Here is a 63,045-nt window from a genome sequence, read left to right as displayed (position 1 = left end):
TTACTTTTTTGAGACAGAGTTTTGCTCTGTTGCCCTGACTGGAGTGCAGTGGCACGAGTTCAGCTCACTACAAACTCCGCCTTCCGGGTTCAAGCAATTCTCATGCCTCAGCCCCCCGAGTAGCTGGGATTATAGGCACCCACCACCACACCCAGCTAATATTTTTGTTTGTATTTTTAGTAGAGACGGGGTTTCACCATGTTGGCCAGGCTGGATTCAAACTCCTGACCTCAGGTGATCACCCACCTCGGCCTCCCAAAGTGCTGGGATTACAGGCGTCGCCACCGCGACCGACCAGAGAAGTTACCTTTACCATTCACGTGTTTAAAGCAAAGATGGGAACCTGAGCTGGCAACAGGCTCATAGCAGCTCTTCCGCATAGCTGCTCACTATTTACGATACTCAGTATTTTTAACCTTCTTGAGATGAGAGTGTGTAACATGTGTACACATCATTTCACGGTTTCCCGGGCCTTGGCGTGACCTTTGTTGATAACAGACTCAGGGCTTGCTTCAGCTCCGAGGCTTCTCCCGCCTGCCTGGCTGTGGCTGGGATTTGTTCCCTTCCCTCTGACGCTGTCTTTGCAGGGACCATTCCTGTGCTCCATGCCCAATCTTTCTTGCCCCTCGTGTTCTCCATCGTGGGGCGTTTTCATTTTGCTCTTTGTCCTTCCCCTCTACATCCCACGACGGTGCCTGGGGTTTGCCTTCTCTGTCCCCAGCAGGTTTCTGCAGCAGCGCGAGGTCTTGAAGCCGAGTTCACAGCTTCACTCAGGTGGAACTTCCTCCCCCTGCTGTCCCCAGCGCCTGGCCCAGCCTGCGTGTTCCTTCCTGCTACTCCTCAGCCAATTCCATTTTCATCCTAGTCTGTCACTTAGTTATCTCGCTCTCCATCTCTTTTCACAGAGTTTCCTGAGTCTTGTTGAGAACACAGAACAGATGCTTTCTAAAAATTGCCATTTATCCCACGGTGAACAGTGACTCTATACCATTCACATTCATGAATATATAGAGACACAGACGTGTGCACACGAATGGATACCACGAGCTCCCTCTCTGCAGCTCCAGAGCTCTGTGCAGGTTGTAGAATGAGTTGTCCTGGAAGAGAAACCATTTTCCCAGGCAGAGCAGGTGGGCTCCCCAGCTCCTCGCACCATCCACCTGGCTGAATGAGGGCCTTCCCTGCAGCTCACCTGCGGAGTCCAAAGTCTGGGGTCTGGCCGCCCACTAAAAGGACCAACCCAACCCCAGGCAGAATTTCAGCCCCTACCCCTCAGTCATCTCACAAGTAAGAACGGAACTTACCTCCAGATAACTTGAAAGTTTATCATTATTCTCTTGCCAGAAAGGGCGAGTCACCAAGTACTAGAGGCCTGGGTTGCTGGACCCAAGGGCTCTTCCAGGGCAGCCCCTCCCTTCTGCCAGCTGTGCCTTCCCAGATGAGGTCTCCCCCTGGCCACCTTCACATGCTACCCAGTCCCAAGGTGGGACAGAGGATGGTTCCAGGGTGGTGTAGACATGAACATGTTTCCATGGCCCAGAAAGTGGCAGACGCACAGCAGAGTGGGGCTGCATCTAGGGGGTCTCACTCCCAAGAATCCAACCCAAAGGCTGAGAGGTGCCAGTGGGGACCTGGATGCATTCCAGTTCACTGACCACACCGTGGGTGATAGAAATCCCTGTGGCGGAGCACTGACCCACAGTCCTGGCTCCCAAGGCCCCTCCTCGAGTATTTCACTGGCGAGGTGGTGATGGGTAGTGGGCAGAGCGAGGGTCCAGCAAAATACAAGCACCTCCCTTCATGCTTCTTCTCACCAGGTCATTTTCACAGGGCAGGAGGGAGTGGAATAAATGATTTAGTGCCCATTTTACAGCACCATTAATGCCCCATTGACATACGAACTGGTTGCAGAACCAGTAGCCCAGCCACGAGGAGACTGGCATCAGGGAGGGAGTGTGGTTTTGCTCATTCTCCTCTTCTATGAGTCTGGCTAGAGTTGGGTTCAGGTGGCAGTTGACTGGGCGTGAAATTGTGTCTGGAATTGGTTCCTTCCAGTGGGTTCTTGGTCTCACTGACTTCAAGAATGAAGCCACAGACCTTTGCGGGGAGTGTTACAGCTCTTAAAGGTGGTGTGGACCCAAAGACAGAACAGCAGCAAGATTTATTGTCAAGAGGAAAGAACAGACCTTCCACAACGTGCAATAGCACCTCACAGTGCTACCGGTGCTGGCTGGGGTGGCCAGCTTTTATTCCCTAATTTGTCCCCACCCACGTCCTGCTGATTGGTCCATTTTACAGAGCACTAATTGGTCCATTTTACAGAGTGCTGATTGGTCCATTTTACAGAATGCTGGTGGGTGCATTTACAATCCTTTAGCTAGACAGAAAAGTTCTCCAATTCCCCCCGACCCAGAAGCCCAGCTGGTTTCACCTCTCAAGATGTCATCACCAGGATAGAGAAAAATACAGAAGCAATTGAACAATTTACTCCTCAGATGTATTCAGCTGAAGAGTTTGTCCCTGGATATTTGTACTAAAACATAGTAAAACCAAAAGCCAACACATGATATTAGTTAACAAATGGTTCAATTAAAGAATTCGTTGGAGAATCTGACTTGCAATGGAAGAACTGTTCAATGGATCCGTTTTCTAAATACTTGCTTGGGCTTGGCTCTTCTGAGCTTAGCTCACTTTGGGGACGGAGGCAGGAGAAGGATGTGACCTTCATGTTCTAGATTAAGAGGCTGGTGCTCAGGGAGGTAGGCGCTTTCTGGTCTTCTGGTTAGTGAGTACCTGAGCTGAGGCTGAACCCACAACGTCCTGCCTCTAGTGAGTGGGGGAAGGAGGCTGGGATTCGGATTGATGTATAGGAGCAGCATTCCAGTATGGATTCTAATTCTAGACATAGAGTATATGTTTTGCTTCCTACTCCTCTCAAAGATGAGGGCTTCTCTGCCAACTTCAGTGCTTGGCTTAGTATCCCTAATGGCTGGGATGCTATCGTGATCATTTGGAGACTCCATGAAATCCTCCCTCTTCGGCAAAACATGTGAATCATCACTGTGTCTTCCTGGACTTCTGAGGTGTTGGGGAACCTGTGAAGAAGGGGGGCTTATTTTCCTAATGAGAAAAAAGATGAATGAAATGAGGACTTCGATGATCTGAGACAGCACCAGCAAACGCATGGCTCACCATGTAGAGTTGGTACAGAAGTTAACTGTTTACTCAGGAAACTTCAGGAAAGAAAAAAGAGAAAATGAGGCCAAGCAGTAGTCAATTCAAAGACAGAAGTCTTCAACATGCTTATTTGTTCTTGGTATATTTTCAACTTCTTATTATGTAGAATTTTAAACATATAAAGAACATGTAGAATGCTACAGTATATTTTCATGCACATAACACCCAGCTTCAAGTACTGTTCTAAATCAATATACATATTTTAAAATCTAAATTCTCTCAGCCTGGCCAACATGGTGAAACCCTGTCTCTATTAAAAGTACAAAAACTAGCCGGGTGAGGTGGTGGGTGTCTGTAATCCCAGCTACTCAGGAGGCTGAGGCAGAAGAATCATTTGAACCCGAGAGGTGGAGGGTGCACTGAGCCAATATTGTGCCATTGCACTCCAGCCTGGGTGACAGATAGAGACTCTCTCTCAAAAAATAAATACATACATACATAAATTCCCTCATACTTCCCCTTTCCCCATATTTTTAAAGAAATAAACCCAAGACATTATAAAATACGTTTTGTACATGTTTTTGCATGTATTTCTAAAAGGTAAAGGCTCATGTTTTTAGGCAAGATAATGGTTATGTCTTTACTGTTTTAGAAACCTTCAATATTATCAAATATCATTAGTGTTCAAGTTTTCAATGCCCTCATAAATGTCAATTTGCCCTTCTTACATTTTGTTTGTTTGAGTCAGAATCCAAATAAGGTTGACACAGTGTGATTGGTGGATGTTTTAAAAGTCTCTTTCAATCTGTAGATTTCCCTCTTCTATAATTATTCTTTGAAATATATCTGCAAAAGGAACATTCCTGCATATTTCGTTTTGTGTAGTCATTGCTAGATTTCAAGATGAGAAGGAGAGCAAAGAAAGAAGGCCTGGGTCCAGTGGACTCTCGGGGTTCTGGATAAATCGGTTTCCTATGGCTCTTTTCCAAGTAGGGAGTGCAAAGGAGGATTTGGGACGTGTGCACTCTGCTCTGTCTTTGTTCTTGGTTAAAGCTCACATTTCAGCTCTCTGTGGCTGACTGTAGAATGGGTTGAAATAAATGCAAGTCTCAACCTTTCAGAACCGGCACAAAAGGACAAATTCTGCATGAAATCATTTGAAGAAGGTATTCCAAGTATTTGAAGAAATACTTCCAAGTATTTAAAGAAAGTAGAATGGGGTTTTCCAGGGGCTGGGGGAAGAGGGATGGGGAGGGAGTATTTAATGGGGGCAGAGTTTCAGTTTGGGAAGATGGAAAGTTTCTGGAGATGATGGTGGTGATGGTTGCACACATTCGGAATGTATTTAATACCATGGAATTGTACACTTAAAATGATTATTGTGGAAAATTGTACATTATGTGTCTCTTACCATAATAGAAATTGAGATAAAAAAGAAACTGGGGTTGGAGTTGGGAAAGATACATTATTTACAAAGAAATAAACCTGACAGCTACTTCCTCAACAGAAAAAAATAGAAGTCAGGAGACAATTGAATAATGTCTTTCAAGTGCTAAAAGAAAATAATTGCCAACTCAGAATTCTATGCCCTGTGAAAATATCTTTTAAACCTAAAGGTAAAGTAGATGTTTTCAAATAAAGTCTGAGAAAATTTGCAACTAAAATACAGAACTAAAGGTAATGTACAGGGGATTAGTTATTTATTTATAATTAATTAATTTTTTTGAGACTGAGTCTCACTCTGTCGCCCAGGCTAGAGTGCAGTGGCATGATCTTGGCTCATTGCAACCTCTGCCTCCCAGGGTCAAGCTATTCTCCTGTCTCAGCCTCTCGAGTAGCTGGGATTACAGGTGTGCACCACCAAGCCCGGCTAATTTTTGTATTTTTAGTAGAGACGGGGTTTCGCCATGTTGGCCAGGCGGATCTCGAACTCCTGACTTCAAATGATCCACCCACCTCAGCCTCCCAATGTGCAGGGGATTACAGACGTGAACCACAGTGCCCAGCCAGTACAAGGGGACTCTTTCTGTAGAAGGAAAATGATCCCAGGTGGAATCTTTGAAATGAAAGAATAATGAGAAGAAAGGTAATTCTACTTGGGCCAATCTAAATGAATATTTAGTGTTTAGAACAACAAAATCATGTCCTGTGAGATTCAAAATAAATGTAGAATTGAAATACACAGCAACAGTAGTATAGAAGTAAATGGAGTCTAAATATTCTTAGGGCCTTGCAGTATATTAAAATTATTTTGGAGTTTTATTTTATTATATAAACTCATAAAATTTTACNCCAGGTGGAATCTTTGAAATGAAAGAATAATGAGAAGAAAGGTAATTCTACTTGGGCCAATCTAAATGAATATTTAGTGTTTAGAACAACAAAAATCATGTCCTGTGAGATTCAAAATAAATGTAGAATTGAAATACACAGCAACAGTAGTATAGAAGTAAATGGAGTCTAAATATTCTTAGGGCCTTGCAGTATATTAAAATTATTTTGGAGTTTTATTTTTATTATATAAACTCATAAAATTTTACTGTATGTTATATAAAATGTACATAATAAAATTAGATCATAAATTTGTATGTAAATGTATACTATATGAATATAAATATTTTATTTTATTTTATAAAATTTATTTTAGAATTTTATAAGTGAGGATACATTTTGAAAATCTCTAAGCCTAAGATAAGCTCTAAAAGAAGAATAAAGAAATGTACGATTAGGGAGTTTATAGGAAGGAAAAAATTCGCAAAAGAAAATTAATACTGTATAAGCCAAAGGAGAGAAAAAGATACAAACAACATTGAGGAAAAATTGAAAAACAATAAAACAGTAGTTTGAAAGGACAGAGAGTGTCCTTGCCATCCACATAACCCATGGCTCATCCCAGAGTATATAAGGACTCCTGGATACCAATGAGGACATGTCAGAAAGCCGAATGGGAGACAAGCAAGACACCTAACAGGCTGTGGATGAAAGAGGCCACACAGCTGGCCAGTGGACATCGAGGTGCTCAGCCTGGCCAGTTGTCAGGGAACACACATGAAGCCCACAGCATGGTGGAAAGGCTCAAAGACAGCAGCCTGTGCTGACCAGGGCCGGCCAGGTGTGGAGCAGCGGATCCTTCCCTGCTGGGGGAGCCTATGGCAGCACGGCTATGTTGGAGGCCAGTCAGGGCATTGCTATAGCCTAGCATGTGTGCTCCCCATCTCAGGAATGACACCCAGCCAGAAGCCATGCACACATACTCAAACCTGGGCACAAGGACGAGACGTCTCTGAAGAGCAGGACGAATGCATTGTGGCGTCCAATTCAATCCCAATCAGCAACAGCAATGAGCGCATTCACAGCATGCGCATACTCCCAGGCATGACTCTTACAGGTGCAATGGTGAGCAAAAGATGTCAGGCCAGGAGAATATATGCCACATCTTTCCATTCATGCAAACTTCCAATCTTCACATTCATACAAACTTCATGCGCACTTCCAATCTTCACATTCATCCAGACTTCAAATCTTCACATTCACAAACTTCATGCAAACTTCATGCAAATGTTAAATCTTCAAATTCATACAAACTTCAAATCTTCATACAAACTTCATACAAACTTCAAATCTTCAAGTTCATACAAACCTCAAATCTTCAAATTCATACAAACCTCAAATCTTCAAATTCATACAAACTTAGAACCTTCAAATTCATACGAACTTCAAATCAGCGGGACGCGTACTGTGGGGAGAAGGGGCCAGGTGGAGGCTGGGGAGGGCTCCAGCCCTGGGAGGCCCGGGAATGCCCGTGATGCCCTCCCTGTTTGTCTGTAGGCGGTGAGACAGGTGCTGTGAAAATCCAGCATGCTGTACACTGGTGATTTGGCACTTTTCTGTAGGGAAGTTAAACTTCAATAAAAGAGTTTATTTAGAAAAATAAAAGAGGCCAGGTCCATTTGGGGGGTTATGGTTATGTAAGTGCAGATATTCCAGGAAACTCCTTATTAAAGGCATGGTCTAGAGAACAGACGATGTCATTCTGTCCCAGCACTGTGTGCGTATAAGGCAGCAATGCCAGGATAAAGCAGAGCCCAGCCTGGGGCAGGCAGGAGAGGGATGGGAGGATGCATATGTTGGCGGTGACCCTGCAGGGCCTGGGTGGGCCGAGGAGCAGCTGCAGACTCCCACTGCTCTCACGAAGGCATGCGCTGCGTGCTGGGGTGGGGGCAAACATGAACAGCGCTGGCCCCTCCCTGTCCCTGAGGGCCCCCGCCAGTCCCCCCGGGATGCTGGCAGTGCAGGGGCTTGACCTGCTGGGATGTACTCTGGCCATGTTAGGACCCCTGGCACGGGGCCTCGTTTCCTTATTTGTTTGCTTGGACTCACGAGTTAAGCTAACTTGATTTTTTTTTTTTTTTTTAATTCACTAAACCTGTAGTCCATATGAGCCCACAAGGGTCAGCCTGGGCACTGGGAGCCAGCCCAGGCCAGACATGGACGACGTGGATGATGTGGACGACGTGGACGAGGGCATCTGCAGGCAGCGAGGCCCCGCTCCTGTGGGAAAGCAGGAGACCCTGAGTGGAGCCAAGCACAAGGTCCCTGCTCTCAGACTCTCCTTTCAGACAAGGCACCTCCACCAGGCAGGAGCACCGGGGACAGAGAGGGGTCCAGATGCTGCCCCTGTGCTTGCTTCCTGGGAAGACAGAAGGGGCTGGGAAGGAAGCATCCCTAGCACCCAAGGACCGACTCCCGAGCTGTGTGCTGTGTGGGGCTTTCTTGGGTGAGGGACTGTTGCAAGGACAATTCTTTTTCTTCCACGCAGCAGCCCTGAGCCCTCTTGCGAGGGAGAGGAAGCAGGACTGAACCTGCTGCTGCGGGGGATGGGAAGGCGAGCTGCCCAGGCTCCGACTCCAGGAGCACGTGGGCACACTGAGAGGTCTGGGTGTGCAGTCGCTGGCCATGTCCCAGGGGCTCCAGTGACCCCATTAGCACCCAATGACCTTGTTCCTCCTCCTCCTCTGTTTCGGGTGGTTGGACTCCTGGCTTCCTGGAGCCCTTAGCACTACATGCTTTAATTCCACGGCAGCCCCATCACTCACCCGTGCTCCCCACCTCGCCTGCCTGGGCTCCCTCTGCGTCCACACCCATCCTTGTCAACAGCAGGGCAACCACCCATGCTGGGGGAACAGGCAAGTCCTGCGTCACTGGATTTTCCACAGTGCTTCAAAAACTGCCTGGAATTGGGAGTGTGGGTCTCGCTGGGTTTATGAACTCCGAATTGCATTTCTGAGAAGCACCTTAGACCGATAATAGCGCTCCACCATGGAAACACTCCCGAGCTTGCCGGCTGTGGCAGTTTTAATGCTGCAGTTTATAAAACTGTTTTTAATTAGGCAATGCTCCCTTCCTGTGCGGTATTATGCTTGGGTCCTAATCCTTCGAATTAAGTGGCTAATCGTGGAAAATGCCTCTTGTTGCTCTCTGTAATACTTTAGTTCTGCTCTTTACAGGCCTTTCTATTTTTTATTTAAGAGAGAAAGAGGTATTATATAATACTGATGTAATAGAATGCAGTTAGAGTTCCAGTATGCAATAGAATAACTGAGGTATGCTTCTTGAAAAGACTGCTTCTCAGTTAAAACCTTCCCATTTTAGAAAAACAAGGAGGCTCAAATGATGCTATGTTGATATCTGTAGATTGCTCAGTATGGTCCAGGACCGTGGGAGTGCATGAGCGAGAATGGGGGGCTCTGGTGCCACTTCCTTGTTTTACAGGTGAGGAAACTGAGGCACAGAGACATTCCCTGCTCAAGGTTCATAGCTGTTCAGTCCAGGTCCTCATAGCTGTTCAGTCCAGGTCCTCATAGCTGTCAGTCCAGGTCCTCATAGCTGTCAGTCCAGGTCCTCATAGCTGTCAGTCCAGGTCCTCATAGCTGTCAGTCAAGATCCCCATAGCTGCTCAGTCCAGGTCCTCATAGCTGCTCAATCCAGGTCCTCACAGCTGCTCCATCCAGATCCTCAGAGCTGTCAGTCCAGGTCCTCATAGCTGCCCAGTCCAGATCCTCAGAGCTGCTCAGTCCAGATCCTCAGAGCTGCTCAGGCCAGGTCCTCAGAGCTGCGAAGTCCAGATCCTCAGAGCTGTCAGTCCAGGTCCTCATAGCTGCTCAGTCCAGATCCTCATAGCTGCTCAGTCCAGGTCCTCAGAGCTGCTCAGTCCAGATCCTCAGAGCTGCTCAGTCCAGGTCCTCAGAGCTGTCAGTCCAGGGCCTCTGCCTCCAGTGTGCAGAACGCTGCACGTGGGAGGAGGAAGCTTCCATCTGTGGCTCTCAGCTCCCTCTTCATCCATGAAGGGAGCAGTCGGCGAGTGTGAGTGGGTGTCCAGGCTGCCTCCTGGGGCTTCATGCTTTTTAAAAAATATCCACACTGTATCCTCCCCTACTATGCATGAGGAAACAGAAGGATACTAGGTGAGATTATATGGTAGAGAATTCTTACTGAAGAGAAACCACAGAACTAACCATGAACACTCGCTGGCCACAGTCTGTTCGAATTCTGCCTCATAGCGCACACACTCTCCAGACCAGCCTGGGATGACCCGAAACACTGTCCTTCTCCCCTGGGGAGTGGGCTTTCAACAGAACCTACGAGCTGCCTGAGCCGTGCATCAGTCATCTCTGTGACAATGTGTGCCGAGTGCTGGTCGTGGGTAACAGCTCCGGAGTCCCCGTCTGTGGGTGGCTGGTGGAGCTTCAGCAGGAGTCAGCGGGTCCTGGAGGGCTCTGTGCCTGGGAGGAAGAGTGCCCGCTGCTCCCCCGTCCCCTTCACATCTAGCAGTCCCTGAGCCCCTGACTGCCCTGGTCCAACTTCCATGAACTTCAGGTTTTACTAGTCTCCCTTTAGGATGTAAAGGGATGTTTATAAAATAAGTTGCTGGCAGGGTGCTGGGTGCCAAGGAGTAGCAAAGATGGCGGGGCATAATCCCACCCTCAGGTCTTGCCATCAGCCTGGAGGGCACTGGTCTGCTCTTTGGAGCCTGTGTTTGAGAGACACGTTGTTAGATGCTTGCTGTGCATTCTCTTTCTCCCCTTCTCTGGGATGTTCTTTTCTTTTATCATCGTTCTCTCCTGCATCCAGCTCACTTGAGGCCTGGCCAGACCCACTGATTCCTTGGTTCTGCCTCTCAAAGTGAGGAAGTGGGCGTGGACACTGCTGAGTGAGCCTGTCCCCCACCTCCTGGACTTCCTAGGACACTGCCCCCGGGGAGGGACTTCAGAGTCACCCTGTTCCACTCCTTCACTTTCCAGGCCAGGAAACGGAGGCTGGCAGCTTCCCGCCGCTCACAGGTAAAGTGAATTTCAGGCTGGGCCTGGTGGCTCTGCCTCCAGACTCTGGGGCAGGGTGAGAAAGCGCTGCTCTGACAATCAGAGCCTGGTGAGGGGCCCAGCCTCCCAATCCCAGACCTGCCATTCACACTGTGCTCCAGGGCCAGGGGCCTGCAGGTGCGATTTTACATACTCCACTGTCCTTAATGTCCACAACTGTTGAAATTCCAAAAATACAACAATGACTTTCTCTTTTAGAAAAAAATCGACTTGTCCAAGACTTGGAAGCCCTAGAGAAATGTGGCCTGGTGCCAAGGGACAAAGACCACACAGAGGCCGGCTGTGGCACACCTAGGAGGTTATCGTGCTCTCCTGACGCTGTCCTCATGCTGGACATCAAGTATTCCCTCCAGTGTCCGTGTCCCTCGGCACTGAGGAAACAGAGACCTAGCCTCAAGTGGTTTCAGCAGGAGCCCTGTGGGGTTAAATTCCCAACACGACTAATGAGGCAGGAGTAAGATTAGGAGGCCATACTGACGGGTCCCCCTGTGGGAAGCCTCGCAGACTCTTCCCTGCACCTTCGTGCATCAGCACCTGACTCTTTTGCAAGGTAAGCGCTCCTGCAGGCTACCAGCCGCCCGCCAGATGGTTACCTTTTCCTGATCCCTGGCTCAGGAAAGAGAACAAAAGCCCCTTTTCCCTGATATAGCTTCCTCAATCCCCAGCCAATCACCACCAAAAGCCCAAGAATCTATTAGCTACAAGTTCTTGCCTCGTAGAGGGGGCCAGGGACTTCTTCAAGGTCCCTCATGTGCTAGGTTCAAGGTTTAGCTTAGAGTGACCTTTTCTTCATTTTAGTAGTAAAAACACATCCACAGGTGGAGATTTCATATGCTAATGGTACATGGGATATGTGTTAGATGACGTAGATGCTGGGCACATGTGCCAACCGCAGGTCCACCTTTGCATACCTGACCACACCAGTGTTTTATGAATATTCATACGCGGCTCCGACAAGGGAAATTCCTCTTAAGGCACTGGCTGCTGTCTCTCCCTTTGAGCGGTCCACCCTGCCTCCCGGAGTGTACCTTTGCTTTGCAAGAAACTTCTTTGCCTACTCTTACTTTGAACTCGCTCTCAAATTCTTTTGTGTGACGACCTCAAGAACCTGAACCAATCTACCAACAACACAAATCTATACAACACTTTTACGACACGAAAATTCAAGCACAGCAACTAAATTAAAGTAGCTCGATGGCCTGATCCTTGGCTTTGTGATTATGTTAATGCTTAGATCTTAACTGATTTCCTTAGGCTATTTTTAACAACAGTGGCTCTGTTGATGTAGAATAAATACAAGCTAGCATAGCCAATGACTACTTATGAGAGCAGTAAGTAATACCAAGGTGTTTTTCCTCTTCCCCAGTGCTCGAGATGTGTATTAGAAGGCGAAAGAGGAGGGAGAAAGGATAAGCATCTTTATGCTAAGAGGACCCATCCATCACTTTAATTCAAGTCAGAATTTTAAAATATCGCACTAAGTTCTTGTTTGTTGGATCCAGAGATCCGAGTTATTGGGCATTTCAGTCCTGACATTTGCATCCAGACAGTTTGCAAAGGGTAAAGGTAGAAAATGCTGTAAACCCAATCAACTGCTGCTTGATATTCCAAGTAGGGTGAGTAACCTTTTCAAATAGTAGAGGAACTTGTGAGTGATAAGATGAACTTTGATCTTCGGAATCACAGATTCTTGGTAATGCATCTCTTTACCTTTGACCTGCCTTCTTATAAATACCTTGAGGTGCTGGGTTTTGATAATAAAGAAACATCTTGTAGAGCTTACAAACAAGATCCCATATGTCACTGTGATGCTTTCTGGCTACAACCACGGCAGCCTTCATGACACCCTGTCATCCTGCCTGGCCACACTGGCCTTTCCAATTGCAGAAACACTCTTGGGGGCTGGAGTGGGTGCAATCCTGCATCCTGACCAGAGCTTTCCAAGAAGGGGTCTTATTCCAGCCTGCCGGTGTGCATGGAGCAGACCTGACTCAGTCACCCTGACTTCATTTCTAATTGCTTTTTCTAACGACATGGTGCTGTGGCTGAGATGGACAGCCTCGCCATGGTGACACACATCAGCTCATCTACATCTGCCTCTGCCATTCCAGTGGCCTGTGGAACTTTGGTTGCTGGGTCTCCAGGGACATGAGGCACAGTAACCACTGTTCAAACAGGACAGTCCTCAGCATAAATAGGACACTAGAAATGATAAAGATATGCAATGTTTGAAATATATATTTATTGACCAGCAAATTGATTACATTACATTACTGAATCCATAAAATAGCTCTATGAATAAATAAATTTCAAAAACAAAATTCCTGTTAAAATAACGTATTTTGTGTTCACCAAAGCAAGATAATCTTTATGTTGGATACCTGAACACTGAAAAAATAGCCAAGCAGATTATTATTGATATATATTCATATACTATACTTGAATCTGCTGCTTAGTCATTTCTCTTCTCATGAAATTCATAGTTTATCTCTCATCTTTTTAATTTCTTCATAAAATTACAATCTTCTTTAAATTTCTGCTTTATCATTAATAAATTTAAAAGTATAGACACTTTCAATGGACTCTTCTCTGCTGCTGCATTCTAATGTATGTTAGAAACAACATTCTCTCTAACCATGCTGAGGTATCAAGTAAGTACAGCATAATTTCTGCTAAATGGAGGATAATCTTAATTCTATTTCTCATATATAAGTGTGTAAATATTTCAGGCCAAATGTTTCCATAGATACTATCTTTATGCCTCCATTCAGAGTACATTTTTTTGGCAAAGATAAGATAAAACTTGTCAAATAAATTGTGTCTATTTATGGTTCTTTTGAATCTCTCCCCATATTTAGATCATGCAAAACTGTAAGACTTCTCAATTTAATTCCATTCTGGTATGGAGTATAAATTTATCCAATTAAAAATAGGTGCTCCCTTGAAAGATTTTTCCCACAAATTGAGATATACTAAAGCAAAGCCATACAATTTCAAAATTAAACCTGATACATGGCTAGAGCTTCCACCAAGTTAATGTGTTCGATTTCTTCTTTGATTTTATTCCATTTACATTTAACGTAATTACCAATAAAGTCTATTTGCTTTCCATTTGTCCCACCTGTTTTGCTGTCTTCCTTTTTTTTAATTAATAAAGTGCTTTTTTAGTTATTGAATTGTGTTGAACATTTAAATACACATTTTGTACTTTTAGATGTTGCCTAGAGATTGCAATAAGCATCATTGATTTATTAGACGCACCTGGAAGTACCGCTTTTATCACACTCAGAGTAACACAAGTGTGGTGGCCGTGGTGCTCTCAGGGTGCTCAGAGAACCCACTGTCAGGAAAGTAGCTGGTGGATAAGTTCTAGCTGTGCACCTGCAGACACACCATAGTGTCACGCCAAGCCTTCGGCACCCCCCACCCCCCAGGCTGTTCCCAGTCAATGATGGAGCATGGTAGGAGTGCAATACTAGCTCGTTCCTGACAACAGGGTTCCTATGACAGATAATCTTTGCCTGGGGCTCCCTTGCAGCCTGACTGAGACTACAGTCTGAGGCTCTTCCTGCCCAGTCCTTCCTTCTCTCCTCTCTTCTTTCACAGGTGTCAGACCAGCATGATGGTCTGAAGGTTCTACGTACCCACCCACCTTCCCCTCCGCTCTGTCTTTCACAAATGTATCCCCAATACATCTCTACAAGTCTCACTTTTTAAAAAAACATCTGCTTCTTGGTACCAGATCTGACAAAAGAAGAATCTTGCAGGAATATAATTCCATTCATTCCCCTCTGTCCTTTTGCTACTATGTGTTGTATTAGCACATTTTCATACTGCTATGAAGAAATATCCGAGACTGGATAATTTATAAAGAAAAAGAGGTTTAATGAACTCACAGTTCCACATGATTGGGGAGGCCTTACAATCATGGTGGAAGGTGAAGGATGAACAATGGTATGTCTTACATGGTGGCAGGCTAGAGTGCATGTGCAGGGGAACTGCCCTTTATAAAACCATCAGATCTCATGAGACTTACTCATTATCAGGAGAACAGCATGGGAAAGCCCACCCCCATGATTCAATTACCTCCCACCGCGTCCCTCCCATGACATGTGGGGATTATGAGAGCCACAATTCAAGATGAGATTTGGGTAGGGACACAGCCAAATCATATCATGCATTTTACAAACTTGGCAAACATAGTTGCTGTTGTTGCTTTGCACAATTAACATCTCTCATATTTGTACACATATTTTCTCTTTCTCCAGCTCTGTGTTCCTTTTGCAATTCCAATTTCCAGTTAGAATTGCTTTCCTGCAATCTGAAGAATTTTCTTTACTGTTTCTTGACATGTGGTTTGATGGCAATTCATTCTTTTTGCCTTTGTTTGTCTGAAAGTGTTGTTATTTTACCTTCATTTTGATTTTTTTTTTCTGAATATAGATTTCTAGGTTGGCGGGATCCCCCTTCCACCCTTTTATTTTAAAATATCATTGCAGTATTATCTGACTTCCACTAGACCATCTTCTATTATTCCACATCTTTCATGTTCTGTTTGGCTCTTTACTTTTTTTCTTTTATTTCTCTGTTTTATCTTGGATATTTTCTATTAACTTATCTTCAAGTCTACCAACTCTGTTCTCAGCAGTGTCCAGGCTATTTTTAAATCCATTGAATGGCTTTCCGATTTTGGATATTGTGTTTTTTCTGTTCTAAAATGTCTTTTTGACTTCTTTTATAGATTTTAATCCCTGTTGAAATTCTCTATCTTCCATTTTGTATATCTCTCCCTGGCACTTAACATATTAATCATAGTTATTTTTAAAAGCTTATCTGCTAACTCTGATATCTGAATCACCAGTGAGTCTGATTTTCTTGTCTGTGGGTAAAAAATTATAGAGGAAGGCATTCTTTTCCTCTGAAGAGTTTAACATTTCCAGTTTACTCTCCCATATTTCAATAATTATATCCCTTCCAGTTTCTTCTCAGTATCTTAAATTGGTTAATTAGAAAAATAATTTTTTTAGCTTTTATGATTGTTATTGGCAGAAGAATCAGAGAAATGGAAGCTAAGTTATCATGATTGAAGCTAAAGTCTTTTTCTTTCTTTTAGATAGTTAAGTTTCAATGCCTTCCTATTTATGGCTTTGTTTTCAATAATTGTACTTGCTTGAGTCTTCAAAAGCTTAAGTTCTTTGACACTCCAATTAGTTAACACTTCCAGCAAAGATTTCAAAATGTTTTTTATAATATATCATTGATAGCATTGCAGGACATTTAGGTTGATTTACAGAACTCACACATTCCTAAAATTAAATTTATGATAGGTAATAAGAGGAGAGATGTATTTCCATGATATGTATATTTATACAATGTCAGTGTAACCATGAAACATTTATAGTTCAATCATTCCGTGTGTGTGTATGTGTGTGTGTGTCTATCTATGTGTCAATTTGAGTGGGTCACAGGGTGTCCGGGTTAAACATTGTTTCTGGGTGTGTCTGAGGGTGTGTCCAGATGGGATTGTCATTTGAACTGGTGAATTCAGTAAAGTAGATTTCCCTCCCCAATGTGGGTGGGCATTATCCAATCTGTCGAAAGCCTGAATAGAACAAAAGGTGGAGGAAGGAGAAATTTGCCCCTATCTTCCTGCCTCATTGCTTGATCTGGGAAAACTCATTTAATCTTCTCCTGTCCCTGGAGAGGTTAACATCACTACCCTAGTTCTCAGGACTTCTTTCTCAGAATAAATTACATCAACAACTTTCCTGTGTCTGCAGCTTGCAGACACAGATTGTAACGCTTCTCAGCCTCCATAATCACTTGAGCCAATTCCATAATAAATCTCTCTCTCTACACACACACACACACACACACACACACACACATCTATCTATATCGCTATCTACCATTGCTTCTGTTTCTTTGGGGAGCCTTAAACAAATGCATACATACATACATACATACATCACACATATATGGACATTCTTCAGTATCCACAGGTGATTGGTTCTATCCCCTCTGTCTCTGGTAGATACCAAAATTCAAGGGTACTCAAGTCCTTTATAGTCAAACCTCCATATCTGCAGTTTCCACATTCAAAGATATGAAGATATGGAGGACTGACTCTCTCTCTGTCTCTCTCTCTACACACACACACACACACACACACACACAAATTTACACATGCATAAAATGATATATATAAATATCCATAATTTAAAAACTTGATGGCTGTGACTTCTATTTCAGTTGGTAGACTATCATAGCTTGTTTGACAAAATTGTGGATTCTATTTGCATCACAACCAACTCCTGGTTTCCATCCTGCTGTGGTTTGAATGTGTTCCCCAAAGTTCATGTGCTAGGTTACATCACAAGGCACTGCCCTCAGGAATGAATTAATGCTGTTATTGAAAGGATGAGTCTGACCCTCTCCCCTCCTCTCTCTCTCTCTCATGTGCTCTTTTGCTCTTCAATTTCCACTAAGGGATGATGTAGCAAGAAGGCCCTCACCAGATGCTGGTCCCTTGGATCTCCCAGCTTCTAGAACCGTAAGAAATAAATCCCTGTTCTCTAAAAATTATCCAGTCCACATGTCCTGTAAAGCAGCACAAAACAGACTAAGACATATCCTGAGGCTTCTTAGTTTAGCAAGAACACTTCCATAGTGCTGTACTCCACCAAACTTTGTATTTGTATTATCACTGCAAAACAACTAACTTTATCTCAATGTTGAATTGTTTGACTGAACTGCATCTACAATAATAACAGATGTTTCAGTTCCAAGACGATAAATTTCTCAAGGCCCTATTTTGATTCTATGAACTAAATTTTGAAAATTGGAATCCTTTATTGGAATTAACATAGTGGGTTTGCTGTTCACAGCATCTCGTGGTGCTCATCAAGTAATTGAAGAGCTGGCCTCTTGGAAGGTCTGTGAAGCCCTTCTTCTGTTACTGGAACCCACACGTGAGCAGCTAGGGCCTCATTCTTCATGTGTGCGCACGGAAGTTTAGAATTTGAAGTGAGCAAAATTAATTTAGAACAAGAATGAATTGATCTAAATAAAAAGTCATGCTTCATAGAATATATGTAAATGTGCCTTCTGTATCTGCATGTGTTACATTATGATTTTTGGTCACAGTTTTTTATGAATAACAACTAACTTTTTAAAGTAGATGCTGATATAGTTTCAGCAAATTTGTGTCTTCTGCTTTTTATAAGTTCAGGATTATCACCATGGCCCCACATTGAATGGTACATGTCAATAAACATTTCATGCAGCTTACACACATTCATCATCACTGAGAAATAAATGCCGTAGAATTTTGTGTTAAAACAGCAACATTTTAATTTTGTACTTTTAAAGCTTATGGTGCACAAAGGATTCACTGCAAAGTCAAAAAGTTTTGTCAAATGATAAATTAATTACCTGTATTCAACAATGGCAAAGCCCACAAAGTGGAAGTCTCTGTTCCATGACGTTCTACAGTGGGGCCCACTTGGCTTGCACTTCCCTGCAAATGTGTATTTGTTTCTAGAGCTGCCCTGACAGCTTATCAGAAACTGGAGCATGTAAAACAACAGAAATTATGTCTCTCACAGTTCATGAGGCCAGAAGTCTGAGACTGAGGCATCAGTAGGGCTGGATTCTTCTGGAGGCTGTGAGGGTGCCTTCCTTTCTCCCCCGTCTATGGCTCCTACCATGGCAGCAGCCCTTGGTGTTCCTTGGCTTGTAGATAGACCCATCTAACTTCTGCCTTTCTCTTTATATGTATTTCTTTCCTGTGTGTGTTTCCTCCTTGTCTCTATATGCAAGTATCCATGCTATTGGATTTAGGGCCCACCCTACTCCAGGATGACCTTATCTTAACTTGGTAACATCTTTAGAGAACCTGTTTCCAAATAAGGTCACATTCACAGGTACTAGGGATACAGACTTGAACTTATTTTGCTGGGGGGACACAATTCAACCCACATATACTTTCCCTATTGTTTCCTGTTTCCCCTGCATAGCAGCATCCTGCCATTGGGCATCTCACAGACCACAGGGCTTTGGGTCATGGCCCAACTGTCTGGCTCAGCCAGTGCTCAGCAGGGCAGCAGCATCCACACTGGAGGACTGAGGTCCTTCCTGCTCACACCTGAGCACTGCACCTCCTTTAGATGTTACAGCCGGTGCTATCCTTGAAGGGGACATGTTAGTAACCATTGTCTGAAAGGTGTGGAATGGAGAGGCAGGTGTTTGAGGTATCCTTCCAGATCGGACCACCTGTTCTGTGCACGTGTGCCTCCCGCTTTTCTGACCCCAGTGCACCCACCTCCACATGACCAGCCCCTTTGCTTTTCTCCGTGGGATGCCCAGCAACAGCCTCTGCCAGCCTGACCCAGGACGGGCATCCAGAAAGTGCAAGGAGGGACATTTTGGAGGCTTAGGAAAAGCAACCGCAATGGCCTGAATGTTTGTGTACCCCAAATTCATATGTTCAAGCCTAATCCCCAGTGTGATTCTGTTAGGATGTGGGGCCTTGGGAAGGTGATAAAGTCATGGGGGTGGATCCATCCTGAATGGGATCAGTGTCCTTATAAAAGAAGCCACAGAGAGCTCCCTTGCCCCTTGACCATGTGAGGACACAGTGAAAAGGCATCATTTAAGAACCAAGAAGCAGCTCACCAGACATACAACCTGTTGGCAGTTTGATCTTGGACTTCCCAGCCTCCAGAACCATGAGAAGTAAATGTTTGTTGTTAATAACACCCGGTTTTTGGTATTTTGTCATTTCAGCCCAAAGAACTAAGATGGCCACAGGCAGCTCCAACAGAACCAAGAGATAAAGAGGGGATTTGGACACAGGCAGATCTCGGCAGGGGTCCGAGTCCTGCCGTGTCACGGCCACAGGGACCCTGCCAGGCCTTGGTGTGTCCACTCTAAGACAGCACCCAGCCCTGCCCCACTTCACCTGGGCACTGGAAGAATTCATGTGTGTGAAACTCTCAGCACAGTTCTGGCCGCTTCACAAAGGTCTTCTCTCTGCTCTATCTCCAGCACGTAGAACTGTCTGTTTCCAGCATGTAGCAGACACTCAGAGCTATGTGTTGAATTAACACATTGTCCTAATTGCTGTGATTATTTCTGATAGCATTCTCGGGTGAGTGGCTATCACCCCTGTGCCTGCCTTGTGATCCTACCCCGGTCATTGCCTCTGACCCGACCCTGTCACACACACACACCTGGAGAGATGCCCACCTGGCTTTTCACAAGGGACCCCCTACCTTGGGCTCCCACTCAGCCTCATGGCACCCACCCCACATGCTGGTCGAGCTGCAGTCATGTGTCCTGGGCCTCTGCTTGTCTAGAAGGAGACCTGGAAGCATCCCGTAGGCACGTGTGGGTGTTCTGTCACAGCTGGGCCCCAGCTCCCGCTCCTGTGGGGAGAGAAAAGGCAAAGGTGAGCATGCTCACTATTCTGGTGATCCCCCTTCCCCATCACCAGTGTGACCTCAGGACCCGCCACCTTTCAGGAGTCTTTGCAGGCATTGGCATCTCCTCTTTACCACTGGTTCCCCGCTATGGGGGAAGCTGTAGGCCTAGGTGTCAGTTCCAGAGAGCCGCTCTGCTGGGCTACTCGGCATTTGGACTGTCTGTCAAGGGGGAAAGCCTGAGCCCTCCAGAAAGCTGAACCTGAAAGTCAGGCTTCAATGCTAACTTTGAGGGAGGAGGGCAGGCCTGGGATGCAGGGAGGGAGGGAGCCACACTCAGGCAGGTGATGGAGCTGGAACCCGGTGAGTACAAGGGTTGCTCAGCCTCCTGGGAGAGACTGTCCCCTGAGAAGTGCCACAGAGCAGAGAGGAGGTGTCTGTCCATGGGCACCCATGTTCTGCTGGCCAAACCCCCTGCCTGTGGCACACAGGGCCGCATGTGGTCCAGGGCATCTGTTGTTCTGGCATCGACAGGGGTGGGGTGTGGGGGACCCTGTGGTGGAGCTGATCTGGGGGCTACAGAGGCAGTGTCTGAGGGGCTGTGTGAGGGGCACAAGGGGTTAGCTACTGCCTTCAGACCACCAAGAAGAAAGAGGTCAGAGAGAAGGGCCCTGGAGGCAAGGCCGCGAGCAGAACTGGCCAGTGCAAGGCTGATGAGCTTTTTCTCTTGTCTGTACTTAGCCTAAAGACTGCGAGAACTCAGAAAAGGGTTCCAAGAAAGGGTGGGTGCAGCACACAGGCTGCTTGGTGTGAGGTCTGGGGGTGTTGCTGCGATCACACACAGGAGTCAGCTTCAGCCATTCCAGGAGAGCAGGCCTGGGGCAGTGGTGCTGCCTGCTGGGGGTCTTCACCCCAAGATCCCAGCTAACATGGATGCTGTGTGTGGCCAGGGCAGGGCCTGGTGGCCCCAGGAGGGATGGGGGGCTGGGTAGACCTGGTTGGAACCCACCTTTGCTACCTCCCACTGCACAGCCCCAGACAGATGGCACAGATTCAGCCCAACACCATGTGCTGTGTATGAGTCCGTTGGGATTGGGGACACAGGCCCTGGGGCACACAGAGCCACCCCCTCCTGCCTCCATCCACTGTGAGGGTTCCACCTGTCCTGTCACCTCAGTGCCTGCCATAAAGACCGGGCTTGACAACTTGCCCCCGGGACATTGAGACCCCACCACCTCGACCCTCTAGCACCATGCCAAGGGGATCGGAGGGCTGGGGTTGGAGCACAGGGATGTGAGGACACGAGGTGGTCCCTCCCGTTTCCCTCCCAAGATGGATGCTGATGGCAGCCAGTGTGGGAGCCCGGCCAGTGCCTCCTGGCTCACTCCACTGTGCGCTTTCCAGCCTATCACAAATGCCATCGAAGAAGCAATTTTCTTCCTCCTTTACCGTGAGAAGGGAGGTCAGGCCCAACCTCGACATGGGAAATGTGTTCCATGCCGACTGACTTCAAGTCTCAGCACAGGCCTGCATCCAACTGTGGAACCGATTACTTGGCAGCCTGAGGGCGATTTCCAGCCCAGGTGCGGCCCTTTCACAGCGCTATTCCCAGGCCCTGAGGGGATGCTGGCAGGAGGCTGGGGAGGTGCCCGGGTTTCACCTCCACTCCTGGGCCCAGGCAGGGTCCAGGCCTCTGTTTCAGGTCACAACCCAGGCAGCAGGCATGACCCATCATGGTCTGCTTTGTGCCGAGTGCTGCACCAAACCCCAGGATCACTGAATCCCGCTGTCAGTCCCATGAGGATGGAGCAGCCCCTCAGACCTGCCTGTTCCTGCACCGGGAATCTGAGGCCTGGGAGGGGTGCGGCTTGCCCCAGATCACCTGGTTTGGAGCAGAAGTGGGGCTGCTTGTCCAGTCTAGTCAGCAGGAGCTTGGGCTCTGCGGTCAGGGGGCTTGAGTTCAAATCCAGGTCTTCCCTCCATGGCACCAGGACCTCAGGGGCAACTCCTTCTCTCCTCTGGTCCTGGGCTCCTCTCCTGGGAGTGGCGTGGTCATAGCTTCCCTCCCAGGGCAGCTTGAGCCCTGTTGATGGTGGCTCTCTGGGGCCAGCCCCACTTCCAAGCTCTCCTTCCAGCGCAGCACCCCTAAAGGCTCACGAAGCCCATCGAGCTCATGTTCATGGCCCAGGCAGCCTCCTCTTTCCCAGGCTGCCAGCAGATCTAGGGCATCTGTTAGCTGCCTTCAAGGTTGTGAACTTAATTCGTGTAAACCCATTCACAGAAGTGCATGGAAACCACCTATAGAAGCACCCGGACTGCTCTGAGCTCACCCTGGCCCAGCTCAGTGGTATGACAGGAGTTACTCCCTGATTCATGTGTTCAGTAAGTATTTGCTCAGAGCTGGACCCCCAGAAAGAAAGGCCTCCAAGCACATCATTCTCTCACCTGCCGTCCTCATCCTCAACTTAAACTTAGGAAACTGAGGCCCAGAGATGCCTCGGCATTCCCCAGGCTCCACGCTGTCAGGACCCTAGCTTGGATTCGAATTTCAGTCCTAGCAGTGCTTGAAGAGCACCCACCCACTGGGGTGGCACAGATCCCGGAGGGAGGGTCTCAGCTCCCAAGAGGACCGGGGTGGGCAGGGATGGGGGGGGCATACCCACCTTCTTACGCCCAGTGCATGCTTCCTGTTTGCTTCCACCTCTCCTGAGTGCAGGCAGAAGTTCCTCTGGCCTTAGCGAGAACCAAAAACACTCCCTAGGACTTCTGGATGCACAGCTGAGGCCAGGAGGAAGTTGACGAAGACAGCTGGGCTCGGGGCACCAGGCTTCTCTCCTTGCCTCGCATGGCATCAAGACAGCAGAAGGGAATCAATGCGGAGCCCCCGGCAAGCAGGTGCGGCCTCAGGCAGGGCAGCGTGGACTGGGGAGGGGGCTGAGCCCGGCTCCTCATAGACTTGTCTCCATCCCCAACCTGCCCTTGCCCAGGGACACAGAACTCCCACCAGTCAGACTTCGATCTCTCCCAGCCAGACAAGAAGGGGGCAGCAGCTCCGTAAAGAAACTAAATGGGCCGTTGAGGATGCTGTGCCTGCAGATTGATATTTATGGAATGAACAAGGAGACCCCCAGCAGCCTGTCTGATGATTGTTGTCCCCGAGCAAAGGTGTCGCCGAGGTCCTCTTTCTGGCATTCACCAACTGACATTCACTCCGTGCCCCAACTGACGTTTCTTTTGCCTCATTCTTCAAAATACCCAGTGATCCTGGGTTGTCCATGCCTGTGTTTCAGAAAATCCACTACAGAAAGGAAAGAGAGGCAGAAAAATACGTAGCTGACCCTGCAGGAAATGAACACAACCCATGATCAGGAAGAAAACCCTAAAGAAGCCAGAATTCCCATCCTCTGTGGAACAGGAGGGTGGAGCCTTCCCGGACCCAGAACGGGGTGCTGTGTGAGGACGCAGCTGAGAGCAAGAACAGCCCCTGGAAAGATGCGCTTGCCAAGACTGAAACAGCAACAGCCAGCTGCGGTAGAAGTCTTGGTGGACCCAGAAAGTCAGATGGAAAGACAATGAAGTGGAAACTGTGGGGACAGAGGAGAGAACTGAATTCTCTCGAGAAGAAATGAGTCCCCACGTCACTCAGCAAGGAAGGCTTGAGCCAGACTCTGGGCTGCAGCCCACTGCCCACTGGTGGTCCTGACCCTGAGGGATCCCTCCCTGGGTGGGCGCCTGGTCCCACTGGCCTCGGGTGGTGACTGTGATTCATTGTCTCTCCTTTGTGCCCTGGGGTGTCTCGTCCTCCCTGCTAGAACCAAGGACTGACAGGATATTGTCTCTTATGTAAGTGAATCTCACAGCAATTTCATTGGTTCCAGACTCTGAAGGTGTGAACATGGAATAACAGGAAGGTCATAATAGGCCGGGGCAGCGGCAGGCGCGGGGCCTCTGGGCTGTCTGCCGGCTCCTGGGGAAGTCAGCAGGCACCCCTGCCACCTCTGCTACTGTGGCCAGTTCATGTCGCTGAGCATTCCAGCTCAGGGAAGGCTGGACTGAAGGGAAATGGGTCCAGGGCGCCCCTAAAACCGTGTCACTATAACCCAGCTGCTACCAGGGGCCTCACCTTGGCTGCTGGCGCTGATTTTTTGTCTCATCTTTTAGGATTTTACTAGGACATTTAAATCAAGCTGCGCGCAAACGTGTCAACCACAATGCAATAAAGAAAAATGCCCTCCCATGATGAAAGAGCCGTGACCTGTTATAAACATGAAGGCCGATGCTGTGGTGGCGTTTAAAACTGGGGAAGGGCTGAGCTGCAGTAAAATGTATCGGCAGTCGCTTCCCCATTGTCACAGCCCCCGTGCATTTCTGAAAATTAACAAGGTTAATGTTCGAGATCTAGAAAGCTGCCGTTTCCCACATACCAGCGCTTTCTCATAATCTTTTTGTGTAGGAATCAAAGGGTAATGGGAACCACGTGCTGTTTATGAAGCAGCAACAGGTTCTCCGCGCCGTCCCCATGATGGCAGCTCAAGGAAACGCACACTCTCCTTCTGGGAATTCGACTTTCTGGCTTTATTCACACGGTGTCTATTTCAAGATAGGCTTTGTGGTTTTGAGTGAAGAAATGAGACGGATGAGTCTGTCCTGCACACTTTTAGCGTGCTGTCACAGAAGCTGGTGTGGCTCTGCACCTACCCACTTTCCAGGGAGCCTCTGTGTTATGTCCTTCCCGCTACCTCCAAAGGGCAACACCGCTTCAGAGTCATGTGGCTGACGGGTCCAACCACTCTTCCCAAGGCAGCTTTTCCCTTTTGCTCTTATAGGAAACCCAGTCTCTTTTCTTGGGTTGGGAGCCTCCGAAGAGGGGTCCTCTCTTTTCAGGGCGGCTGGGTGGCAGCATTCAGGTGCTTCTTAGGAGCGTGGGAGGTGGAAGGAACAGGGGATGCCTCCCTTCATGAACAGCTGAGAAAACTGAAATAGTCGGGAGATTAGCTTTGGACCCAGAACGCAGGTCTCGCCCTCTGTTCCTAGTTCTGTCACCTTTCCCTTCTTTTCTCGCCCACATCAGAGTTCACGCTGGCTTCCAACTTTCCCTGTTCTGTGCATGGCACACCCAAAACCCAAAACTCACTGTCTTGGCCCTGGTGTTCCAAGGGTCCCAGGCACACCCCCTGCCCTCTGGGAGGTTTCCTCCTCCCCCTTTCCTCCGCTTCTATGTTGGGTCAGTCTCTGGCACCTCACACCCAGCCTCCTCTTCTCTCCCTGCTTCCAGTTCCATGGTGACCCATCTATCCCAACCTTGGCTCCCCACTACGGCAGAACTAATCTTCCAAAGCCACCACCTTCATTGTGCCAACACTTCTGCAGCAGCCTAGAATCCCTCCCGAGGACCCCAAGTCACTAGTGAAGTGGACAGTACTCTCCCCAAAATCATGTCCTCCTAGCACCTCAGAATGTGACCTTATTTGGAAACAGGGTCTTTGCAGATGTAATTAGTTAAGGATCTTGAGATCGAGTCCTCCTGGATTTAGGGTGGGCCCTGAATCTAGTAACCAGTGTCCTCAGAAGGACAGGAGGGACACAGACCCAGATGTGACTGGGAGCAGAGAGCAGGGCGATGTGTTCACAATCCAGGGAATGCCACAGCCACCAGGAGCCGGAGAGAGAGGCATGGCACAGGTCCCCCAGAGCTTCTGGAGGAACTAACCTTGGAGATACCTTCATTTCTGACTAGTGTCCCCCAGAACTGTAAAGAAATCCATTTCTATTGTTTTAAAGGCCCCCTGGTGTGTGGTACTTTTCTATACTGGCCCCAGGAAACTAACACTGATTACTTAGGCTGGACAAGAAAGCCAAGGTCTGCATCGACTAGCCAACCTTCAACACCACCGGGCCATTCGTGTGCAAGCCTTAGGCACAGAGTCTTAGCCCTGTCCCCCTCGGCACCATCCCACCTGTGACAGCATCCTGCCTCAGCCCGGGGGTCATAGCCCAGTTCTGCCGCAGGAGCCTTCAGACGCCTGCGGCAAACAAGCCTACCCTTGGAGCTGCAGGCATCATCATTCCTTTGAGGACTCCAAATCCTGCTTTCAGCCTGGCCCTTCCTCCAGGCAAGGCCCTCATTTTAAATTTCTGCAAGGACTTCCCCCTTGGAGACTCTGTGACAGTCATGCCCTCCTTCCATGCCAGCGCCTCTTCCTGTCCCAGGGGTCCTGGAAGAGGCATTAACGCAAACACAGTCTACCAGACTCCCGAGTCAGGGCTGTGTGGAGCATCCATTGGGAGATGTGTCCTTGACTTTACCCTAAAAGCGTGGACGGCTCCTCTCAGCCATTCATGCTTAGGGTGAGGAAACACCTGTTACAAAGGGAAGCTCTCATGCCTGCTAGAAGCCGTTGTCCCTACAGCCCTGGGAGGCAAATTGAGACCCCAGCCTCCTTCTTCTCCATGTTTAGTAGTTTTTCATCTTCTCTGACTGCCTGTGCTAGCTCCGGCTAATGTCTTGATAGAAAAGATGACTAAGGGCCCTAAAGGACCTTACCAGTAGGGCAGGGATCATCTTGTCTGATGAGCCTGTAGCTGAGGCTGGAGCTGGGAGCTACCTTAATGCAGAGGCCACATCTTTGGTCAATATCTGAGCTTAAAGGTAGGAGTCTTGGCAGGGGTGGAGCCCACGCTGCAGCCTGGCAGGGCTGGGCCGTCAATGACCTCCCAGCTCAGTGGACACTTCCTGTTAAGTTAAGCAAATCAGCCTTGAGTGAGAGGAAAACTAACTAATGGGAAGCATAAAGAACCGTGACTGTGTCATGATGACAGCTATGGCTGGTGTGGGAGCTCCTTATCTCTACAAATGAAATATGCTGTCAGGAAGCCCCTGCCTAGCAGATACTACTGGCCCCAAATAGCTGTAAACACATTACAGGTTTAACTCATTTCATCTTTCCAATGACTGTTATACAGGGAGGAAATACTCTGATCCTCGTTTTACAGACAAGAAAACTGAGGCACAGAGGGCTAAAGCAATTTGCCTGCAGCCGTGGCAGAGCTGGGGTTGGATGCAGCCAGTCCAACCCTGAAGTCCACACACTTCACCACTGGGCTCGGCACTGGGACTCCACACAGGGTTGGGGCAGTTGGGGATGTACCTGCAGGACAGAGGCAGCCCTGCTGTACCAGATAGTGGGATGCAAACCGCTGTGACAGATAAACCCAGAAACCTCAACAGCTCAATACAATGATATGGGATTCTTGCTCCCATGAAGTTCAGTCAGCGGTGGTCGAGCTCCAGGCACGGATGGAGACTCTGCCTTCTTGAACCCCTGGCTTCTGAGGTCTCACTGAGTGTGGATATCCAGCCAGTGATGGAAGGAGAAGAGAAGGAGGGAGGACAGGAGGAGGGAGGATGGAGAAGTGATGCTTTGGTGGAGAGAGGAGGTGATTATGGGCCAGGCTTGGTAAGGTGGTCATGAACTCTGCTTATACTCCAATGGCTAGAATGAGTCACATGACCACTCCAATCCTCAGACAGGGCTGGGAAATGTGGCTTGAGGGGCTTGGTGACTGACTAGGAGGGGTTCTGGTGTGCAGGTTTTCAGCTCCATGCACCTGAGGCTGGCGGTGCTCTCTCCTTAGCTGCCAGTTGTCTCCTGTCCCCTCCCTGTATTGTCAGTCTGGGCCAGGGCAATAGCATGGAACTGTGCAGAGGACATTTTGGGGGGAAAAAACCCACTCCTGGGTCTATGCAATGGGACCGTGGGGTCACTGTTTCCTGTAGTGGGGAGGGGGATACTCAGAGCCACCTCTCCAAGCTTTCTTTTGGTGGGCTGTGGGATACTTGTCTCCCTTTGATTCCCTGCCCCTTACTTTCCCTATGAGATGGGGTAAGATGTCATGACCCGGTTGAGATGTGGTATGAGCCAGGGTGCTAGGTTGGCACAAACCCTTTCACCAGTATGCCCTGTAGCTGGGCAAATGAAGCCAGAACCCAGCAAATGAAATGTACCTTTGCTGTTGTCACTGTGTACTCCTGGGGACTTGGAAAGGAGGAGTGGTGACCAGAAATAACAATAATGGTTATGGTAAACAAACTTGATTGAGGGTTTCATTGCCAGACAGTGTTCTAAAAACCTGACATGTGCCAATTTATCCTCCTAACAATGATATGATAAATATTAATATTGTCTCCATTTTACTAGTAAATAAACTTGAGACACAGATTTTTTCATATAACTAGTAAACTTCATGGAGGAGCTTTAAACTCAGATGGTCCAACTGCAGGGCCCACACTCTGACTGTGATTTCCTTGACATTATTCAACAGGAAAAATGTTGCTCTCTCACTCCTACCAATTACACTAACAAAGTAGTATTTTTTTGGTTTACCCTGCACCTGTGAAATGACATTCTCTTGACTACTTCTAGAAGCCCCAGGTGTCCTTGTTTCTGGAGGCAGCCTGTGAATCCCCAGCAGTCAGGGATAGTTTGATCCCTCTGTCCCTCCTGACCATCTGGAGAAGACAATCTGGAGATCTGTGCAGGTTCATGGGGTTCTGGAAAGTGTATAGGGGAATAAGCCACAGAGTAAGAGAGGAGGGGACAGTCAGCATGAAGCTCCCCCAGGGGACCAGGGTGCAGGATGCAGCAGGAAGCCTAGGGGTCTTTGTTGTATAATTTCTACAGAGTCACAAACGGGCAGATTGCCTGCTGGATGTAAATTTTAGACACATTTTGACTGGCTGAGCATTATTTTTTAGAATTCAGATTGATTTAATACATTTAATAATCTAGAAATCCTGGTTTCTCTTGATGAACCAGAAGAGCTGGCCACATTGGGCTCAGTGTTCCCCAGGACAATAAGCTGGGTTCACATGGTTCTTTGGGTGGGGGCTGTGTACTGCCAGTCCCTGCTGACTGGGCCACATCCAGTTGTTGATACCAATTGGCCAAGCCCATCTCTGCAGATATTATGATCTGGGCCCTTTGGTATGGGGGGAGCCAGGTTCTGAAAACTCTTTGGGGAGGAGGTGGTTCTCAAATTTCTAATATAGATTAATGCAGTTGAATGTTTGTGATCAATATCTCAAAGATTTAATCAATAACATGAAGTCATATGTAGTTATGTGGGTCCTACTTTACAGCCAGAAAACATCAGCTGTTTTTAGAAACTGTGAAAACTTATACCTTAAGAATATATTTTTATGAAAAAGGTAGTTCCAGGAGTTGATGTCCCATTTTACACCTGCAGTTAACTAAGTCCTGCAGGCTCACGACCACTTCTCAGGGGACGTTGATGAAAACAGTATGGTTAATTGGTGTCAACAACTGGATGTGGCCCAGTTGGCAGGGACTGGCAGTACACAGCCCCCACCCAAAGAGCTGTGTGAACCCAGCTTATTATCCTGGGGAACACTGAGTCCAATGTGGCCAGATCTTCTGGTTTATCAAGAGAAACCAGGATTTCTAGATTATTAAATGTGTACAATCAATCTAAACTCTAAAAAATAATGCTCAGCCAGGCAAAATATGTCTAAAATTTAGATCCAGCAGGGAATCTGGATCTATTTTTCTGGACCCACCCTTCAAATGTGTGCTCTAGGAGAGGGTCATGGTGGTGTCCACACTTATAAAGTGGACAGAGTTCAGAACGGCATTTGCCTTACCAAAGCGTTTTTGAGGTGACATAAGGTCCACGGCTGTTTTCTCTAAACTGGATCCCTTCATTGTGTTTCAGGTCTATTTATAGCCCCGGGAAATGCTGATGAGGTCAGCGCTCACAGGTGGGGCTGGAGATTGAAAAAGCACTTCTCCACCTGTGAGGGAATGTGAGCCTCCCAACACCTGTCATGTGAGAGAGAATAGCTTCCATCTGAGACTCCTCGATGGGCGTGGGGGCGGGGGTGGTGAGCTCTGAGCTCTGGCCTCTGTCTGAAGGCAGCTGCAAATGGGTTTTTGTCATCCTACCTCTGCTGCTGTGACCCCAAGGGACCAAGTGATATGACCTAGGAAGCCCAGGTGGCAGGGACCCCAGGCACCCTGCTCTTAGTGCCCCAGAGGCCGATGGCTCAGCTCCCCTCCTGGAGGGGGCAGTTCTGCTCCAGGCTATCTTTAGGCGGGACCTGAATTGAGTGAGACCACCAAGGCCATCTCGAACTAGATTATAACATCTGCTGCCTCACTGCAAATGCCGGGGCCAGGGTGTCAGGGGAAGATGCTGACTCCAGGTTTTGTGTCTGAGATGGCCGGAGCAAGTGACTGCAAAAGGCCATTTTCCATGCTCACCCTCCACCACCGACTGGGTCTCTTGGAATGATGTGGACAGTGCTGCTGTGACCAGTGATCAAATGCATCTTCTGACGGGTCTGGCGATGACCCGGCATGCTGTCTGTCCAAACCCAGATGGTGGCAGGTGTCAACTGAGACCCTGCACTCTGCCCCTGCCTCTGTGCCTCACTCCGGAGGGCAGCTCCGAGGGCTATGCAAGGGCCCCCACCCGGGCAAGACCTCTACAGAGCCCAGTTCCAGCTGGCAGGGGTGTTCATGGCACAGCGTCCCCTGCCCGCGGCAGACAGTGATGTCTCCTGGCACCACGGCCACTGCGCCTGTGGTTTCTGATTCCTTGCCTGTCCCGTCGCTGGTGTTGCGGATGATTTATTTGCTGCTTGGCAGAACTCAGTAGCCCTTAGGAAATGGATGTCAGCTTATTGTGTTTGGGGGAGGGATGGGTATGTACTTTCTGCTACATAAACTGGAGCCTTCCTAGCTCTACGTCCGTCTGCCCACAGGCTGTGTTGGGAGCCTCAGCCTGGCCCTCACCCACTCACCTTCTTCATGGTCTTTGCCTGGAGACAGTGGCTACAGCCTTCCCAAGTCCCAAGTTCATGAAAACAGCTCATAGTAAGAGATACTTGCTTTAAACATGAACCCAGATTCATTGGCTGAACCAGATTCAACCAACAGGCTGAACCTCAGAGCCGGGGCACACACGGGACCTGGATCGAGGATGTGCGAGGGACTGACTTTGCCGAGCCACCGTCCAGCCCAGGATGGGAGACAGTCGTCTCCTGGTTCCACCCAAGATGCTGCATGGTGCCAGACCCGACCGTGACCCTCACCACACAGGGCCCAGGCTGCCACCAGGATGGAAAGTGACTCAGGAAGGCAGGTCACCCCCTGCTAACAAGACCCAGTCACTGCTTTGGGAGAGGCGGGCAGTGGCCCTGGGAGGAGAGGGTGGGGGTTGGAGTGTGGACTAAGGACATCAGTGGGAAGGGGCGGGAGGTGTGTGGGCCCAGGCTCCATGCCTGGAACATGAGACTCGGCCTCATCAGATTGTGCTTACAAAACAGACTGAAGAAAAAGTGACCAGGGGTTGCAGGAGCAGGACTGCAGAGCTCTGAACCCCAAGCATGGAGCCCTTCTGAGCATGGGTGTCAGCACTCACGGGTCGAATGCCCGTAATGCTTGCCTGGTACCTGATTAGGTTTGGATATTCACCTCTCATCCACAGAAAGTGCCGCTGGGAGAGACAGAGCATACGCCAGCAGTGCCTGGGGCTGAGGGTGAAACTGGGGGCTGACAGCAAGCAGGCTCGAGAGGATTTTGGGGTGATGAAAAGGTTGTAAAACTGGAGTGTGGCAATGGCTTCACAAATCTGTAAGTTTACCGAAAAACATGCAATTGTACGCTTGCTCACGGTGGGTGAATTTTATGACATGTAAATTATACCTCAATAAAGCTTTAAAAAGCACACTGCTGGGCATTCAGAATTTGGAGAGCAAATGGTCAGCCATGGGATTCTGCCTCTGCTCCCTCTTCCCTGCCTCAGTTTCCCAGTCCATGACATGGGAGAGGGATTTCTAGAGAACCTTGTGCTCTGCAACTCTGGGCCTTGTTAGCTCCAAAGCCTCTCCCAGACAGTCACTCCCAGGAGCAGCGAAGGCCACGTAGTGCCTGAGGTTGGCCCAGGAGAGGGGTCTCCTGCTCCTGGGAGGAGCACCAGGCAGGGACCACTCCTGTGGTTGCTCTGGAACTATCGTCTAGCCCCCCGAGATGTAGATGATGGCAGGTTGAGGGTGCCCTAAGCCAGGTGGTGCCCAGGTCCATTAAAGACACAGCATCGGTCTCTCAGTGCACCTTTTCCACCACCCAAAAGCTGTGCTTGTGGCCATGGTGCAACCTCATAGCCCGGGTCCATCAGGCCTGGAGCAGTGTTCAAGCTTCACATCCCAATCCAGGTGTGGTTTCTGGAATGCATCTGCCACAATAAACCCCTGGGGTTCAAATAACTGCTAGAAACATGGCTCTGTGTCAGGGCTTGCCGTTCCAGCATCAGTACTGGGTGCTCACTGTTATGGGAACGGCAAGGCAGGTGGGAAGCCCTAGGCCTATACAGCTGCTAACTGAGCTCCCTTGCAGACACAGAGGCCCCGAGGGTGAAACCGTGAAACTGAGCACAGCAGCCCGTGGGTAGGAGACGCTGAGCCCAAGCCTCCGTGCCACACCTCCCTGAGGAGATACAGGAAAGCAGCCAGGTGTGGGGCCTGCCCAGGGTCTCCCCAGAGGCCTGTGGATCTTCAGGCTTCATCCAGATCAGGTGGGGTCCCTAAGCCAACCTCCCCCAGCCCTGCAGGCACAGGCACCTTCGCACAGAGGAGCAGAGGGAGGGAGTCAAGTTGGACAGGCTGAACTTCTCCCTCATGGGCTGGTTGGCATTGACGCCCTGGGCCGGGTCTGCAGTCAGTCCAGGGGCTCCTTAGGGAGACTGGCGGTGCTGGGAGACGGAGACACCACGCCTGCCACGTCACCTCGGCACGCAAGTGTGCTGGGGACAGATTTGCATCCCTCTATTGTGCGTGTGTCATGTGAATATTCAGTCACCAAATGTGTGGGGCTAAAATTAATGGATTCTGATTCATCTGGAAAACTCCCTTCCCCACTGACAATGTCTTTGATCTTTTTTTTTTTTTTTTTTTTTTTTTTTTTTGGTTTATCTTTGCCAATGGCCAGCATGAAGTTAAACCAATATGAAAATATGGACATGCCCTCCTTGAGCCCCTGAGGAAAGACTGCTCCCAACGTGGCCCCCACCACGCCCCTGAGGGCACGCCATCTCACGGGAGGCCCTCGAACTTCCCTGAGTCCTGACCCAGGTGAGTGGGCACCAGAGTCTTCCACTGCACACAACATTTCTCCTGAGTCCAGATTCCTGTTTTCTCTGGAAACTGCCAAAAAAATGTCACCTACAGTATCTGCCTTTCTTTTCTTACGATTGAACTGGCTGTCCCCAGCAGATGAGTCTGTGGGAGCAGCTGGGAAACTGACGGAAACCCAGGGAGGAGGGGAAAGCACGGTGGCTGGCCACCTGGAGGCCAGGAGTTGGCCACTGCAGGGCGCCCCTGCCCTTGTGGGTAGGAGCCTCCTCCCTGGAACCCTGTAGCCTTCAGCAAGACTCAGAACACACACGTTTTCCCTCTTAGATTCACAGCATGTGCTTCTGTGCTAAGGTGGCCACAGCACACACGGAGGTGAGGACTCAAGCATGGCCAACAGCCAGACTATACTCTCCACCTCCCATCACTATGACCGCCAGTTTCTCCAACAAAAGGTTCTGCGTGGTGCTGGCGAGGTCCTCAGGGCACCGTGCTGCGTGAGTGTGCATGGGCGACTCTGATACAGCCCTGCCCTCAAACAGCTCCGGGATGTGTGGAGAGAAACATCTGTACACCAGCAACATGTTTTGGTGGCATGGTGGTCACAGACCTGCCAGCCACCAGCCTCTGCTCCATATGGGATGCAGCTGTCCCTGGGATGGTCACCTACAGAGGCCAGCAGTTGGCAGGCCATCTTCATCTGAGAGGCAGGGAGCAGGACAGAGGGAAAGGCTGCTTTGAAATCCTGTCCCTTCACCCAAACCAAGGACACCTGGGGATAAACCAAAGCTCCCTAGGAGTGGACGCTTCGACGTGTCTCCCCAGGTACCTCCCTGTGCACCCCCCATTCGAACCTGCTTCCCATGGGGATGCCTGCAAGGACACACTCTGAAAACTCATCCCAGGAGATGAGCGGCCACGTGAACGGACCCTGCACACGAGGGGAGGCTGCATGTCCACGGAGATCGACTGCCCTGGGCTGCTGGGCAAGAGAGTGTGAAGGCTCCGAGTCGGCATGCAGAAGGCACTCAATAAGTGCTAGAGGAACTTGAATCTGCCATGTGGGGGTGACAGGGTGTTCCGAGCATCTGCTGCTGTGTAACACGTGACTCCTGAACTCGGTTGAAATAACAACCATCAGTCCCTGAGCTCACCAGTCTGCAGTTTGGGGGTGAAGGGGGCTGAGAGATGGAGACAGAAAGAGAGAGAGAGGGGAAGCTGTTCACATTGCTCTGGGAAGACATGTCCGGGCGGTCCTCCCATCATGGCAGTGATGGTGGGGTGTGCTGCTCAGCTGCTTCCCATTAGAGAGAAGAACCTTTTCTAGAGGCCTCCCTCCCTTTGACCAGGTCAAGAGCTAAGGCTGAATGTTGCCTGGCATGCTGTGAAGTCCCACGGGCCTGTGGCCCTGCCTGACTCTTGGGGAGCCTGCGGAAGTGAGGAGGGGTGGGCAAGAGGACGCCAGGAGGAGAAAGATCAGTTCGGGGGAATTAGCACCAGGTCAGAGGGCAGGAAGAACAGCTGTCCCCGCTCCCCACTTAGGGTGGCCAGGCCTAGAGCCTGCAAAGGGGTCAACCCTTGAAATTCAGAAGTCCCAAGCCAGGCTGCCGGCTCTGAACCTCACATAGGAATTCTCCTGAGCCACCCCACATCCCTGAGCCTCGGTTTCCTCATCTAGGAAAGGCTGAATCACTGCACTTTCTTCCCAGCCTGGGCGAGTGGCATGTGATGCTCGCGGCCCCGCTGCATGGCGAGGAGACCCCTTTTCTGACAGTGAGATCACCTTAGTTCCCACACAGCAGTGTATTTTGTCCCTCATGTTTGCACAGCCTAATATTTTGTCTGTTATCACCTACCCTTGAAAGGTCGGTGAACCTCCAGCCTCTTCCGCGTGCACCTGCAGCTGCAGCCTGAGTTGATGGCAGGGCCTGCTTTGCCCCCAGGCAGCAGTGGAAAGGGCCAGGGGTCCTTCATTTCCACACCTGGGTACTCCCTAACCCTACAGGATGGATCTTTTTCAGCAACTGGGGCATCTGAGAAGGAAGTACAGTGCATAGGAGGAAGAAGAGTGGCCGGTGAAGCATTTCAACTTCATATGCTAAAGGCCTTTCTGCAGCTGTCTCTGGATAAGAGGGCCCCATGTTCTCCGGTGGACGTGTGTGTATGAGGAGGTCCCCACTGGACTCCAACAGTGGTCCCTGGAGTCACAAAGAGCAGGTGGCTGTACCTGCAGACTTTACCTTTGGGGTCACTTCTGTGGGCTCTGACCTCGGCACACCTAGGATGATCTTGCTGGGGACCTGGGAAGAATGCCAGGGAGCTGCAGAGTTCCTTTCTTGACTTGTGAGGTGGACAACAGGCCCTCTGTGCTCAGGATCCAAGGGGCTTATCTCACTGGGCCCGGATGGACAGGTCACAAAGGGTCTCCAGAGGAAGCTGTCACCCTTCACAGGAGCTGCCATGAAGGGCAAGTGACACTGTGTGCAAAAACATTGTGCAAAGCAAAGCAGACTGCACAAATCCAGAAAATGTGGAGAGCAGGGGGCTGCCCAGGAATTCGGTATCATTTGTAAGTAAGACAAGAACTGCAGGTTCCAGGAGGTGGCGGGGGTGCTTGGCAGGCACCGGGCTGTGATTCTCTGACGGGTCTGATGGTGCCTGAGGCCATCCTCTGGGGAAGGGCCACCTGCTCCGTGTTAGGGAGAGAAAGCCCTGCCCGTGCCCTGAAAGCTGATGTTATGCCTAAAAGAAACGCACACAAGCAGAAGTGTCCTCAGCCAGATTCTCCCTCGCTACAAACATGTCTTTTGGCCAAAGAGAAATTCTGGTTGCTCTAAAGGCAAAATCTGCAGAGCCTGTCTTATCTCTGGCATTGCCACTGCCTTCTCATCCTGCCACGTGGCCCTTCCGGTTGCCCCACCCTCTCTCCACCTCAGACCTCTTTTTCCAGGAGCCCCTCAGCCAGCGGGATTGCACTCCCAGTTTCACCGCTAGGCATTCCTAATGGAATTCTGCTTCTTTTTCATTTCTTTCCAGGCCTCCTTTTATCCATGAATCTTAAAATTTCCAAATGATTTAGCTAGTCCTTGGAACGGAATCCCTTGTATAGAAGAACATAACAGCTCAGGGAAGAAAGACAAGTGGCCAAAGCCACAAACAAGGCTAAGGGCTGAACCGTGACTGGAATTCAGGTTTCCAGGCCAGACCCTTCTTTGCAGCTTGGAGGAGAAGGATAACACATTAGCAGAAAGAAGACGCATGAAGCAAGCTGGAGATGCTGCAGTTAGCAGAGGGAGTGAGCTGAGGAGGCACTTCTTCCACTCAGGGAAACAGCCAGGAGCTGCCAAGTGACACACTCTGACCAAGGAGAAATAGTGGAAGCTTGCCAGGGACATCTGAGACAACTTTTCCTTTCCTCATGGAAATGGCAAAACAGCTGGCACTGCTCTTCAAGAGTGGACACAAAGCCTGGAGAAGCAGCAGACATCCCACAAAGGCGAGAGAAAGGCCAGGAGAGCCACAGAGCCTCTGCCCGGATGTACAGCTGCTGAGCCAACACCAACCAGCACTGACCCCCAAACCACCTGCCCCGTGAGAAAAACACACTTACTGGTTTACACCATTGTTTTCCGGGTATTTTATCACACGCAGCCTAATGTATTCCCACATGATGCAGGTTTTCTGCCTAGATGCAGCCCACAGCCACTCCATCTCAGGGGAGCAATAGGTGCAGGAACAACAACAAATTTCAGTCTCTCGACACAGTCGACTTTGTTGCCTCCTGACTGGCCCGCACAGCAGGTACTCCCGGTCTGTGGAAACCTTCCTTCTGCACTTTTGCCCTCCCCCAGGTCAGCGGAGGATGCTGCATTCAGCCAACAGATGGGAAACATGCAACAGTTATCTACTGATGCAGAACAAATCACCCCCACAACTTAGTGGCTTCAAATCACAAACAGTTATGATCTCACAGTTTCTGTGGGTTGGAAATCCATGCACAGCTCAGCTGAGTGCCCCCACCTTGTATTCTTGGATGAGGGTGGAGTTAAGCCCTCAGCAGGGTCTTGGGTTTTATCCGAAGGTTCAACTGGAGTGGGTTCCATGTCTAAGCTCATTCATGGCTGTTGGTAGAATTCAGCTCCTCATGGACTCTTGGACTTGGAGCCTTTGTCCCTGGAGGACCGTTGGCTCCAGTCTGTGCTCAGGCCCTTGCCATGAGGGCCTCTGCCTGGTGTAGTGCACAGCATGGCAGCTGGCCTCATTAAAATAAGGGAGAAAGGGAGAGAGGGAGGGTGCTGGGAGAGGACAGTGAGAGCAGAACAGAAGCCACCGTCTTTTTGTGTCCCACCCCATTACTTCTGCAGTGTTCTGTGTAGTCCCTTCCATACTCAAGGAGAGGGGTCCCACAAGGGTGTGAATGCCAGGCGGTGGGGATTGCTGGGCATCTCGGAGGCTGCCTCTCACAGGTGGAAAGGCAGGCCTGTGCCTTGTTCACCTGTCCTGGGGTGGCACACTTCACTTCTGCTTGCCTGTCTCATCAGGTGACCACACCTGACCACGAGGACGCTGGGAAGGCAATCTAGTGGAGGTCCAGAAGCCACAGGACATGGTGAGGAGAGTGACCACAGTCAAGCTGTGCCCCACCGGGTGGACGCCCCCTTCCTCCAGGACCTGCAAGGGTCCCTGCCCTCATCGGCTCCCCCAGCCCAGGAGATGCTCTGTCTCAATTGCTGGAAGGTATTTTTCCTTCATGCTTCTGGCTAAGATACTCTGTACTTCAGATTCTTGCTCTTCCACTGAAACCTAGGGCTTGCGTTTTTGGAAACAAAATCTATAAATTCTCGCAGGGGGTGAGATTTCTGCTTTGACTAAGTCGTGACCCTCTGTGAGGCAACAAGCCTGGCGCTGCTGACCACCTGCTTGAATTGGAGGATGCACAGAGAAGGAGAGATTATGGGGGCAAAAGCAGAAGGATGGATGCCCTCCAGGGAACACAGCATACATTCTAATCCCTCAACCAAGGACTCTGATGATATCAGGCAAGCTTGTGTTCCCCCGCAAATACCTGGCCTTTGCTACTCAGGTGGGAGATGAGTCTTGGAACCACGTGCCTTTCCCATCGGGCTGCTGGGAGTGAGTGGGACCCATGTGTTCTGTGGAAACAGAGGCTCTCAACAGAGTCCAACATCGGGGCGTGGCTGCCTCACTCAGAGGTAAGAACGTGGGTCAGGGTTGATGTTCCCCGAGAAAGTAATTTTAAAGTAATGTTGACTTACTCCAACCAATACCCCCGCAGACATCTTCACCATGCAAAAAAGTGTTGTGTCTAATGCATGTGTCCTAACAATGAATCACTTCACTGGGGCATCTTAGAATGCCTGACACGCACGCCACGTGGCAGCTTGGGTCTCCCCACAACACTGCTCCAGTCCTGCACACTCATCCAGAACTTGCCACCACTCCCGCTAAGTAGTGAATCTCTTTCTTCTGATCTTGGAACTGACGAGACTTGAGGGCCATCTCACTGAATAAAACGCTGCAGAAGTGACACCATATGACTTCCCAGGCCAGGGCATGCAAGACGAGACAGCTTCTTCTTGGACTTCCTTTCTGTCAGACTTTGACCTTGTAACCAAGCCACCATGGTGTGAGGAAGCCCAGGTGCTCTGGCTGACAGCCCCCGCAAGGTCCCTGCCCACACTCAGCATCAGCAACCAGACACGAGTGAGCACTCAGGCCACTTCAGACCCAGCCTGTAAACCCTCCTCGCTGGCGTCCGGGGCATGGGGAGAAGCTATCCCACCCAGCAGATTCATGAACAAAATAAAGGTTGTCATTGTTATTAGCATCAAGAGTTGGGGTTTGTTACACAGCATTAGACAATAGCCATGGCACATGCTTCCTAGCACACTGGCCGAGGTGAATAACTTGTGACATGCACAGTGAAAGCCACCTGCTAGTGGAAGGGGTGACAACAGGCAATAAACCAGTAAAACCAAACAGAAGCAGATTTGGTTTAACACTGTTTTTCCATGGTCTTGCACTCTGACCGTCATCTCCTGGGAGACCAGGGCATAATGATCAAGCCACATGCCTGTGAATGAGGATGGAAGAGTGGAAGTCGTGTCCAGAAAGGGGCACGTGAAGATGCTGCAGAATCCCCCATCTTCATGGCGTGCAGTTCTGGCACAGGCTCCCAGTGCAATGTGACACCTCCCTTCTCCAGGAAGAAGGGCCTGTATCCAGCTCTGCAGCGGTACAAGGGCATTGAAAAGGCAATGAAATGAAGTGAAACTTTGTGGGGGTTCTGGAAACAGACCCTGCCTCCACTCCTCCCACTCACAGGAGATTGTCACCAGCCGATCTGCCAGGAGCCGCTCCTGCGGACCTGGACCACACTCGGCATGCCCTGTGGGCTGTCCCCAGAGCCCAAGCCCCCAAGGCTGTGCTGGCCTGCAGTTTCGGCTACCCTGATCTCCACCTGCAGGAGAAGCTGCAAAGATGTTTACAGTCGGGCTCTGACACCCCTACCCTGTGCAGCAGACCCAGGTGTGTGGGGTCTGAAGACACTACAACCTTGGAGACCTGCAAGAAAAAGAGAAAAATTGTAGACACAAATTTAAGCATAAAAGTGAACAGTTATTTTGAATGAGAAGAAAATTGCAACCAATTACGACTCTTTAAAAACTGACAAACACCACAAGCATCACAAAATGAAGAAAAATAGCAGCATCAGTCATTTACTAATTATCAGCCTGTTGTACATTTCTCCCAAAATTTTGTCTGTATACTTTTTGATGGTCTCTTCATACAAGAACACAACATCATTTCTCTGATGAAAATGGAAAGATAATCCAGTCTCCTCCAGTATGAGTGACCTCTTTTTTCTCTTAGTTGTTGACAGTTTAGAAAAGTTCATTTTAACTTGGCAGCCTATTGTTGGTAACAACAAGAGAAATTTTAGGATTCTTGTCAAACTTAGGAAAATCTCTACCATATTTCTTTCACACCTAATCTGTAAAATATTAATCCTTTTATGTTTTCTTGGGTAGTGAGTGTTTTTAAAAATTTCGGATTGATATTCTGAACTAATTTCACTTTTGTTGAACAGAGAGGGTTTTCAGGTGGCAAAAATTACAAATTCCTCGTAAGAATTTTTTCCCATTGGATGGGAACTACACGTTAGAGCTCCTGGAACTTCAGTCTTATTAGCTTCATGTAAATTTCTCTGAGCTTGTGTGTCCCCAGGCAGGCAAGCCTCTCAGCAGCAAAGCCAGGGCTATGCCATCGCCCATCACACAGGGCTGTGGGGAGTCAGTGCGGCCGTGCAGGTGCCAGCCCACTCCTAAGTGCTAGATACAGATGAGCTTTATCATTACTTACTGCTGTACCCCCCTGGCAAATGTCTCCACAAGACTGTAAAGTGAATACTGGCAGCATGTGTTAGAGTAGCCTGGATAGTTCTCCTGCAAAAGACAGACCTTGGAAAACCTTGGCTAACTCTTGTTTGTTTGTTTGTTTGTTTTTTGAGAAGGAGTCTCATTCTGTCACCCAGTCTGGAGTTCAGTGATGCGATCTCTGCTCACTGAAACCTCCACCTCCCGTATTCAGGTGATTCTCCTGCCTTAGTCCCCCGAGTAGCTGGGACTACAGGCGTGCACCACCACACCCGGCTAATTTTTGTATTTTTAGTAGAGGTGGGGTTTCACCACGTTGGCCAGGCCGGTTTCAAATTCCTAACCTCAGGTGATCGGCTTGCCTCAGCCTCCCCAAGTGCTGGGATTACGGGCATGAGCCACCTCACTCAGCCAGCTAACTCTTTGGCTGTTGCCCAGTTTTTGAAGGACAGCACTGTCTTTCCAACCCTAATGGAAGCTAATTTCTTGCTTATAAAGAGTTAACTAGAAATTAGCTTCCACTAGGGGTGGAAAGACAGTGTAGTCCTTTAAAAACTGGGTGACAGCCCTACCTGCACAGCCAAATACATCTATTAGAACGGTGTGGTAAACCAGCACACGTGCAGGTGAGAACACCGCTGAGGGGAGTGCAAAAGGGGGACAGCCTCCTGGAGACTGGCTTGGCTGTGCCCTAAGATGTCAGCCACATACCACTATATGACTCAGCAGTCTAGGTCCCTGGACATTTTCTCTAGATAAATAAAAACCTGAATGTGGATGTTTATAGCAACTCTAGTCATAATCACCAAACACTGGAAAAGCGCAAATGCCCTTTAACAGTGGAATAAATGAATGCACATTTGTGTCATGGACCACTTCCCAGAAATAAAAAAGAACTAACTTGATACAGGCAACAACCTGGGGTGGGTCTCAAGATGTCACGCTGAGCAAAGGTAGCTCTGCGCTGTGGGGCTGATTCTGCTCCATTCTTGAAGAGACACCACTGTGGGGATGGTAAATAGGTCAGCAGCCCCGGGGACTTCGGTGCAGGAGGGTGTGGTTACATGGGGCAGCAGGGGGGCGTCGTGCTGATGGAATGTGGTGGTGGTTACATAAATCTGTATGTCTATTAAAACTCACAGAACCACGCACAAACAATCAATGCTACTATGTGGCTCTAAAGTGCTGCTATAAAGAAATACCTGAGACTTGTGCTGCTGTAAAGAAATACCGGAGACTAGGTAATTTATAAAGAAAAGAGGTTTAATTGGCTCATAGTTCTGCAGGCTGTACAGGAAGCATGGCTGGGGAGGCCTCAGGAAACTTACCGTCATGGCAGAAGGCGAAGGGGCAGCAGGCACGTCTCACATGGCTGAAGCAGAAACAAGAGAGACAGCGGGGAGGTGCTGCACTCTTCAACAACCACATTCTGTGAGAACTCACCCACTAAACAGTACCGAGGGGATGGTGCTAAGTCATGGGAACTCCACTCCCATGAACTGATCACCTCCCACCAGGCCCCATCTCCAGCACTGGTCATTACAATTCGACGTGAGATTTGGACGGAGACACAGGTCCAAACCATGTCAGAGACAATGACAACTACACAACCAGGGGAGCCCTTCCAGGCCCAGATGCCCAGGACCTCAACCAAGTAGCTCATGGGGTAGCAAAGGCTGCATGCCAAGCAGGGTTTAGGCGTCTGAGCCTTGCTTGTTTCAGAAGCACACGTGGTGGAGGAGCAGATGGATTGGAGTCAGGGCCCGTGGGCAACCTCCTCCGAGGGCAGGGCCGGTATCCAGGGGATAGGAGAGAGGGGTAGCCTGGCAGCGCCTCGTAGGCATGGAAGGAGGGAAGGAGTCATGCATGTCTGAGAGGCAAGAAGATTGCCCATGAGGCTGCCTGGCCGGGGACGTGGCAGGGGGAGCCACAAGGGTCCAGGGCCCTGAGCAGCCTCCCGTGTGGTGAGATGGGTCAGGCCTGAGTGGGCAGTGCTCAGAGAGTTGATTCTGAGATGTGGGAAGGTGCTGAGGGCCAAGCCCTCTGAAATGCCAGCAAAGCACTGGTCATGTGAGAGTGGGAAGGGGGGTCAGGGAGGGGACTGCTGTGTCACCAGGGACACCCAACTGGCTCTCCAGTCCTGGACCCCTGACCACCTCCCTCCCAGATGCCTCTGTCCATGCTTCCTGAGAGGCGACCCCAGCTTGACAGACAAACCGTTGGGAACCAGGAACACAAGGAGCCCACCCATGCACGGGGCTGGCAGGGGTCTAAGGAAATTGGAAAGAGATTTTGTCTACCCACATGGAGTCCATCTGATTCAAATCCACTGCAGGATGCGGTGCGGGCCAGGAGCACCCAACCCCTGCCTGGAGAATCGAAGAGAGTGACGGGAGCAGCCCGTTTCATGGCATCTACCCCGTGGTATGTGGCGTTTCTAATTTTAGACGCAGGTTGTCATGGCAACAGGATGTGTTTTTTTGTTAAATATAGCAGCTGTTTCTGTCTCACATGCCCTATGGACAGGAGTGTGCTTTTGCTTGGAAAGCACTCAGATATTAGGTGTAAGGAATGAGGAAGGGAAATCATCGGCTTTACACAGGAGAATGGAGGAAGCGTGCCTGATAAAGAGTGTTTTCAAAGCATCAGAGCAGAGGCCGCGCGATTCCAGGCTGGGGGCTTTCCCCCGACTTGCCAGCACACCAGCGTCTCTGAAATAAGACCACACTGCAGAAAACCTCACTCCAGCCATGCCCAGGAGCCCAGGCTTTGGGGGCTACCCAACAAAGGTCGCTATCTGGGGCCCTCTACACTTGGGCACATCACGTGAGCTTTGTTGGTCCTGGTCTCTCCATCTGCAGGTCAGAAAGGCACCACCTCCCAGCGCCCTGGTTCTGGGCGGATCCTGCCCCCACTGGCTCTGGCACCACTTCCTAAATGACAGTCCTATTTCCGCTGTGAAGAACAATGCACACTGATGCCAGTGAACACAAGGCAGCTTCCTTCCCACGGCCGTGTGTCGCCTGCGAAGGAGGCTAACAGAGCCATGCTCAGGCCTCCCAGGGAGGGTCCACTGGCTGACCCAGCAGGCTGGGTCCAGGCCCTTTTAGAGGAAAGGCTGCTTTCCCTGGGCCCCATACAGAGACATCACTCAAGAACTTTGCCCACTTCTCTATTAAACAGCAAATCCCTCATATTAATTTTCTGTTTCTGCCACAGAAAATTGCCACACATTTAGTGGCTTATGACAGCATGCAGTGATTACCTCACAGTTCTGTTGGCCAGAACTCCAGCTCAGGCTCACTGGGCTAAAATCAAGGTGTTTGCAGGGCAGGGCTGTGTTCCTTCTGTAGGCTGAAAGGGTGAATGCATTTCTTCATCTTTTCCAGTGTCTAGAGGCCACCTACATTTCTTGGCTTGTGGCCCCTTTATCCATATCTGAGGCCAGCGATACCACATCCTTCTGACCCTTCTTCCACTGTCATTTCTCTCTCTGACTGCAGCTGGGAAATGTTCTCCACTTGATGATAACTGGTGACATTCACAGATACTTACATCTCTAAGTAGCTCTCAAATCCTTTAGAAGAGGCTGTAATCATCACTTGACCATGCCTGACTTTCATTCTTTCATCCACTCGTCCATGCACTTATCCATCCATCCACTCATGCATCCACATACCTACTCATCCGTTCATCCACCCATCATTCATACATCCACCTATCCAATCATCTGTCCATCCACCAACTCTTCCATTCACTCATTTACCTGTCCATCCACCTACCACCCATCCATCTACTCACTCGCCCACCCACCCATCTATCCATCCATGTATCTACTCACCCATCCTTTCATTCATTCATCCACCCGTTCACCTATCTATCTACCCCTCCACCCACGCATCAGCCCACCCATCCACTACCCATTTATTTATGCAACCACCATCTATCCATTCATCTATTCATCCATCCATTTGTCCATTCATCCTTCCACCCATCCATCAATCCATCATCTATCCATCCCATCCCTTTCATCCATCCATTCATCTATCCATTCACCCATTCACCCATCTTTCATTCATTCATCCATCCATCCACCTATCCATCCACCCACCTATGCATCCAAATCCACCAATTCCACTACCCATTTATTTATGACGAACCAGTCTATCCATTCATCTCTCCATTCATCCATTGTCCACCCCATCCATCGACCTATCTATCCATTTTATCCCATCCATCCATCCATCTATCCACCCATTCCACTCATCCTTCTATTCATGCATCCATCCATCTACTGTATCCATCCGCCACACCCACCCACATATCAATCCACCCATCCACTACCCACTTACTTATGGCAACGCAATTCATCTATTCAGTCTATCTATCCATCCAGTTCTCCACTCATCTATCCATTCATTCATCCACCCACGTATCCATCCATCCCCATCCATCCCATCCCATCCCATCCATCCATTCATCCCGTCTATTTTTATCCATCCATCCACCACTTATCATACCTTACTACAAGGTAGTAAGGCACCTGCGCTAAATTCAGGAGAAAAAGAATTGAATAAAATGACTCTTGACCACCAGGAGCTCACATTCTATTAGGGAGTAAAGCATGCCAATAAGAAATTTCTACACACCTGCACAATTATCTCAGAACAGAATTGTGTGGGGCAGGGAAAATTCCTTCAGTCTGGGGAATATGAGCATTATTCACATGAGACTGCTGTCCCCCATCAACTGAGATCCAGCTGGAGACTGAGAAATATCAGAAATCATGAGACTACAAGTCAGTGAGAAGTTGTGCTAGGAAAGGTGAAAGGGAGGCATAGAACAGGTGTTGTGGGAGTTAACAGGAGGGGGTAGTTGCGTCCATCGTCACAATGCCACCCTAGCCTCCCATGGGATGTTTGCTCCGTAAGCTGGCCTGGGTCGACCTTATGAATGTTTCACAAGAGAGAAACATTCTCTTCTTGTGCTGTGTCTGCTGACAAAATGTCTTAGAGCAATATTTGGATTTGAAATTCTAGCTTTGGGCTATTAATTTCTCTGAATCTAATTTTTCTCATCTATAAAGTGGAGATAATTATACTTATTTAAGGAGTGTTGCCATGAACACATAAAATAATGTACACTGAGTACCTGGCTCCCTGCTTGGCACCTTCCTTGGTTGATTCATTCAACAGATACCGGTGGACACTTACGAGGGCTGAATGTGCTTGGTGGAGGAGAAGCAGGCACACAGTTAATGAGAAGTGCACCTATGTAGGGGCATGAGAGCTAAGAAGGGAGAGACAAATGGCAGCAGTGCACAATGCCGAGGTGACACCTGCTTGGACAGGGCACTGGGGAGATCTCCTGGGAGGCAGCACAGCCAGAGGCTGGGCAGGAGCCTGGTCTCTGGGCAGAGGAACGGCGCTGTGCAGTCCCTGACAGATGCCGGCTTTCTGTCCGCCCCTGTCTCCTGCTTGGCCTGCAGTAAGCAGCTGCAATCAGCCCCGGGTCCCTGGAGAGGCTTGGGAGGGGAAAAAGTCATAATGCACATTTTATCGAGTGGAGGATGAGGTCACCGGTGATTGATGCCTCAGTTGCTCCCAACACAGACACGTTGGGGGCTCTGAAAGTCGATGCCAGTGCCATGAGGACAAGGCTGGGGGAGACGGCTCCCAGGGCCCCTCCCTCTGTGCTCTGTGAGGACCATTACCAGGAGAGAGGGTAGGCGTCTGGAGGAGGTCCATTAGGCCCCACAGCACAGCCCAGATCGATGCCATGGAGGGCAGAACAGAGTAGCAGGGAAGGGGTGGGCCGCTGTCCCCACTGGCCAGACATGGAGAGCACAAAGAATGCACGGAGGGGCCCAGGATCTGACTTGAAATATGCGCTGACATCCAGGGGCCTTCAGGCCCCATTTCCTCCTGCTTCCATAAGTCTGTGTTTTCAGAACAAGGATGACGATGCTGTCTCCCTGGTCAGTAGAGGATGGTGAGGTGATTCAGAGGAAGCAGAAATTCTCAGGAACTTTCCAAAATGCAGGGCATTGCAGTGGCAGATTTACTTCCCGCTTACTCAATACGTTAGGTCTAAGCAGAGAAGCCTCCTCGGTGCGCGTTCCCGAGGCCCATTCCTGAGAACTGCACACTGCAGGCTGAGGCACTGGGAGCTTCCAGGACAGAGGGTGAAGAGGGGACCGCAGGGTGTATGTCACCCATCAGTAGGGTGAGGAAACCCCATTATTAGGGGCACATTAATACCTGAGTGAGAATTATGCCCCAACCCTTCCTGAGCTATGCATGGGGAACCAGCTTCATGGGGCCTCCCAGTGCCAGCCGGGCCCTAATGTGGCCTGCAGATTCAATGCTGTACTGCATTCGGAAAATCGGGTGGACATCGCCAGACACCCCCAACCCTGTGGCATCCAGGCTAAGCATCTTAACCTCTCAGGGGCTCAGAGAGGTGCAGCCACATGTGCTCAGGCTCACACAGCAGCCTGGCCTGAGATGGACAGCCGGCTCCTGCATCTGGGACCGGGGCTTTGGCACACCAGGACCCACGGAGCGCCCTGTGCCCACAGAGCCAGTGTGTTTTCGGGGGTTCCACGTGCAAACCATCGGCCGGCCTGCTGCCACCAGGCCTCTCTCTCCCATTTTCCAGACGGTTGGCCTGCTCCTGTTTGGAAAACAAGTGCGGAAACCCAGCCAGGGCACCTGAGGTCTTCCGCATTCACACCCTTCCCTCTCCGGCTCCGTGGGTGAGGCTGGAGTTCATGCATTAAACATTGTCGGCAGGGTTGGTGACTCTTCCCGAGATTACTCAGATGGTGTTTATTTTTATTTCTTTTGTCCATCGCACAGTAAGTTTCTTCTCCCTTAAAAACGCTTCACCCATGAGTTGCTCAAAACAAGGGGCTTCTGCCAGCACCGTTCCCACGCAGGGCAGAGTTCCCACGCAGGGCAGAGTTCCCACGCAGGGCAGAACTCCCACGCAGGGCAGACGCCCAGGGGTCAGCCTGGGCCCGGTCACGGTGGGATATGGGTTCTTCATGTAGCCCCACAGACCCCACCCAGCTGGGCAGAGTTGTCCTCACCCCTGGCAGAGCTGGTGTTATGGTCCCCACAGCCTGCTCCTGCTGGGAGGGGCAGAGTCGCTCCTGCTTTTGCGGTGACTTCCAGGCTGGCTGGAAGCCCCTCTCCTGGGCCTTTGGGTGCTGCGGCCTTCAGCTCAGCCTCCTCAATTCCCCAAGCTTGCGCAGTGTGGGAAGGCTGCCCTTCCCCCTCCGCCCACACTGCAGGAGGCACATACCTGCTGCAGAGGGGTGGGAAGGGCCCCCGGCCGTGCTCCAGCAGGCCTGGGGTGCTAGCAGCCAGGATGAGCTTGGTCAGTCCGGGGTTTACCTGGTGTTTCTGTTCTAGGGTATGGAGGCAGCACAGAGACGAAGCCCCCAGTTCTGCCCCCAAGACCACCAGGGGGCCTGCACTGTGCTACCCCTGCCCTTGGAGACCACTCCTCACACAGAATGGACCCAATGACCCAGCTGTGTGGGCCAACTGACCCCTCCTCCCTGGCCTGGGTGTCCCCTGGGTGACGTCTACTGCCCAGGTTTTAGAGGTGTAAACTGACTGTGGGCATGTGACCACATGTGCCCTGTCCGGGAGGGGCTCCCCTGTTGGGAAGGGGCTCCTCTCTGGACTGCAGAGGCCCATCCTCCCCAGGCTTCCTGCACCCTCTGTCTGGGAACCAGCAGCTGCCGCCCCTGTGCCACCATGGCCACATGTGGAGTGCAGTGGCTGGGAGCTTGGGGGTGGCATCACGCAGCCCCTCAGATGCCACCTCCCACCTGGAAGACTCGTTACCTGTCTGAGCCTTAGTTTCCTCATCGGGATCTTACGCTTCCACCATGGCAGTGGTGAGGTTGGCCTGAGGTCATGGTGAAGTGGCCTGGCAGGGACAGGGTGGGTGCTAGGATGGGGAAGGTGCCTCCTCTCCTGCCTGGGTCCTGGAACAGGACGGCTCCCTGGGGAACGGGCAGGGGAATGGGGAGGAAGTTGTCTGTGTGGAACCTTGGAGCCTTGTGGAGAGCAGGGCCTGCAGAGGAGGGCTTCAGAGCAGACCCTGGACCCACTGGACCCACTGGACCCACTGGGGTAGACACAGCCACAGAAGAGCTGCGGAGATCCCCCCAGCAGCCTCTCCCAGGACAAGGCCACATTGTGGTCGTGGGGACGTGGGCAGCCCACTGCCTCTCTCTGTCCTTGGGCTTCACTTGTAAAGCACAGAGCCTGGGAGGAGCAACAGTTGATGTCTGTGGGCCAGTGAGGACATTCTGGCTCTCTGGGCCCACAGCCCAGGGACGCTGCCCAAGGAGGCCAGGACAGCCTGGGTGTGCCGGGCCCCACACCCTGGGCTTGCCCTCCAAGTGGAGGCGTCCAGGTGGGGAGGTGGGCATCCAGGGCCTCTCGAGGGCCCCTGCGTGTGGGATGTGGATGACCTTTGAAGCAGTCCTGATGGGCGGTCTGGGCAGCCCCTGCAGGGAGAGCCTGGGAATGAGTACGGTGGTCCCAGGAGAATGACCCGCCTGACCTGGCCCTGCCCAGGGAGATCCCAGGGACAACCGCTGATGCCTGAGAGGCTGCAAAAGAGACCAGCCTAGTGGGTGTTGAGAGCCTGGGCTCATCCAAAGGCCATGCTCCTTCTGCAGGTGTGAATGGATATTTGGGAAAGGGGCCCACAGAGGAGAAGAAAGCGGGGAGCTCGGTGGGGGCGGCGTGCTGGTGCCAAGGCAGAGCAGGCAGCCTACAGAGCAAGGGGCAGCCATCAGCATACAAGGAAGGGGTTTGGACCCTTGGGACGGCTGCTGCAGGATGAGCGCAGGGGATGAGGGGGGCCAGGCCCTTGTCACCGTGACGGCTTCCCGAGCTCCTTCCCATCCATCCTCCTGCAAGACCTGCATGTGGCCCTCCTGCATCAGACAGCCCCAAGCTTCCAGGCCTGGATCTATGTCCGCCCTGTGTCTGGGGGTGTCCTCGGACACGGTGAGGGAGGGGGTAAGCAGCCCAGCAGATGGAGAAAGCCCCAGAACTGAGGGCTGGCTGAGCATCTGAATATGCCTGAATTCTCATCCCAGCTCACAACTGCTTCCTGACAGTTGCTGGTTCATTGCTACTGCTGTCTGCTTTGCAGTTGTGATGGAGAATGAGAGAGAAATATATTTGTTTTTTTTTGGAAGAGAGGCTTGCTGTTTGTCCTCCCTAGTCCCTGCTCAGAAGGTAGCATCTCTGCAGCCCTGGCCCCGAGACAGCCCCTGCTCTGAGCACCACTAGCAGAGCTGCTCTGGAGACGCGGGAGGTAGCTGCTCCCAGTGGCCCCCAGGAGGCCATGGCCACTGCAGGTAGTTATTCTAAAGAGCTTCTCCTCCCACTTGCCAGAGCTGAACATAGGTTCTGGGAGCTCCTCTAGCCAAGCAGGAAGATGGGAGACGCTGGCCTGGCCCAGTCCCTGCCTCCAAGGCCCCAGGACTGAGGGGTAAGGGACTGAGCAGGGCTATGCTAGAGGCCAGGGCTGGGTGACGGGGCTAGAAAGACGGGCCCTGCATGGGGAGAGGGGCGAGTTGTGCAGCCGCACATGGTGTCCACTCCTGCTTTCAGGCTCGGCAGCAGACGCTTTGCCAGAGTCGAGACTCTGCCCATCAGGGGTGGTCTTGGTGCACCCGCAGCCTGGCTGGCATCTGAAGGCGGGGCTGTCCAGCCCCAGGCTGGCGTCTGAAGGTGGGGCTATTCACCCCCAGGCAAGGTAAGTGACTCTAGTCCTGCAACTTGTCAGGGAGTCAGGACACAGCTTCTGTCTACGGGGCCCTCTCAGCTCCAGGGATGACCAGTCGACAGTCCTGGCCACCTTTGGGGGTCTGGGTGCTTACTAAGGATCCCAGCCCACTGCACACCCTGAACAATCAGCTCACAGAATTTGGGGTGAGGGAGCTTCCCCAGGCCCTATGCATAGGCCTGTGTGTCATCAAAGCAGAAGTTTTTACTTCTATGAAGACGTAAAACCTACCACGGCTTTCTAAACAGCCATGCTCGCAGGTGACTCTGTGTGAGCTGGTTGGTCAGTTGTTGCAGATGATGAAGTGGCCAGCCTGGGGTCTCACCCTGTCACCACTCAGCTGGCCTGCAGTCCTAGCCCCGCCACAGCCCAGGGTAAATCAGGGAAGACCAGGGTAGATCAGGGTAGACCAGGGTAGATCAGGGTAGATCAGGGTAGACCAGGGTAGACCAGGGTAAATCAGGGTAGATCAGGGTAGATCAGGGTAAATCAGGGTAGATCAGGGTAAATCAGGGAAGACCAGGGTAGATCAGGGAGGTCGGCTTCCCAGGAAGATCATCCTGAGTAGGGGCCCCAGGGTGGCCTCAGTGGCAAGCACTTTGGTATTGGGTGGAGTGGGTAGAGCCCAGCTCTGCCCTTGGCTGCCTGAGACTCTTTGGGTAAGGAGCTGATTGGTTCTGAGTTTTGCCTTTCTGTGAAATGGGAACAATGATGTCTTCTCCAGGAAGTCCTCGTAGGGATTAAACAGAAGATCACATGCAAAGCCCTGGGCACGTGAGTGGAGCGTGCACCACAGGACCAGATGGTATTCACGTGTGCAATCAGAATGTTTGCATCTGCTCAACAGTGTGTGACCCAAACAGCCAGTGTTCCCTCCCCTGGCAGAGCCAAATTTTCAAAACCAGGGCTCAGAGCTTTGGGGGCGGTTGAGAGCCCTTTGTTGAGTGGCATCTGGTTGGTGCGACCATTTTTACTCTGAGTGCAGACCTGTCGGGGGACCGTCCCCACCACCTGACCATGCAATGTCCTCCCCACTGTGCCTGGACAGGCACTCTAAGGACACCCAGACTCTGCTCTGGACCAGAGCCTTCCTCTGTGGACCACCCCCCAACTTCAATGGTAACACTGACCTTCTTCATGGTGGGCTCTGGCCTGGGGCGGGAGCCCATGCAGTGGCTGCATCCACGGGGCAGGTAGGCCTCAGTTCTTCTTCCACCAGCATCCCTGAGACAGTTCAGAGAGGAGAGGCCAGTTGAGCAGATTATTAAGCTAATTTAAAAACCAAACATTTGCTTTTTATCTTTGACTTGTGTCTGTCTTGTTTTGGGGGCCTGTGAGGAGCAATGTGACTTTCCACACCTCAGATGCTGCAGAAAGAATGGCTAAACTCCAGCCCACGTGAGCACAGGTGAGGGGCAGGTGAGTGCAGGTGAGTGCAGGTGAGGGGCAGGCAGGCTCGGTGTGGAGGGGCAGCCCAGATGAGGGGCAGGCAGGCTGGGTGTGGAGCTGCTGCCCAGGTGAGCGCAGGTGAGTGGCAGGCAGGCTGGGTGTGGAGCTGCTGCCCAGGTGAGCGCAGGTGAGCGGCAGGCAGGCTGAGTGTGGAGCTGCATGTTCTGCACTAGTGGTTCTAGCCATGCAGGGTGTGGAAAGCAGAATTCCGGAGTCCCTGTGGTGACGAGGTTGGAGAGAGAAGGAGCCTCGGGTGGGCGACACAGACTTGAACCTGGTGCCTCTCGAAAGCCCCCCAGACTCCTCTCCCTTGGCTCTGAGAGCCCTGAGGGTGAGCACCTTCTTCAGCTTGCTCTGGGCCTGGCCCTGACTGTGATTCAGGGGTCTTTGGAGAACTAAATTCTAAGTAGCATGCAAACCTGTCACAGGAGAGGGAAAAGACATTCTGACTCTAATGGCAGAACTCACTGGTGGGGGCTGCTGTAGGGTCAGGGCTGGGGTGTGGTGAGCTCCAGGGCGGGACTTCTGCTGTGGGCAAGCACCAGGTACTGGGCATGGGCAGAGCTGCTCTGCACAAGGGGAGAGTGGGAGGAAGTCAGGATGCAGGAGCTGTGCAGCCAGACCAGCAGGGCGGGGTCCGGGACGTGAGCACACGTGCTGTTGAGGACGCTGGGGAGGAAGCGGCCACAGGGATGAAGGTGGTAAGCCAGGCAGCCGGGGAAAGGCACTACAAGACCCCTTCCACCGCAGCACCTTCCTCCTGCTTTGCAGAAATTTGGGTGTGGGCTTTTCCCTAAGCAGTGGGTTTTGTAGGTTCCCAATAATTGTGCCTTAGGCGCAAGAGATGGGAAGAAACCAAAATCACATCGGGGTGACACATTTGGAAGTTTCCAAGTTTCCCAAACACTGGACACAAGCCCGGCCTCCGCTGTGTTGCTACCATGGCCCAAGCGCTTCTCTCCGACAACTCCAAGGTCTATGGAGCACTGGGCACCGGGCCAGGCACCCAGCGGGGCACTGTCAGGGGTGCAGAGATGAACCAGACAGCGTCTGTGCCCTCAGGGAGCTTACCGGAGGCTGGGAACACAAGACAGCTGCCCTGTTCCATGTGTACGGGGTGACATCAGACACAGTCCATCCATTGCCCATTAGAAGCAATCCCCCAACTCCCAGTGGGAGGGCTGGGAGGCTGTGCCAGTTCAGGGGTGAACTGGAACCCTGAGTCCTTTCTCCATCCTGCCTCACCTTCCCCGATGATGTCTCTGCTTCATCCCAGAACTGGGAGCAAGACCATAGCTGCAGCTCCAGGTGGGACAATGTCCTAGAAAGTGGAAAGTGGCTCTCTGCCCAGGAGACCTATTAGACAAACAGAACAAAACAGAAAAAAGAAGCTTTTTATGATGGAAAATTTCAAACATGGACAAAAGTGGAGAGAACTGGAGAATGGGTGCCAGGCTCCATCTTGGCGTGTGGGTAGTGCTCCCTCTGCCTGTCCACCGTCCTCTCCTCTCTCCTCATGCCCCAACCCGCCTCCCACACCTGTGAAAAATGCACAGTCATTCCTCAATATTGGGGTTCACATTTTCCTGATAGTCTATCCTTTGTTTTACACATTTAAAAACAACTGGAATCAGGACACAGTTAAGGGCCGTGCATTGGGATTGGTTGGTGTATAAGTTTTAGCCTGTAGGTCTCTTTCCACATCTGTTTTTACATTAACTTTTAAAATGTTTTCCTACTTATTTGTTTGTTTTTGTGGTGGTGGTTCTTAACGAAATTGGATCATTTTCATTTTCTGATTTTGCTGCATACATCCCAAGGGTGGCATTCAACCTTTTCCTCTGTCCCCTGTAATTCCTGAAAGCTGTTGACAGGCTCTGCCGGGTATCCTGGGGAGCCTGCTCTTAGACCATGCTGCTGGCTTTCATCTGGAGGCATGCGGGGTCCCGCTTTCTCTGTGCTGTGTGCAGCGGCTGATGATGAGCTGCCTTGGTTCATGGCTTCCTCGGGGGCTGTAAAACAATATCCTCACTCTATCCTCGCTTCTGTGTTTATCAGCCGGAACACTCCCACCAAAGCAAACTTCCCTTTCATACCAGCTTAGCTGCCCTGAGGGACAGTTTGCATAGAGAAGTCGGTAAAGGCTGCATTTTTATCCTTTACTTATCCGTGTTCAGAGTAATGAGGTGGTTCTCCAGCTACAGCCAAAGTTGACCAATTATCTTTCTGTTTTCTTATGAACTCATGGATTTAGACACCGTGGCAGTGTTAGAACTCATTATGGCTATCATTCTTATCCTTACTCAATTGTATCTGAAGCTTTGGAACAAGGAGGAGATCTTCCGGGGTTTCTCTGACTGGCCCCTCCCCGTGCCCACATCTCCTCAGTCAGAATCAGGTCTGAAGTCCACACAGGATCCCCCATCAGCCGGGGAGTGACAAGGGAGCCCATCGGACTTGAAGCTCTGTGGCTGGGATGGGCCAGCACCCTGAGGAGTGTGACCACCTGGAGGACGGGCACACCTGATCAATATGGAAAGGGAAGGAGGGGGAAGAAGAGGGCGAGCTGGGGCTGAGGATCCCCCGCTAGGGTGGGCCTCAAGCCTTCTGGGGCATGGGCAGACCAAGTGGATCCGTGTGTGTGGGGGCCCCTGGAACAGCACAGGGGGCTCCATAAATACTCCCCGCTGTTACCACTGCTGCGGCCGAAAGCACACTCATTAAAAAGTCGGCCAGCCCAAATGTCCATCATAATAGACTGGATTAAGAAAATGTGGCACATATACACCATGGAACACTATGCAGCCAAAGAAAAGGATGAGTTCATGTCCTTTGCAGGGACATGGATGAGGCTGGAAACCATCATTCTCAGCAAACTATCACAAGGACAGAAAACCGAACACCACATGTTCTCACTCATAAGTAGGAGTTGAATAATGAGAACACTTGGACATGAGGGGGAACATCATACATCGGTGCCTGTCACGGTGTGGGGGCTGGGGGAGGGATAGCATTAGGAGAAACACCTAATGTAAATGATGAGCTGATGGGTGCAGCAAACCAACACGGCACATGTATACCTATGTAACAAACCTGCACGTTGTGCACAAGTACCCTAGAACTTAAAGTATAATAATAATAAAAAAATGTCGGCCCTGAATGTGCTGGCTGTGAAGAGCCCGTGGACAGGAAAGTGACCCTGTGCCTGCCAACAGGCTTCAGAGCAGAGGGTGAAAGTGGAACCTGGTGGTGCCAGCCTCAAGGACTCAGCGCCGATGCTGTACCCGAGTCCCTGGGCTGGGGCGCTTGTGAGCCAGAGGGTGCTTGGGTCCGTCTTTCCTCCTCTAAGCTGCTGTTGCAGCAATGGCATAGTGCGGGCGGGGAGCCCGCAAGGGGGAGGCAGACCTGGGTCCACAACTCCGGGCAGAGCCGGTCCTGGCTTCCAGATGGCCGGACTCTCAGCGCTGTCTCTCATGGGTCTCACGGGTGAGCAGAGACGCTCCAAGTCCTCTCCGAGTCAGAGAGGCTTCCGATGGGCCTTGTGAACGTGACCCTGCAGTCCCTGGGTGTTCTTGTCCTGTGACAAGTCCCACAGCCTCAGCCTGACTCCCTCCAGGCTCCCCTGCCCAGCCCCAGGCCAGGGAGCCTCTGCGGAGCCCCCAGCAACAGCACGGCCTGTGCCTGACATCCCCAGATACACGGCAGGTGTACAGATTTTTGTCTGCATAGAGATAGATACAGATATTGGTATATAGATAAACATGACTACATTGCACTTACATATGATCATCGCTTCCCAGAAAAATGTTGACTATATTCTTCCAATCTGTTTCCATGTGTGTACATATATCTGTATTATATATATATGTCTTGTATACTCATTCATATGTATAATACACACATTTTTACATATAAATTATATATGTGGGTATATATGCTTGCTTATATTTGCTTATATATTGATGTATTATGTAAAACCGTATGTGGTCAAATACAGTTATTGGCACAGTGATAAACAAATATGACTGTGGACCACATCCCCTATAAATATGAATTTAACATAGGGCAAGAATGAATAATCGAAATGGCAGGTACATGTGTGAGCGCATGGAGATCCCCATGGGGCTTGGGGGGCCTATCTGCTCATTTCCCGCTTCCTCCTGTTCCTGGGGTCACCACCCTGGGCCTCCTTCCATCTGTGTCCGTCGGCATCACGCTGCAGGAATTCCTGGCCTCCAGGTGCACGGATCATGCCATCTCCAGGTCCAGTGCCAGGGTCAGACACGCCACTCTCATTCGCCATCAGTTCTTTCCATGTGACTCCAAGAGGGGCTCTGTACACACCCCGCAAAGAACCTCTCCCAGAGGAACTTCTCAGTGGTGCTTTATACCTCCCCTCTGACCCCATTTGGTTTGGGGAACATTCGTTCTTCTTCTGGAGGCATGTTCTTCTCTCTCCTCAAACCCGTGAAAGGAAAATACATCCCAGGACTCCCAAATCACTAAGCCAAAGGGAAAAGTCAAGCTGGGAACGGCTTAGGACATTCTATTCAAAGTCATCTCGCTGCTCACTGAGATAAATGTATATCTGATGGCCTCCTTTGGATAGGCTAATCAGAAACTAAAAAAAAAAAAAAAAAAAAAATGCAACCATTTGCCTCTTCTCTACCCAAGACCTGGAAGCCCCCTCCTAGCTTTGAGTCGTCCCACCTTTCCAGACCAAATCAATGTACATCTTACATACATTGATTGAAGCCTCATGTCTCCCCAAAATGTAGAAAACCAAGCTGTGCCCCGACCACCTTGGGTACACATTGTCAGGACCCCCTGAGCCTGGCACAGGTGTGTGCCCTTAACCTCGGCCAAAGAAATTTTCTAAATTAATTGGAGATACTCTTTTGTTTACAAACCCTATTTCTTGAACTTTGTATATGAAATTTTCAGACCATGGAAGGAGAGATTCTACCCAAGAGAAACGGAAACTTAGATCTGTGCAGAGATTTCCTCGCAGCGTTACTGATGCCAGCCCATGACAAGGAGCCATGCAAATGCCCATCACCTGGGGAGCGGCTGGACCCAGTGGGCTGCAGCCAATCAGTGGGGGCTCCAGTCATGAGAAACGCAGGTGAAAGAAGCTGGACTCAGCGTCCTGCGTAACCTATGATTCCATGTATAGGAAAGGTCTAGAAAAGGCAGGTATTTTGGCAGCGAATTAGATTGAAGACTGCTGGGGCTGGACGCAGGGTCGGGGATTAGCTAAGAATGGGAGGGAGGGGGCTGACTGAGGGACGTCCTCGAACCAGTTTAGGGTGACAGCCCCATCATGGTAGTTACCAAAAATCACTGAGCTGTATACGTGAAAGGGGTGAATTTGAGGATATATAAAATATGCCTAAATAAAATGTTATCTAATACCAAAGCAGCAAGAAAAGGAAAAAACAGCACATAGAGAAGTAAATCTCCCCACACCCACCCCCAGCTTTCAATCATCAACCACAGCCAGTCTTCCAAGCCTCGTTCTTCTGTTTTTCTTTTTTTTTTCCCCCACACTAGGTCTTGGTGGCCAGGTAAGCCCAGCGCCCAGAGCGCCAGTAGCCATGAGGCTAATCTGGCCGTCACGGTGGACAGGGAGGGCCTTGCCGTCCCACCCTCCTGGGAGCAGGAGGAGAGGTCTGCTCTTCATCGTCTGCTCAAGGTCGGGGCAATGAATGCTGCGCCCTAGGAGGTTCTGTTCGTCTGCTCTGGAGGAGGCGGATGCGTGTTGCCATCAGACCTTGAACTGGAGTCCTGTCCCAAGGCTCCCCGGCAGGGGAATGGCACTTGGCCATGGTGAGCAGCAGCACAGACAGCGGACAGGTCTGCAGGGAGAAAAGGCTGTGGGGAGGGGAGCGGCCGCCAGGCACACCTCGTGGTCCGGGACTGGCGTTCAGGGAGCAGAGAGCGCTTAGCAAGGCCACCGGATGAGGGGCTTCTCCCCTGGGTGCGTACCGAAGAAGGGCAGAAGCTGCGCGCAGAATGAGGGTCCAGGTGCAGAAAGCGGCCCTCTGCAGCCTAAGGCATGGCAGTACCAGGCTCAGGGACCAGCCTCCTCAGTCCTGGTGTTCGCCAGCCTCAGTGGCAAGAAAGAGGGTGGCATGAGGACACCCCAACCCCCACATCTGCACCCTGGAGAGCTTCATTTCACTATCCATGGCGCTCATGGCACAGAGAGAAACCTTTGCTCACAGCTCCCTGCTCCCTCACAAAGTCCAAAGGTCACCCTTAATTAGGGTACCTGGGACTGTCCTGCTTTTAAAACTGAATCTTCCCCATCCTAGGAGGGCCCGTTAGTGCTGATCAAACTGAGATGGTTGGTCACCCCATTGCCAATGACCAGGATGTGGATTTTCCCGGCTCCTGCTGTCAGAATCCAGTGTGGACACACACACTGAAAGGCGCCCACCACCTGCAGGGCTGCGCTCAGCTGTAGGGCGCTGCTGGTGATGTGGTCCCCCAGGCAGGATTCCGTGACATCTGCAGGAATCCCTTGGGGAGACATTCGTGTCTGCACATGACAAATCTGAGACCCAGAGCAGCTCAGGTAATACTGCCAGGAAAAAACACAACCCAGGTTTCCAAACAAATGCCAGTACCCTTCCCCTGGAGCTGGGACATGTGTGCTCACAAGGCCATGGGGCTCATCTGGGTGAGACACAGTGGCCAGGCCAGAGTCAGGCACCTTCTGCCCCATCCAGGCTGCACCCAGCTCTATGTGTGTGGCGGGATCTCCAGCTGACCTTGGTGCACTGTCTGTAGGCAAATCTTTCCCATGACGACATTGAGATTCTACGAAAGTGGAGGAGGTCAGATTAGAACGCAGGCAGTTCCAGGTACGTGTGTGTGCGTATGCATGTGCATTATTTTTAGTAACTTTACTGAGTGGCACCTGTCACCATACATGGGTTTTAGAACTTCTTCATTTCCAAGGGCCAGCTTCCCTCATGTGTTGGGCAGATGGCTCTGTGGAATTCGTTTCCTTGGAAAAGCAGTGATTTTTGAAGGACCATTGTTACGAAGGCGGCCACCCGGCTGTCCTTCATGCTCTGAAGTAGGCCTGCAGCTTCCACTTTTGCCTGTGTGTGCCAGGGCATGGGTTCTAAGTAAGGTCTAAGATACCAGAGGTCATGTGCTTCCCCAGCATCCTACCCACAGCCTGCCCACATCACTGAGAAAACCAGACCTCAGGTCTTCCAGCAAAGTTCCCAAAACGCGCCTTGTGAATCCCCGAAGCAGCCATAGTCATAACGATGCTACTGTCTTCTGGAGTGCCATCTTGGGGTCGTTCCTCTGTGACAGCCACATCCACGACAGCATAGGGAGAGACCGCCAAGATGCCTCCTGGGAGGGCTCCGAGCAAGTGTCCACCAGCCTCCTCCTCCTCCTTTGAGATGTCGAAACAGACATGCTATTTCTCTACAGCACCCACCAGGCAAGCTGCCACATTACTTGAGTGCTCACTCATGGGCTCTCTCCCCATTGCATGGCACAGAGGCTGTGTTTTCTTTCCTGGCATAGCTCAACACCTTGACCAGTGCCTTGTCCACAGTGTAGACGCTCAAATGTGAGTGTCGAATGGGCAGATCCACACAAGTCAGTTCTTGGATTGCAGAAAGTGCCTTGGAGAGCTGTGAAGGTGCCGTGGGTGGTGTGATCTATTGACAGTCTCTGCTTCAGATATTTTATGGTGGAAGTATCCAAATAGACAGAAAAAGTGAAAGCATTTTTCTATGAACATCCCTCGTCCGTCACCTGGACTCTTCATGCCTTTCTCCCCTTGGGCATCACTGATCACTCCATTTGTCTGTCTCTCTAGCCTTTCATCAATACATCTTTTACTTTACACATTCAAAGCAAGTAGGAGACATCAGTGCCTTTCTCCCCAAGTATTTTTGCATGATTAACTAGAGCTCAACAGTTGGTGACGGGCCTTTCTGCAAGTTCTGCATTCAATGAGACGAATAGATTTCCTTCTTTCTTCATCAGCCCAGCTAGAGGTTTGTCAATTTTCTTGATCTTTTCAAAGAACCAATTTTAGCTTTATTCTCTACAGCTTTGCTTCTCTCTACTGCACTTCATTATCCCCTTCCTTTGGCTAAGCTCTCGTTGAGTTTACTTTTCTCTTTCCAGCTCCCAAAGGTGTACAGTTAGGCTATTGATTTGAGACCTTTCTTCTTTTTCAGTATGGAATGTGGACAGCTGTAAGTTTTCCTCTGAGCCCTGTCTTCACTGCTACCCATAAGTGAGTCATTCGATGAGTTTCAACCAATCCATGTACCCATGTAACCCAAACTCCTCTAAAGACACAGCACCTGCCACCACTCTAGAACGTTCTCTCAGACCCCTTCCTGGTCAAACCAGACCCCCGGAGGCACTGTTCTGCTTGTATTCACTGTAGCGTAGCTGTGTCTATTCTGGAGTGTCCCACGATAGGACCACGCGGTGTGCACCCTCTGATGTGACGCTCCCTTAACTGGGCACCACGGTTTTGAGATTCACTCACTTTTCTGCATATATCTGCAATGTCTTCCTTTCTGTAGCCTTTCACAGGAAGAAGGATGTTCACCTTCCTCTGTCTGTGGAGGAGAACCCGGACTATGTTTAGTGTTTGATTTTTATGAATACACCTTCTAGAACATTCTTGGCCAGGTCTTTTGGTGGAATTCCTGGATTATAAGGTAGGGGAGGGTTTAGTTTTATAAGAAAGTCATTTTTGATAATAGAGAATATCTTAATGATCTCTTCTAACACTCTTGTTTGGAAATCATTTCATCTCTTTGTCCTTTAGTTTCCTCGACCCTGACTTACTGAGCTTTCAGCTAGAACAGTTGTGAAAATTATAAAATGCATTTGTTCTACAAATATCCAAGAGCATTTCCCATGTGACGGGCCCAGCACTTGGCTGCAGACACAACATGCCAAGATTCGGTCCTCGCCCTCGGAGGTCCCTGCGGTGGGAGGGAGTCAGCCCACAGCAGAGGCCAGACCTGAGGTTGCTCAAAACTTGGCAGCTACACATTGTGATGCTGCAGGGAGTCCTGAGCTTCAGGAATTGACATCTTAAGGTCACCTTTGGTGGCATATGGTTCTTTGTTTTAGGAAATAACTTTAACGGGTCTCTTGCTTACATGAAGGGAAACAATATTACATTCTGCAACAGAAAAGTTTTAGTCCATGGGGAGCTAAATTGCTTTATGTAATGAGGTAAACAGCCATCTTCCTAGTGGTAGAATTGCATTTATGTTATGTTTTCTTTAGGAAATTTCTCCCAAATATGGATGTAATCGACACTGTTCCTGAAGTTGGCTGTTCTTAGATGTGAGGGTGTATGTGTAGATGTGTGTGTGAGTGTATTTATGTGTGCGAGTGTTTGAGTGCATGTGTGAGGGTGTATGTGTGAAGCATATGTGAGTGTGTGTGTATCTGAGTAGGGGTGTATGTACGTGAGTGAGTGAATATGTGTATATGAGTGTGTGGGTTTATGTGCATCAGAGTGGGTTGTCAGTGTGTATGTGCAAGAGTGTGTGTGCATGAGTGTATGTGTGAGTGGGTGTGTGTGCATGTGTGTGCACATGTGCATGTACATGTGTGTGAGTGTGGATGTGAGTGTATATATGTGTGAGTGTATATGAGTGTGTGTGGATGTATGTATATAAGCGTGTGTGGCTGTGAGTATATATAAGTATGTGTCAGAGTGTATGTGAGTGTGTCCAAGTGTGCACATGCAAGTGTGTGTGGGAGTGTATACAAGTATATGCGCAAGTGTGGGTGTGAGTGTGGGTGAGTGTATACATATGTGGGTGTGAGTGTGGGTGAGTATATACATATGTGTGTGAGTGTGGGTGAGTATATACATATGTGGGTGTGAGTGTGGGTGAGTATATACATATGTGTGTGAGTGTGAGTGTGAGTGCCGGTGTGAGTATAAAGTCTGTGTGCGTGTGTGGCTGAGTGTATATAAGTATGTGTGCCAGTGTGTGTGTCCGAGTGTGCACATACACATGTGTGTGTGTGTGCATGAGTGTGTGGGGGCATGTGTGAGCGTGTGTGCATTCACTTGTGCGTCCCTGTTCAACAGTGGCCGCAGGGAGGGAGGGCAGAACTTTCTTGCTGGCAGGGGTGGGGCTGGGGCTGGGGCTGGGGCTGGACTGGGACTAGGACTGGGACTGGGGCTGGGGCTGGGGCTGGGGCTGGGCCAGGGCTAGAGCTGGGGCTGGGGTTTGGGGCTGGAGTGTGGTAGGAAGGGGAAGGGCTTGCAGCCCTCTGCGTGCTGTGGCTGACAGAGGTGGGATGGGCTGGGCAGAGGGTGATGAGTCTTGGGATCCTGGTGTGGTGGCAGCAGCTGGGCCTTGGGGCCTGCAGCACCGTGGAAGTGCCGGGCTCTGCTCCCAGCCCACCGTGGCCTGCTGTGACCTGGAGAGAAGCACTCAGGAGCCTGACCTGGCTGCAAAGGAAAAGCCATGTCTCCTTTTCCAGGTATTTCACTGGCAAGAATTTGAGGGCGGGAGTCAAAGGCTTTTTCCACCGCTAGTTTTGTTGACGTCCATGTTTCAGAACCTGTGAAGGACCAGGTTCACATGACTCAGATGACGTCATAGCTCCTTCCTTGAAAGACCCCACCTGTCAAGGGAAGGACCCTTTTGGGGATGGGCTTGTCTGTGTCACCGGGCGCCGCATTCTAGAGGCCGGAGGGGAGAGGAAGGAAGTGAGGCGCTGGGTTGGGGGGTGCTAGGTTGGGGGCCCCTGAGGGTCCTGCCTTGTCCTTAGGGTGGAGGGTGGAAGGAGGGTGGGAAGAAGTCCGTGAGTGTCTGCCTAGCTCACCAGCACCTATCGGCACCAGTGGCCAGTCCTGCTGCCCGCGTCCCTGCCCTGACTGATGGCACGTGTCTAGGTGTGAGCCCTTCCTATCTCAGGGTGCCTGAGAAAGGTGCAGTTCCAGGTTCGAGCACACAGGGGTGCATTGACCCAAACACAGGTTGGCCAAGCGGCCATGCGCTGCATCCTGAGTCCTACCCAGGCTAGCCTCTGCCTCCTACCCTCCTCCCATGGGCATTGGAGCTTGAGCAAAGCCAGGAAACCACTCAGCCACCCCACTCACTTTGCTGCCTCCACACAGGCCTTGGGGTGCCGACAGGCATCACTGCCTCCACGCGACCTCACCGAGGAGATGCATCCCGAAGTGGAGAGAGCAGGTCTCAGGCCCGGGGCAG

At 50.5% G+C, this 63,045-nt stretch overlaps 1 long non-coding RNA gene across 1 annotated transcript; it reads right to left on the bottom strand.

Annotated features, from left to right (window-relative positions):
* Positions 1 to 2,314: 2,314 nt before the first annotated feature.
* LOC108532000 (uncharacterized) lies at positions 2,315 to 36,809 on the bottom strand. Its single transcript, XR_001886332.1, has 3 exons — positions 36,739 to 36,809; positions 19,864 to 19,984; positions 2,315 to 3,120 (listed from the first exon to the last, which is right to left on the bottom strand). It is a non-coding gene; the product is annotated as an uncharacterized LOC108532000 (long non-coding RNA).
* Positions 36,810 to 63,045: the final 26,236 nt, after the last annotated feature.

This window comes from Rhinopithecus bieti, unplaced genomic scaffold (assembly GCF_001698545.2).
Source record: "Rhinopithecus bieti isolate Rb0 unplaced genomic scaffold, ASM169854v2 scaffold_7884, whole genome shotgun sequence".
Classification (NCBI taxonomy): Eukaryota; Metazoa; Chordata; class Mammalia; order Primates; family Cercopithecidae; genus Rhinopithecus; species Rhinopithecus bieti.
This window is presented reverse-complemented; position numbering and strand designations above follow the sequence as displayed.